The sequence below is a fragment of the Trematomus bernacchii genome, unplaced genomic scaffold, assembly GCF_902827165.1.
Source record: "Trematomus bernacchii unplaced genomic scaffold, fTreBer1.1, whole genome shotgun sequence".
NCBI lineage: Eukaryota > Metazoa > Chordata > Actinopteri > Perciformes > Nototheniidae > Trematomus > Trematomus bernacchii.
Window position 1 is genome coordinate 1,187,006 of NW_022987910.1, and position 72,089 is coordinate 1,259,094.

At 39.4% G+C, this 72,089-nt stretch overlaps 1 protein-coding gene across 2 annotated transcripts; it reads right to left on the reverse strand.

Moving 5' to 3' along the window:
- Nucleotides 1-5,203: 5,203 nt before the first annotated feature.
- On the reverse strand, nt 5,204-54,993 carry pdgfd (platelet derived growth factor d). 2 transcript variants are annotated; one of them, XM_034114925.1, is made up of 7 exons: nt 54,415-54,993; nt 26,039-26,228; nt 24,641-24,818; nt 18,474-18,533; nt 16,840-17,053; nt 10,023-10,240; nt 5,204-7,984 (listed from the first exon to the last, which is right to left on the reverse strand). In XM_034114925.1, the coding sequence occupies exons 1-7, from the start codon at nt 54,530-54,532 to the stop codon at nt 7,847-7,849; spliced, it is 1,116 nt and encodes a 371-aa protein (XP_033970816.1). In that variant the 5' UTR covers nt 54,533-54,993; the 3' UTR covers nt 5,204-7,846. The 2 variants fall into 2 exon arrangements, with proteins under 2 accessions (XP_033970816.1, XP_033970815.1); XM_034114924.1 differs by having other exon boundaries at nt 26,039-26,249.
- Between the last annotated feature and the right edge of the window lie 17,096 nt (nt 54,994-72,089).

Consider the following 72,089-nt stretch of genomic DNA (forward strand, 5'->3'; position numbering starts at 1 on the left):
GTTTGGTGTGTGTGTCTGTAACGCTCTCTGCATGTTTTGTTTGTGACGGCAGTGTGACTGTGTGTGTGTAGATAAGCTCCCAGCTTCTGCACCAGGTAATTCAGGTAATTGAATAGTCTTTTAGTATAAAGTGTGCCAGGAGGTTTCCATGCTTCCAGAACAAACTATTGTATAGCTGACACACACACACACACACACGCACGCACGCACGCACGCACGCACGCACGCACGCACGCACGCACGCACAGCAGTGAATCACTTCCTTCAAATTAAAGTAACTCCGGCACCTCAGAGCTTCTGTTATTTGTTTCTTCCTGTTTCCTCAACCTAGCCTTCCTTTCTCCGTCTGCCCTGTTATCTCTCAATATGACACAGCTATTTATATACATTTCAAAACCTGACCTTCCATGAACTTAGAAAAAACATCATATATGTGTTTGTGCTTGTCTCCACTATTGTGGAAGTCACGTGGAACATTTAAAAACCTTAAATGCTGTCTCATACGTCAAAGCACCACCGTTTAAGACGGTTAATAGCATTGCATTCAAGTAAAAAAAGGCCTTTTTATATTTTAAAAGCAAATGTGTCACTTTGAATAAACATTAGCTCATTTCTGCAGTATCTCAGATTTGCAGTAGCTCCTGGAATAGGGAGAATCTTTCCGTCTCCTAACACGAAGGCAGACACACACCTCACTTCTTGACTTGCACTTTAAGTTAATCATTTATTTAATGGAACAGTTTGGATCTGAGAATGTCATTTTTATTGGACTATTTTAAATGTGCAAGTGAAGACCTACGACCCACTGTCCTTTTTCTCCTTATGTCTGCAGATTCCTCACATAAGGTCTTTCTCCATTATTCAAAAGAAATATCTAATATTCATACCTAAATGAAAGCTGTTCTATAATGTAGTGTGAAAGACCGGGTAAGATGGGAGCAAGGGACAAGGAGGAAGGATGGGCCTGGAGGTCGGGAAGGACGGAGAAATTATGATGGTGTATGTGGGGGTGGGTGTGTGTGTATTTTGGGTCTTTATTCTGTATGTGTTCAATTAATTTTGCAAATGAGTGAAGAAAAAACACAAAAAAAACTGGAGAAGAATCTGCCAAAAGGAAGAAAAGTGAGAAGCTAGGTTGAAGTGATGAAGTCAAATCTTCACCCACACATTTGTAACCAAACTCCTCAGACCTCATCCTAGGAGACTTCTGGTGTTTCAAACAGCCTAGCAAATGGAGAAAGAAATAACCATGTTATGGCAGTAACTGTCCTTATCAGCAGGCAGCGGTAGTGTGAACAGCCAATCAGAGTGATTGCTTGGGCCGACTTTCTCTGACCTCCCGCGGCCAATTCAACATGTTGAATCGGCCGTGGGAGGCGTCGGGAGGTGTGAAAAGGTGCCGTAAAGAGACGACTGTGCGGGACACACCAACCTGAGTAGGGCGCCGCGAAAGCCCGACTGCCTCTGCCGGCCTCTGACTCCCAAAATCGGGCTGGTGTGTCCGGGCCTTTAGAGGGACTATGTAAATAGTGAAATTGGTTGCTGTCACGGTAAAGCATGTTTCTTATCTTGTGTTCGACATTGGCTCGAGAAAAAAGAAAGGACAGATTGACAGTGCTCCTCAGATTCATTTCTGCTACATTTCAGCTCAGAGTGTGATGTAGGGCAGCGCCGTCTCGCTACATCATGTCTCAGTTATGGGTCATATTCTCACCATACTTTCCTACACGCCTCAATGACTTCATCAGCCCTCCTCCACCTCCTCATCATCTGTCTGTGTGTCGCTTTCTTTCTGCGCCCGTCTGTCTCTCTAAAACCCTCTTTCTGTCTTTTTAGGTATTTGTTCGTGTTTGTGTCTACTTCTCTCCATCATCACAGTGTCACTCTTCTTCCTGTCTTTCTCAGTTAAACAGATCCTCCTTCTCAATGTTGCCTGTTTGTCGTCCAACCCTTCCCATCCCAAACATTGTCCTGGCTGTTTAAGTTTGATGAGCCTACACCCTAAATTAGATCATTCTTTGCACTTTTATGTTGCCAGTTTTTTTTACTACAAAGATGACCCAGTTTTCATTTTCGATTGCTGTTAACATGCTAAGCTTGGCCAAATTCAATCACAGCTCATATTGGTACCAGCGTTTAACTATTTGATAATGGTGTATGATAAAGAAAATCATATTAAAGCAGCTGCAGAGACCGTGGATGACTGAAAAGAGGAGAATAATAATTGATTTCTCTCGAGGGTTCTTTCTGAGCTGTATCTAAATTGAACAATTGCTGAGCTAAGCTGTGGTTAAAGGGTCAGGTCACCCAAACTAGAGACAGCATTTCCCATTTAATTAAATTCCCTCCCTTTCTTTGCTGTTTTATTACAGTCTCATTGACAGGTGTTGTCGTCCTTACAATCCATGCTGCAACTACACACACACACAAAAATGGTATCACTGATTTTCACCGTTAAAGGTCCATCTACTGTACTCTCCATGAGAAGGAAAAGCCTGTCTATGAAAAACAAAAGATTTCCGAAATTTGAAAGGTATATTTAATTATGTTTCAGTCATTTTTATGTTATAGGTTTAAGATATCTTGGCCTTTGCTTCTGTAATTTGAAGTTCATTCATTTAAAATGTTTTTGTGAGTCCCTCATTTATTTAGTTGAAATATTTATTCATGTATTTTATTTATTGACTTTTTTCACTTTATTTTCAGCTCAACAAGTTTATAATTTAGTCACTTTATTTCTTCGTATAACCTTTTAATGGGATGATGGAATATTGTGGATTTATCAGAGCCTTTTTCCTGTTAAAAGTTCCCTGATTAATCTATAAATAACAGTATAGAAAGAGCAATGAGAGTGAACCAAAATAACAAAGTTTGAGCCGAAAACTGTCCATTTTCTCTTTTGGTTCATCACAACAAGCGTCATTTATCTCATTACGTTTAATAAGTCGATCTATTTTTTATGTAAAAATATTGATTAGTGAATCTTTAACATTTGAAGATGGCAATCCGATGGTATTCTAACAAGAAATAATTCTTCAAATATTGCCTCAGCTGTGGCTCATCTAATGTGCAGCTGGTCCCTCTGAGCAATGTCGAGCTCTGCCCTCAACCACAGACCAAAGAAAGAGATATGAAAATGGTTAGAGAAGCCTAGTGAGTGCTGGAAGGTATTATGTTTGTTAGAGGCCATCCCCATGACTAATGTATGATAGTACGATTGATAAAAGTCCCCTTAACAATGGGGGAATGACACATGGGTTATAGAAGATATAAGGAGGAACATGAGAGAGAGATATTGTGACAGAAGTTTGAAAAAATGTTTCCCTCCATCTTTTATTGTTTCATTTCCTGGCTTCTCGAGTAACAGCTCGGAAGTGATTTGTCCTGATAAAGAACATAAAAAAAAACACATCATGGGACAGAAGCGTTTAGAGAAAGAAGAAGGAAATAATGCAAAAGAGAAATGTGAAACATAAGTTGAACAAAAATGAACGAGGGAGAATAACATGAGGAAGCACAGTAGGGACTGAGGGGACCGCTAAACTAGAGTTAAAAAAACAAGTGGTTTTATACTAAAATATCTTCAATATGTATTCATATAAAAACAAACAAAAAAAGGAAATACAAAATGAGGACATCCTTTTCTGTTAACATAGCGAGTTGACATTTTGTTTGTGTGTGTGTGTGTTTGCCCGCAAGGAAAAGATAAAAAGTTGCTGACAGACACAAAAACAACCTTGTAGGAATTTGGGTTTAAACAAAAAGCAAGCCCTCTCTCTCTCTGACCTTCTCTCTCCCCTTTATGATTGATCTGCCTTCTTTATAGTCTATTTACTCGTTATATCTCCCTTTTTTCTTAATTCTTCTCACTCTTGTTTATTTTGCTGGACGTTTCTGAGTGTCTGTCAACTCCACGGGGGACTGAGAGAATGTTATTTTTTTCTTGCATCTTTTTCTTTTAGAATAATGCAAAAACTAGTCAGTGGAGAAATGTGGATAAAAGGATAGATGGACGGACTGATGGATGGATGGATGATTAGATGGACTGACGCATGGAAGGATGGGCCCATAGATGCATGGATGGATTTATGCATGGATGGATTTATGGATGGATGGATGGTGCGGGATGTGACTGGCTGCTGTGGGAGGGAGACTGCTGTGTAATGATAGAAGCACAGGAAGGGTTGCCACAGCAACACAGGAACAGGAAACAGTCTTGAGAGATATAGAAAAGGTCTTGAATGAAAAGACATGGGTATTCCTTTGATACAGTGAACCCTTTTAAATAAAAATGATCATTGTCATCACCATATTCTTAACCATGGACTAGTGATGTGTTTATATCTTATGGGATTAATTACCTGTTTGTAGCTTTTTTTTACATTATTTTCTGTTATTATGAGAGGACAACTTGTTAGGAACATCATTATGTTATCAACTTAGCATTTATTAATAGCAAAAGGTCATTAAACATGAATTGAACAGATGTTGTCCCATATTATCAATGACAGATCTTGCAAATGTTTTATAATGTCTGTACTGACTGTGAAATCTGAACAAATTGTTAGATGTAATGCCAGAAATGCAGAAGTGCTGGCATTCACGATAATCCGGAGGATGGAGCTTTCTGCCTTGCTGATCCCCTGACTTCTCCGCTAGTGATATTCACTTCGTGTTTAGAGCTATTAACAACTATTAGCATAATAACATGCTAAACTAAGACCCTGAACATAGTAAACATTTTAGACACTTAACATCAGCATATCAACAATGCCATTAGCTTGTTAGCAAGCTGACATTAGCATCTAGCTTCAAGCACTGCTGTGGCGAAGTAAAGCTTCCCAAAGCAACTAATGTGTTTAAACAAGACGTTTAGTCGAGTCTTAACTCTCTGACAAAAAACTCTACATTCATGCAAACATATTCAGTTGGAGAATCAATGGAAACTAAATGTTTCAATGTCAATATCTTGAATATGAAGCTTTTTAAAGTGAGCTAAGCACCCCGGGATTGTGTCGAACCTAGTTACTTTGTCCCAGTTGGTCTTTATCTCTCTCTTTTTACTCTCCAATATCCACTGAAACATAACACATCTGCTATAACACTCTACAAAAGCAATTGATCCACATCATAGAAAAACAGAGTACAGTTAAATATCTGAAAAAAGCAGTTAGGTCATAAAGAAAAGCAATGGAGACAGTCATTCTAGAAACATTTTATTTATCAAGATCAAACGGCTAATATCTTTTAATAAAACAATAGAGAAAGACACAATAAATTATTAAGGATAAGCACACGTACAGTTTTGTCATGAATGTTTTTCTGAACACAGCAGAGCACGTTTTTGGCTAAAACAAACATTGCTCAATCCCCACAGTCCTCAGAAGGGGAGGTGAAACTCTGGATTTGATCTTATCCAAAGCATGATAGTCAGAAGATTTCTCAAAGGTCTAATGTTTGTTTTTGATGGACATGAGAAATCCAAAAACCTACACAACTAGGATTGAAAGTATGAACTTGAAATACATGCGGTTCTATTGCAAAGACAAGAGGAGAAAATAAGTAAAAGAGGAAATTCATTTTGGAGCACGCAACAATGGAATGTGCTGATAACGCCAACAAACTGGCAGGCACAGGAAGTACACACACACACACATACACACACATACACACACACATACATACACTCCTCACACATATTTCAAATAATAATTAACTAAATAATACGTTTGCAGCAGATTTCATAAAATACTAGCGTAACTATGCATTTCGCAATAGGTATCTTGAAAAATGACTGAATACCTCAATTCATTTTTGGTTTGTTAGCTACTAAAAATGTAACAGTATATGATTTTCATGCCAACTCTGTATTATCTGTGTGTTTATCTTTGTGTTTCAAAATGCAACCCAGAGGATTGAAATCAAACTTTGCATGAGAACAAAAGTCAAAAGCTTTACAACAAAGGGAAGCAACATCCAAAAACAACGCACAAGTGTATGTGTGTGGAGGAAGTGTGGGCCAAATTACTTGTAATGTAACTACTGCACAACCCGAAAAACATCTGGAATATTTAAGAGCCTTTCTGTATCCCACACCTGCCGAATAAGACCCGTGACTTACAGTACACACATGCACATAAAAGCGGCGCGGGCACACAGCTGATCGGGTTTCACTGTGACCGAGGGATTGTCTCACTGTCCAGTCTTTTTTGTGTCTTTCTTTAGAACAAAAGAAGTGTGTAAAATCCAATTTTCTCAGAGTAATTCAGTCCTGTAAGCGGGGCCTGAGCGTGTGACACATGGGGGGGGTGATGATGGAGAGATGACTAACGCCGCTGTGTTTGATTCCGCACAGCTGGATCATGTGTTTGGAAATGATAAGCAGTTACTTTGAATTCTTGCTCTATTGCTTTAATACTCCAGCTACCTGCACACACACTTGCGCGCACGGTCACATGCTCACCATTCCCATGCTTGTATCGGCTGCCAGCTTTCGCAGACTGTTGGTAACCCCCCACCCTTTAAACAAAAGGACCTCTTCCTGAGCGGTAACACACAGCCCTCTCTCTCACCACCACACTCAAGTTATATTTTCAGCAGAGACCAAGAACATTAGTCTAATTCCCACAGATCTTTTTCACTGTGGTGCCGCTGCAGAGTTGCAAAGCAGTGAAGCAGGTTGTGATACATGTTCGCATCTTTGTGAGAAGGTAAAAAGCAGTTTGACAAAATAAATCAGGCTAACTGAATATATAAACATGCTGATTGAAATGCCTAGAGTAGCTGCAATCTTTTATGTTGCATCTGCAAAGTGGCTCCTCTCATCTCTCATCCAGAAGTGCTGGTAATCTACGAATAGCTGGCTTGATTGTCTCTTTTCTGTGAGCAGCCTCTCCTTTAAAAAAAATAGCTCTTTCCCCTCATGTTTTCAGAGCTTGAGGATCATGGTTTTTTCCGTGTTAGCAGAATTCCGGTTAGCAGTGGGAATGCCAGGAACGCATAGAAAAGTAGGCAAAGCGCAGCAGCTTTATCTGACATCTCCTTTGATGTGTTGTGAAAGTGAGTGATGAAGGGAGAGAAAGTGTGTGTGCATGGAGTCGGGGAGAAAGAAACACGAGGAGCAGAGAGCCTATGGATGGAAGGACAGACAAAGAGAAGCCTGAATGTATGCAGTCAGGAATGTATGCACACAAAAAGCAAGAAAAGTGAAGAATTCAGTAAAAATAATATACTTTTGCCTGGAGTGTGGATGTGTGTGAGTGTGCTAGTCGTGCAAGTAGGTTCTGGAGGGTTGTGGTTAGCCTTATTGAGATAAAGTGTTATTTTGGTTTACGCTTCCTCCAACCCTTCTCCCTCCCTCCTTCTGTCTTACGCTCACTCATCTCAGCATGCTCCTGGCAGAGGGATTGAAGTTTCTGCAAATACCCTTTTGATAACTCGCAGAAATGCAAACACATAAACATGAAACGGGAATGAATACTGTTAACACAGCAGTTGCATACAGTTACATTTAAATTCGATGGTGTTGGTGTCTTTTCACATAGTTTGGTATGGTATTTATTCTGTATACATTTTTTTGAGGAAACAATAGGGAAAACTTAAGACTCCAAGTTCCAGGAAAGTTAAATAAGAACATATTTGTCTAAAAACATTTACAAATGTGGCTGTAAATGCATTAACTGTACATGCATGTACGATGCGAGCAGCGTTTGTCAGTCAGATTGTTGCCTTCTTCTTTGCTGCCTGTGTGTCTGCGTTGCTGTAATTATAAGTAGTCCGTTTGCAAAAATGTATAAAAAAAGAAACTTGTCCATCATTTCCTGATGCTCCTCCCAGGCTGGGTGTCTCAGCGGGGGGGCTGGGAGGGACACGCACACTCACACTTTTCATGGTGTGTGAGGAAGATCTCATCGATCACCCAGCGCACCTTCACCGGCCTCCGATGGCGCTGATGCAGACTGACCTCTGGGGCGTACTTCAGCACCTAAAGGAGTGGGATAAGAGAGCAAGGATGAAGAGGGGCGGTGATAACATTGATTTACTTTTGCCTGGAGGGTTAGTGTTACGGGAAGGGTAGGTGTTGACAATACTTATCAGCTCATTGTAGCTGATGCCAAAAAAATGCAATTTGAAAAAGCGAAGGACATGAGAAATGCTGATGAAAATAAGAACAAATAACTTCATACTGAAGCAAGTAAAATACAGATTAGATAGCAGGCAAGGTTTCTAAAGTGCATTGTTGTACTGTGAAACAGTGGCGGCCAGGAGACAACAATTACACATCCACCCTTTATCTTGTTAATCATAAATCACCACACTGTACTATTTCAACATTCATCCCTTCATATTTTTATCAGGGAAACTTGGACTTGTTCCCATTAGGAGAAAATGCAGGACAGGTTGCCAAGGAACTCACTGCTGATTGTGAAATAGAAAATGGTTTGCAGTATCTCAGATAACACACCAAACATATGTACAGTGTGCACAGGAATCACAGATAAAAACAGACAAACAGTTTGCTGTTTTACAATATATCAAAAAGTTGGCATTTTCATAACAAACGTTAGATGTTAAAAGGCTCTCTGTGCAAAGAGAGTCTATATAAGTACTATGGAGTTGATTTTATAGTTAGAATAAGTCAGTGTTTCCCTGTTACTGACTGTGTTGTAGATGGCCATATTGTTGGCTAGAAGTACAAACTGTTCCACAACTGATGCAGTCAATTTGTTCTCCAAAGCCCAGTGAAAGCAAAACTGCCCATGATTTATGTCAGGGCTTCCCGGCACTGAAACAATAGTGTGAGTAATAATGTGTTTCTTAAGAAGTGAAGTCAGTGAAGGAAGCAGGTACAGATCTAACAGCCTACAAGGGGAGAGGAAAGTAGGACGGAAATCTCTTACAAACACACACAAGAAAACTTGTAAGCTATTTTCCGCATGTACAATATATACAAAACACTACATTTTCAACGCTTACATACACACCGGCTTACATACACATACAATTACAACCCGAATCCCACTTTTGTCTACATTTATTTAGTATGGACAGCAAGGGAGAGAGAGACAGAGAGAGAAACCCTGCGGACCATGTTTCAATAATGAAGCTATACAAGAACAAAGACACAAAGAGATGGAGGGAATTTGAGAAAAGAATGAATGACAGGCTTAAAGAACAATAATGGTGCATTGCAAAGGGATAAATTGAAAATTGGAATTGGGGAAAATGAAAGGATGATGGCAGTCTAGAGAGACAGAGAGAGTGATACAATGCTAACAATGCAATGAGAGAGATTGGAGAGAGAATTTGTGAGGCTTCTGGTGCATTGCTGCTTCATTGTTGATGCAGCGCCTTCCTTTGCACACCCAAAATCTCTCTCCTTCTCACTCGCTAACTCTCACACCATCTTTTTAGCCCCTTTCAAGTACACCTCAAATGTGCCAGAAATGTCACATGTAAGGCTCATGTTGGAAAAAGCCCACGCATCACTTTTCTGTAACGCTTCCAGCACAAATCAACTATAAACTGTCACATTAATGAAAGGGCCTCAGCTCGCACTAGCATACAGTTGTCGGCAGTGCTATCTAAAGCAAAAAATAACTACCTTCTGTAAAAGCAAAGCTGTTTGACTGCTCTCATTCCAGATCAGTTGATCAGAGGTTATTTTTCCCTATCAAGGCGAAGGATACAAAAAGGGAATAATCATCATGCATCCTAACCATGTTCTTGTCAGCAAATATGAATTAGCAAAGGTCACAACCTAACATCTTGTACTTTTTTCCTATGCTTCAGCAAGGTCAGGGATCCACCATGCTCACAATGTTGTTTAATTATGAAAGCAGCCACAGAATCACTGGTAATGTTCTTTCATTTATCATTTCATTACTTTCCAATTTTCTGCTGGAGAATTTGATGATGCTTCCTTTCGCACACCATGTACCAAATACCCCAGGAGACAAGACAGAAGTGTGTGAGTGTGTGTGTGTGTGTGTGTGTGTGTGTGTGTGTGTGTGTGTGTCTACCTCGTGTAGTTTGAGAGTCGTCTTGGAGGCCTGACAGGTACAGCCGGTGTTCCAGTTCTCCGTTCCGCAGCCACAGTTGCCTCCACAGCGTTTGAGCAGCAGACATCGGGGGAAGAAGACGGCGTTGGTGGCCCTCAGCTCCTCTCTCAGGTTCACAGAGTAATTCCGAGGCGTACAGCTGTAGCGCTTGACGTCGTCATAAAGGCGGTTCAGATCAACTGGACAGTGCGTCAGAAAAAGAGAGCAGATAAGGCAATTAGTTCAGTTTTTGTTTATTAAAGGAAACCTATCATGCTATATTAAATGATATATTGTAGGGCCATACCTATATAAGGTATATTTATACATTTCTGTTTTCAAAATACCAAACAGATCATGCATTTTAGCCATGCCTCATTTCGCTCTATGTGTTGTTTGCTGTCTACGGGTCTGATTCTGCTGACCACGCCCCCCTGTAGGAGAGAGGAGACGTGCTCTGATCAGCTGCTGGGCTGTCAGAAGAGGGGGAGAAAAAGAGATCTCCGTCCTCCGTGTTTTATTATATAGAGTCGTTATTCATTTGTTTTAAAGCTCAATAAATAACAAAGAAGACCTTTGACCGGCACTTTTCTAATTTTGTCCGGAAGATTTAAACTTTAACGGACATCTTGACCGGCGAAACAAACTGAAACTGAAACTCTGCCGCACGGTCCCCTCGTTCCTTGGAAGAGGCGGAGAGGTGGGTGTTTGTCATCTGCTGGTGGACTAACCGGAGAGAATTTCAGTGCTTGCCTCGACGGGGAGGGATTGCATTGAATTAAAGCAGCGGGAGCAAACGCTTGCCTCGGGGAGGGAGAAAGAAAGCCACAGCGGAGAATAAACAGAAGGGTAACCATGGTAACCAAGTCTTCTTCGCTGCTTTTGTGGCAGACTACAGCGCCACTTACAGGCCTGGCATATGTACTACAGCGTCTCCAGCACTTTCGAACGGCAATGGCCGTGGCTGTCTCCTCCTGATTGGTGGAGTTGGCCCAATAGCCGTAGCGCCACTGTCCTGACGTTAGTAAAGTGTTCAAATCTGGATCAGTTTTTATCAGATCCGTTGCAGCCCCTTTTTTAGAGATTTGGGTATGGAGGAAAATAGAGAGGGTTGTGTTTTCTGACACTTAGTGAGTTCCCTGGAACACCGGGGACACATATTCATGTATAAAAGACGTACACAAGTGCGTTTTGCATGATAGGTCCCCTTTAAGTTTCCCTTTTGATGTGTCTGTTTTGAACTCCACTAAAGGAAGTGTGAAGGAGACAAAAAGCCGTTTTGATTTCATTCTTGGTTGCCAATTGCTTAGCATCATCAATAATACAAATGTGTGACATGATGGAGCAAGAGATGGAAGGATTATACGGGCGAGGAAAGCAAAGTAGCAGCAATTCTTGTAGAAAATATGGCCAGCATTGATTGAATGAAAATGGTTGAAAGGCGGGGGGATACTTTTTAGATACGAGTACAATTGCAACATAAATTGACTGCTCAGGAACAGATAGAGAGAAGACAGACACAAAGATGCAGAAAGAGAGAACATAAGCCATAGAAGGACGCAGGGGTCATTAATTGATTGTACAGTACATTGAATGTATTGACCGCAGTCTTCCTGTCACCACTTTGGAGAAAATTACTCTGTGTGTGTGTGGACCTTTGTTCATTGGCATCCTGTAATGGTGCAAAACTAATTTCAGGAGAACCGACAGGATTACAGGACAAGCTGAAGAGAATTATTAGACTCCACACTAGTCTAGAGGGGAAAGCAGGAGCTCCTGAACCATAATCTTGAATCAAATATGTCCTGATTCTATGTTACACTAGGATTGTAATTAGAGACCACTAACTATATCAGCAGAATTACATTTTGTTGCTCAGGTGGTTTAAAAGAGAAATGGGTTTCTGGAGACAGAAAATTAATTAGAGGGCATAAATAATATATGGGAAAAAATGGGTGGTGATCACACAATGCCATTGTAAAAGTTATTTTGCGATACTACAATACTAGTTAAACCTCTAAGCTTTAAGATGTTTAGTTTCATCTGTGGATAGAACAATAAATATATAAGTTATGCAAAATGGCAGCATTTTTTGATAACAAAATGCATCCGTCTCTGAATTTGGAAACTCTAAACAACATGATTTTATATTCAGTAGTGACTTCTGCATACATTCCAATAATACGGAATTATTTATGTGAAAACACAGCATCGTTTATCACTGTGAAGTTGCTCATTTGCTGCTTGGAGGAATAAAGTTTACGTTAACCGTGATATAGGTATTCCTGATCCCTGTTTGTTCTGCAAATAAGCTCGACAGACTTTTTCGAGGAGGATCCCATTAGGACTCAAAACAGCTTGATGACATAGTAACACACAATCAATATAGGCGTGAGCCACATTATGTCTATGACAATAAACTTGATTAGTGTTAAGTTTAAGAAAAACATAACAAAAGATTGGTGGATTGTGAGTAGAGTCATTAGTCAACATGAATGGTTGATTTTAAGCCCTTGATCACAGTGCTTTTCTTTTGAAGCTTCGGTGTAAGCAGAACTGATTCTCGTTCTATTTGTTCCCCCTTGTTTGTTTTATTTACTGCACTTATAAAAAAGCACGTAAAAAGGCAAGGATATTCCCTTAATGGTCTGCTGAGGTTTATAAAAGACAGTTTTAAGGGCCAGGGCAGACACCCACTGGACTTCATTCTGGTGCTTCACTTTAGGAGAGAGTGACTGAACAACCTCTCAGCAAAAGCAACATGACAAGAAAAACAATTGCTGATGCATTTACCGTTATGGTCGAATGCAAGTGTCTCCTGTTCAAGAGAATAGGTAAAGGGCGCTAGACTTTTGAACAGAGTAGTGAGTAGAGCTTGCCCTTTAGTGGACTGTGTCTACGCACAATACATGCTATTCTGAGTCTGAAGCTATTTAGTGCCCATACCATAAATGGCTTCCCAAGTAATGGTATCTCCTTATTTCAGTAGGTTCACAAAAACTGGGGTGTAAGTGGCTTCATCACCAATTGTTTTTATGTTATGCAATTTGGCTTGGATTAAGCAGTGTTGAGACATTTCAGCATTATCAGACTGAAAGAAAAGAGAAGCAGGGTTTGTAAATGAGGGCCATTTTTACTGCTGATACAAGGTGGAGTGTGTTGTTTGATTCTCTTTTGAAGCAAGCAAAGAGCTAAATAGTGTGACATGGGATAATCATTTCTTGAAACAAGTTAAATATTTTTTCACAGGAGTTCATTTGCAGTGAAGATGAATTAGGTTTTATTTGGTCATTGCTAAATGTTTCCCTTCAATGAAGTGGAAAGGGCTTTTATAAAACAATACGAGAATAAAGACTTGCCTAGATCGATATTTGCGGTGAACTAGAGCTACCATTTGTTGTGATTGGCTTGCATTGGCTTTTGAGCTTTGCTGCAACAATAAAGATCAGTCATGCAATAGAAACTGCCTAGAAATCGCATATCCTCCGTATTAGTATAATAAGGGTGAGCGTAAGGAACCAAAGGGAAGTGCAATGGGGTCAAGGAGAGCATAATGGCATTGATAATCAATAAGCAATTGTTCACAAAAAGAAGTCTTTTCAATTCAATTCATGACATAAAACATGTGGGAAGCCGGTGAACAATGAAAAGATAAGAGCATTTGTTTTAGTAATACATAAAGAGAGATAAAGGTAAAAGGTGCACTATTTTTTATCAACATCATTGATTGTGCTTCCATCTCAGTGGTAACATTACCCGTGTTTACAACATGTGTTTCATTCGAGCCCTTTACAGTTGCATGGCAGATTACAAACAAATAATATTAGATATAATGGGCTGATAGAAAATACATTTTTAGTTCATGTCTGCATGTGTGTGAGTAATAACAGGTTCAAAAAGGACAACTGATACTTAACAGCATGTTTTTCAGGTTTAACAACATCAGGGGATTTATCGGTGTGTACTTGGATAATTGGAAAAATATCACTTGAGAAAAATATTAAGAGAAACTGAAAATACTGACTCTTTGCTATACTATTCTAGTAATGTAGAAACTGCACTGTTTAACCCCATCATATACTGTAGCAACAGATAGATGCAATGTATGGGCAACAACCTTATAGGCTTGAAGACATTTGAATGTTGAATAGAATAGCAATGCATGTTTTTCTTCAAAATACAGCAAATGCAGGAGGAGCGAAATACTTTGGCTCAAAAACAAATTTTAGATTTTTGTTGCTGCTTTTTCCTTTGTTGTGAAAAATATAGATGACAGTGGACCCATCTTTGCTGGGGTTTTTTGTTGTGATCTTAGTGAAAAGCAAAATAGCCGACTTTCAACAAGCGACGGTTATATTGTTGATGGCAGAGTTGTGATGCAGAAATCATAACACGTGTTTCTAACTTTGTAATGTCTGCCTACCTCTCCCAAGGTGATGAAAGGCTTGATGTAAAGAAGCCGATTCAAAGGAACATTGAATCATCGAGACAGACTCATGCAATTCATACAACAGGTACGTGTGTCTGTGTGTGTGTGGTGGAGGATGCATTTCTACGCTGTATCAGTGAAGACAAAGGCACACGTCATGCCTGAATGTGTAGGGGTGTATACTGTTTGTGTTCCTGCGCTTGCATGGCCGAGCTTGTGTCTCTTTAAGGGGAATAAGTGTAATCTCAGAAAGGCAGTGGCGTGGAACCCTGTCAGAGTGTGGAGGAGAAACGACAGACGGGGACAGCAAGACCGAGAGAAAGCAAGACTGCAAAAAGTGCTATGTTGCTCAAACAGCAACCAACATGAAAAAGTGAAAATTATCAAATACGTTTCTGCCCTAAAGTTGTCGACAAGGGTTTGTGTTATTGTTCGTGAGTTATATATGTGTTAGTTACTTGGACTTAAAAGTGTCCCAATTTATATTCTAATAAGGCTTACTGTCCTTCATGGGAACAAAGGTGGGCGTGAGCTACTGAGTGTGTGTCTCCTAATGAAAACAAAGCTAAGCTGCTGACTGAGGCACATTTCTGCTTCGCTGCACAGGTTGAATTTCCAATTAGAGAAAGCTACTCCGTACAGTGGATCAAATACCTGCAGCACCTACTGTACCATATGCACCTTTCTGTAGTGCTGCAGCACGCACAAACTCCCAATATATAGACCTTTTAATGCCTGCCAGCACACGCATGCACTGATAAATAGAAATAGATTTGCTGTCAGGCACACATGTTTACTAAGGTACAGGAGGGCCACTGGGTAGAAAGAGGGAGAGAGAGATACGGAGGGAACAGGTGAGAGACGGAGTGAAAAGCACTCGTTTAAAAGCTTAAAAGTTACTGTAGACACACTCATGCCCCATGATTGTGTGACGTCTGTGTGTGATAAGCATATTCGTGCGAAGACATCCGCTATGTGCATTTCTAGGCAACATCTATTGCGTCAGTGACTCCAGGTCCAGAATTGCCTTGAACCCGCTGTTTCCGTGTCACCTTAAATCAATCAGTGACTCACTTTTCAACCCACGAGAGGGCAAACTGCTCATTTGATGATGCAACGACTGTAGTCAGGCTACAGTAGGTTGTTGCATCACCACTCAGCAGGAGCTGCTCCCTTTTTTTTTTTACTATTGATGTTTTATATTTCTAGATACTAGAAAAAGGGCAAACATTTACATTTTACTTTTATATATGTCTATCTTTCAAGTTCAAAAAGTGCTTTCACATCCAGAATCATCTGAATGTTCTTTTAAGACAATTTTCTTTCTCCATTTCTGTAAATGTTTCATCGCAAAGCAGTAATATGGCTTCATCCCAGACATAATTCCCTTAAAATGACCGAGCCGTTAACTTTGTCCGCTGCAATGTTGCACAACTGAGTTTTATGTATGGCGCAATATGTAAGAATGGGCCTCATGTTGTGTGGCTCATTCTTGGTCAGCACGAGGCATCACGCTCCCCCCCCCCCACCCCTCTATTACACCAGCTACTGTACCAGTGACTGCACCAGTCTGCAGAGAAATACTGTGAGTGCAGCAGAGTTGTGGAGGATCACCATCTGTAGCACAATAAAATGGGATCAAAAGACACCACTCTAATCGTCCTGCATGAACTTTACTGACGTGTATATGTGAATACTGGACCTGTAGTCAGGATTTGTATTGAACGTCTCATTACATTCAAAGAAAAACATCTCTGCATGTGCTTGAGAATCAGATTGATGCATATGATCATTTCGTCAAGTGAAAAACTAAAACCCCAAATTACATTTTTATGTCTGAACAATTTTCTCCCTGGTATTATCTTTGGGATTTTCAATCACATTAAAAGCCACATTTTGCGTTATTATCTGCATTCACTCATTTTACAGACTTTTTACACTTCACCATTTAGGTAATATTTTACATTTCGCATAATTGGTTTTTCCTTTTCATCCTTTGTATAGTAGGTGATCTGCTGGATGTACGCATATTGTAGGGACATGGTACATTTATGACTATTTAAATGCTGCAGAACTGGAGCCTTCCTTCAATTTTGACTTTTTATGTGTTTATAGTTTGATATTATCCAACAAATGTGTACTCTTTTGCATAGTGTTGAATTTCAGTTTGGTTTTTTAACTATCTCGTAATGTGTCAGCTAATTCTGGTGTCAGCACTTATATCAGAGATGGTCAAACTGATTATTGTCATGCAAGGACAATGTATGTTTGCTTTCATTGTGTCTAAACTGAATCTCTTCAAGATTATTTATATGTTGGACAGTTTAATGTATGGCTTTATAAACTTTGGAGATGTAAAGTATATCTTACCTTTATTCTGTCTGCTTGCCAGATGATAGGCCCTGGATCTATAATGTATGTGTGTTTGAGTGTAGATGCTGTCCAGGTCCTGTCTCCAGGTGTCTGGGCTGAGCGACCTGAACAGCTGCTCTACAGTTTCAAAGGCAGCAATGGTCCGGTCCAAATCCTCCAATGAGAATGGAACCTCGGTGACTGCCACTGGCATCTGCCCTCCAACAGCGTCCTGCAGATAATAAAAGTCAAAGACAAAATGACCAATTATAATATTCATTTAGGCACATTCTTACTTCAGCAATTGTTCATTCACACATTGTTACCAACAGCACATATGAAAGAGCCATGTGTCAAAAGCTCCTTGAAATGTGTTGGTTTGTTCCACCATTATTATGCTTATAGAAATAAAGTGTAACCTCATTTAAAAGTTACTGGACAGCGAGGGGACAACTCACGCCGCAGCTGTATACACAGAGATGCAGCTGAGATGGAGACTAACATGAAAACTGAAGTTTACTCAGACTTAGTTTCAAAGTTAACATTTATTGTAAGAGCTTCAATACATGGACTTAATAAGTATACATTGAAATGAATGTTTCATGATATTGTTTGCAATAAATGTGTGTATGTAAACCATGTTATGGCACCACATAAGACAAGTCAAATGCTCAATTAGATTATTGTTCAAATAAACGACATATTGCCATCTGATACAATTGTTTTTTTTATTTCCACTATAAATTGTAAATGTTTTTGTTTTTTTACATTATGAGTCAGGAATTTTGAAAACCAATGAAGAGATGAAAAAATGAATATATAGCTATTTGTATTTTCTGATTTAAGTTGCAACCAAGAACCCTAATGTAAAATGATCACAAATCCCAGGGAGAAACCCATGATTACAGATGAGTTCAGGGCCATTTGAATATAAAATGGAGACTACATGTGACTCCCATCTCTACTGGCAGTGACATACATAAACATGGAAAACATACACCCACACACACATTTAACCATTATCAATCCATGCAGAAAAACTGCCAATGCATACTAATTATTACGGTCACATAATGTCACTGGACCCCACTACTCTTATACACGAACACACACAGATTACACTGATGTATAAAAACATTAGACTATAGAAGCATGCCATTTTAAATCTTAGGCTTCATTCTCAAGTATATAAATGCATGAATGCATTCTGTGTGTGGGTTAGCCTATGCAAATGGACCATATGTCATATTCATTAGTGTAGCCATTGTTCCCTGCTGTGCTTAAGAACACACTTATATGTGAGCTGACATGGTTGGAAGGCAGGTAGGTTGTTGGTTTTGAAATATCACGTTATTTTTTCTATAATAGTATATGCAGTTATCAAAACATAGTTTGGAACAAAGGAATTAAAGGTCTTCAAAAAAACACTTAAGATGGTGATAACATTTTCCTAGCTGTACATTTATTTGTATGTTTTATATAACTACTAAAGACACATTTATACCAATATATTTATTTGTATTTTGAATGGCTAATTTGATGGCTCTTTTTTTTGCCGAAAAAATATCTCCTATTTGGCTGAGATCATCATGCATTTTTATTTTCAATTCTAATATATAACTATTTATAAAGTGTGAATGTGCATGACTCACCGACATGGGCATGGTGACGGCCTCCCAGTTGGTGTTGGACGCAGGCCGGGGAGATTCATACTGCAGGAGAGGAACACAGGAATAACCATTCATCAGTTGGTCAATTGAGCAGACATTGAGACACTCAAGAAATCAAACCAAATGAATTGAGTGCCTTAAAAAAGGTCAAGTGGTTTTTCAGATAACTTGAGATTCTGATTGATTGAGGACTTAAGGTACAATAAAGCATTTGCCAATAGTTCCCAAAGCAACTGTGTATATGATTTAGGTGAGAATAATATAATCATGATCCTGTGTTAGGGCGAAGTGACCTACGGGTTTTTGCTCTGCTATGCATAAAAGTCCTGTTGTTGCTGAAACTGCTTTGAAAGTAAAAGTGTATCTGTTCTGTTAGATAGCCCACTGACGCAAAAACATTGTTGCACTTTAGTTATTAAGCCACTTGTTTTTTCATTTCTCAGACATGGCATTCATATGGTACATAATATTTGATTACAGTTACTGTGAGTGACGTTTGAGGTTAAAAAACAGAAATGAATCCACATGTAAAAAGTTTAAAGGTGCAGCCTAAGGCAAATTAATTCTATATATCACTCAAATGCTCCTTTTCCCTTTATCTCAAAATAGTTGTCTTGGGGTGGAGCTCAACATGTTATGTACGGTTATCCAAGGTTCTCAGGTATCTGTCTGTCGCTGGCTGACTGACTGTCAGTATGATCCTAAAAGAATTTCCAGTGAAGCCGGTCCCAGCATGCCTTTCTGTGTGTTTGTGGAAGTAGTCAGACTCTGGTCAAAGCATGTTTAGATCATAAAAACACTCATCAGACTGACATATTTGGCGCACATGCACATATTATTTGTATTTTTCTTTCTTCCTCTATCTCTTTCTTACTATCTCCATTGCCCTCTCTCTCTCTCGCTCGCTTGCTCTCTCACACACACACACACACACACACACACACACACACACACACACAGTACATCAACTCAACTGGCACTCCAATCTCCTTTAGAGTCTTAAATACCATCCACGGTCAATATGGAACAGTAAATCTTTCTCAAACGCACTTCAAAGACACCGTGCTCTCACTGTGTGTGTGTGTGTATATGTGTGTGCGTGCTAATGTAATATAATTGGCATCAAAGCTTGTCTGTGTGCGAAAGTTTTTGTTAAACAGATTCTCGCATGTAGCCTTTGGATAAATGAACTTGTACATCCAAGCCAGCTGTGATTGAGTTCAGAAGGTTTCCTCTAAGTGTGTGTGCGAGTAAATGCATGTTTACAGATTCCTTTTCTCATTTCCTTTTAAGGTTAAATGCTTCATCAAGCACATCTGGGACACTTATGGTTGGAAAAAGGTTTATGAGACAGAACATTAAGAGGGAGGACTGTAAACCTCTGATCAGTCTGAAGTCCCTGCCAGCTACAGTACCAAACTTTTTCCCTCTCAAATTACGAATCACATTTTTATCTCTAGTTCTAGTTGAATGGAAATGTTGTCTTGCATGGGTTGGGCCTGAGCCGCTCTCTACCTGTCTGAGGCTTAACGTTTATAGACAAGCCTTAATGAAGCAGAGTTTTGAGGCTATGAGTGAGGAAACCCTTTTAAACCTCATATTCACTGCTTACAGTTTTGCTAAACCAAGCAGTATATAAATGTTAATGTAGCATTTAGATATTTTAGATATGTACATGTAGTAGTCATAAATGGATTTTTTATGAAGATTAGATTAGAATCGGAGGATAAAACCCTCTTTCATTGTCACACACACATGTCCATGCACACAGCACACACAGTGAAATTGGACCTCTGCATTTAACCCATCCTAGTGCTTTCGCAATGAAGTTGCTAAGAAGCTCATTCTGTAGCTGAATTGTTTTTGAATCAACTTTGAAAAAAATATCATGTATAATATTTGTTTAGGAGGCTGAAAAATAATATTGCTGGCAATGTTGCCATATTCTCCGGTGGTGAGGGAATAGATTGTTATTTACAGTCGCAGTCTAGTGGAGGGGACACCAGGGAGCTGCCCTTTTCAACCCCCATTTTGTACAGTTGGACACTTGAGCGTCTGAGGATGAGGTGTGGGGTAGATGGGGAGGAAGGCAAGAGCATATCCCTGTCCACTTTTACTCCGCATGACCGGTTATCTCACTTAGTGCCAAAGGACATTGAAGAGATGCTATGTCACACAATGGGGTGTTGTTGGTATCATTTTGTGTGAAATTCTGAGGAATCTCCGTTCAGTATGAGAATCACACATGTTGAATGACTATGGGATTCTGGGAACTAGCTTGGATCCTATTTCCTGATCAATAGTAATTTCCCGCTGCACCTGGCTAGCAGCACTTCTCTGGAATACCCATCAAAAATACATTACTGTTACTTGTATGATCCAACACAGCCAAAATCAATATGGGAGACAAACAAACACAATACAAAATCTATACAATTGTGAAGCCTTACAAAGATCAACTGAGAGCAACTTCTCTACACAATAAATATAATGTTTTTGTGCAGTCTTGAGGTTTCATTGAGCCTTTCTAAGCAAACGGTTCCTAAAATCTTTATCTTATGCAATCAGAAGCACTCATTACTCTATTTCAACCTGCACTGCAGACAAATCACACCGGCTTAAAGCAAGATCTGGAAAGGATCAAAGAATAATGAATTAGGGCAGAAACAGTGACCAGAATATTGAGTAAGGCCTCTGTTTGACTGCAGACAATGCTCGTATGTATTTGTTGGAGGGAGCACTGTGTTTTTATATTGCACAAAAAAGTCCAAGGATATTTAGCCCTGTTCTGAAATGTGCTGTCAATTTCATTTCAAGTGTTTTAAATATGAATAACATTGGGATTTGTAATATACTATACTTTACACTTGGACAAAATGTAATATATGTGTCTCCATAAATCAGATGACAAATCTGATTGCTATTTGTCTTGGTTTTTCCAGGCTACATGCAGGTCTACGTAAACCTCTCTCCAGCTCAGTGTGCATGCTCCTGAAGCTGTTTGGTATCGGCTAAAAATGAAGAAACGGAAAATGAAGAGTAAATGGGCATAACAGTGCAGCAACATTTGTGCACAACACAAACATCGATAACTCGCCTTTATGTACGACAAGCAAGGCAAGTGTTCATCTTCATTGCTTCTACTGACACCGCTTCCTCAACCAAACAGATCAGGGCTCTGTCATCAACAGATCATTAAGGGGTTTGAGCTGATCAGGCTTTAAATATATTACTTTAACAACTTCCTATTTATCCTGTATTTCTGTATGTGTTGAAATGTGCTAAAGTTTAAGTAAGAAGAGAGAGAAAAGACATACACTGCAGTGACACGATGCTCCTCTAATTAAAGAGCAGCCACAAAAAGTCATTAACGGCAGCAATAAACGTCATTTTTCCCGCATTTCACATCCTCCGCTTTGCCTCAAATAACACATTTTTCTTATTTTGACACACCCGTGATAAGAGTTCATTCATAGTGTGGCTGCTCTGGTTTAAAATAAACAAGACCCACACACATTTTGACATGGCAAGGGTTTACTCTTATTTCCCTGTATGCTTTCATGTGACTCCACTCTCCTTTCTTTTCTTTTATCTCACACTGACACTTCTTTGCTTCCCCTCATGTATTCTTCTTTATCTAGTCAACCACAGTCCATTCCATAGCTCACTACCTCACACATGCCTCTCTCTGTCAGCTGCTCTCAGTTCAGGTTGTTTCAGTGATTAGCTGACATGCTGATACCATCTCAGACACCTGTTCTCTCCTTCCAATGCTGCTTCTGCTCATTCTCTCTCTGCCTCGCTCTTCCTCCTTTCCTCTGGCTGCCTCTTCTCCTCCTCCCTCTTATCTGTTCGACAGGTCTGGAGAGAACAAATTAGACCTGCTAAATTAAGCCACACACACAGCTCCAGTCTAGCTAAAGGGAATCTGTATGTGTGTGTGTGTGTGTGTGAAAGATGGAAAGATATAAACACATACTCAAAAGCAGGAGCTCTTTGAAAAATGGGTAAAACGGATCCAATAAGATAAACCTCAGGAGTTGGATTCTACACAGAGTTGCGTTTATTTGACCAGAGGAGGAATAACAAAGGGTGAGGAGGGGAGGGAGGGAAGACGAGAAGGCAGCAGAGAGAACGTCTGAGAGAGAGAGATAAGGGAGTTATAGTTTGGGGAACTTTTACTTTGTTGTCATCATGCTGGGTTGAACAGTGTGAAGTTGCTTGCTGGTGGTTTTAGTTGAGGTTCTTTGGGGGCTCATTTATCTCACACACACATTTTCATGTGTCTCACACACACACACACGTTTGTGGCTGTGGTGCCCTTAGAACTTTGTGCCGTGTTGCTATGGCAACCCATGGATTTGTTGTGGTGTGGGGCTTTGGAGGTCATCTGCATTTTTGTGATTGTCTTGATTTGATTTGCATTCAATAGGGACGCCACCTTAATCTTGGTGTCTGGACATCGTTAAGAATACACTATAGGGATTTGTTGATGTTGTTTGATGTTTTAATGTTTTGTAAATTATGTGAACTACATACATACGGGGAAAAACAGGATTCTTGATCTACTTTGCTTCAGTTCAACTAACAGTAGCCTACACATTAATGCATCACTAATATTAACCCAACATAGCATCTTATGGTTGTCATCCAACACTTCTGTTTCTTCGATTAATTAAAACTGGGAAGACTTTCTATTGGGTATTTTTACATTGTGGAATTGTTACTTCTGCTTAAAGGAGAATGCATAACTATTGTAGCTAAGCGTGATACAAGTAACTTATTCCTCTCTGATATTGATGTTTAAAATCTACTAAGGCTTAGTCAGTCATTTTACTTCATGATAAACATGGGCACTGTAGGTGATTAAATCCCTCATCCCTTACCGCCCTTCTGCCATAAATACTAGTTAACTACAAATGTGTATTGATCTGCAGTTGTAATATCCTCCAAAAATGAATTATTTACTCCAGTTTGAGTGGCATTTGCTTAAAAACAAAACAAAGAAAGTATATTAATGTTAACGTCTTCTACAGAAACCAATGAGTTTATCTGACAGGGTAGGGAAGTTATAAAGTGTTGACAAACACATCCTTTTATTGGGTCTGTCAGAAACAAAAACCCATGGAATGATGACAGCTTATCACTCAAATAAAAAATCTTGGAACTTCGTATTTCGGGTGAGAGAAAATAAATGTTTTTGCTGGGGAAGTGTAGAGGTTTTAGTACAAATTGTGATGAGAGCGCAGGGTAACTGTTATTGCTGGAGCTATAATGTAAAAAGAGATGGTATGAAAGTGAAGGATGCAGTATTTCTCTCTCTGTCTTGGCCTTTACTCCATCTGTGCTCATACTATTTTCTTTTTTTCTACTTTCTTTCTCAGATAATAGGCGATGCCACCGGTTCAACCTTGTCCGTGTTTCTATGTCTCTTCCGTTCTCTCTCCTCTGCACTAAAAGAGAAAACCGGAGAACATTACAACAGCTGCTCTTTCTCTCCCCATTTTCTTTTTGATTATAGAGTGGGAGAACATCTTCGAATCAGAGTCCCTCTCTTTCTTCTTTTCTCTCCCTGACAGAATGACAAAGTTAATCTCCTTATCCGTTTGTTTGACAGCCTTTAAGCGAACACTTTCTCATCGTCACCCCCCCCCTGTTTCCCCTATCACTGCATCTCTCCTCTACTGTCGAGTGGACGTGTGAGAAAAGAACAGTTGGCTAATGCATTTTGGCATTACACTGACAGTGTAACTATATCCTCCCTCTCCCCCTTCCTCCTCTCCCATCGACATATCTGCTCCCATGATCCCATCCCTCATTTTTATTGTGGAGGTAAAAGAGTGAAGGAAGTACTTTACCTCAAGCATTGCAGTGGTACTTGGGCTGAACCCGATGTGACAAAAATAATAATAAAACATTTAAGCTGTGTCCCATGTAACAAATCATGATTCATCACTGTGTGTGTGTGTGTGTGTGTGTGTGACTGTGTGTGTGTGTGTGTGACTGTGTGACTGTGTGTGACTGTGTGTGTGTGTGTGTGTGTGTGTGTGTGTGTGTGTGTGTGTGTGTGTGTGTGTGTGTGTGTGTGTGTGTGTGTGTGTGTGTGTGTGTGTGTGTGTGTGTGTAAGTTAAAGTTAAAGTGTTCTCACCAGCAGGGAGTAGAACACTTTGAATCCCGGCTTTGCAACAAAGTAATCGTCAGACTTGAAGGTGACTCTGAGCATGTTGGTTTTGGAGTTGAGACTAGGCGGTGCCTTCTGCCCACACCAGCGACCCCAAATGATAGTGCTGGTCTCTGATTGGTCCTCCACTTCAACAAAGTCATACCTGGAGCGAGAGATGGTAATGGAGAGGAAGATGAATGTGTGGCAGGGAAGAGCAAAAGATGGATGATGAAAATGTCACATTGCAACAAAAAGCAAAGGTTAAACATGAATGTGTCTTCACCAATAAAGGAATTAACATTGAGGGAAATTAATTGACTTATAAACAGGGGGCTTATTTTTGTACTTTTTATCCTTTTTGAAAAGAAAATACTGTGATTGCTGACATTTAGGAATTCAGTGGACAATTAGAAAAACAAAAATCTGAACTATGAAATAAGACCCACTTTGTTAAACTAATTTCCCTCAAAGTTATTGTGTGCGTTCAGCTCATTCTGACAATGCTAAGCACAATTGATGTTGATTGTATTGTCTTTAATACTTCAACTACGGTAATCAAAACGTTAACTTAAATCACTAAAAGCCACCTTGCCAAACTTCAGGACAACAATCCTTTTGTAGGAAAGGTTGTGAGAAAAACTTTCCAGCAATCAATGCTACAGTCAATTAGTGAGTGCAACACACACACACACACACACACACACACACACACACACACACACACACACACACACACACACACACACACACACACACACACACACACACACACACACACACACACACACACACACACACACACACACAATTTCAAAAACCGGGTAAGGCTACTCCGAACCCTTTCCAAATTCTCCGCCCTGCTGCTCCCTATTGTCTCTTCAGCAAAGTGCTTACAAAGGCGGCTGAGTTGCAAATGGGGATTAAAAAGTCTATTTCCTAGCCTCAAACCTCAAGGACAAACTTCTTCCTGCCAAGAAAGCAAACTTCAACTATCCATCTCTCTCATAGTGATTCCATTCCCAACACCTTCATTATATTAGTTCCCCTTACATCCTTAGTTGGTGCACTAATGTGAATACATCATCAGATCATTTTTACATATTTTATTGTTGTTGTTGTTGTTGTTGTACGGCCTTTCAACTCGAGATTTCTGCACCATAAACTTTTCCTGTTATCTTCCAAACAGTCCAATCCATCATATCTTTACTCACACTTTGGATCATTAGTTACTTTCATCTGACTTTCCTCCTTTACAGCAGCTTGTAATTCATCAATACTTGCTCTTCTTCACTCAGGTGTTGTCCGTGTTTCATTCTGTCTGTTTTGCTACTAAGCTCTAATCATCTCTGCTGAGATCATCCCTCCCTCCATCCTGTGTCTTACCTGCAGACCCCATTCTCAGCCTCCTCCAGTCCGAAGTGTCCGTCGAACTCCAGGTGTATGCGGCTCCCAGGTGGGGACAGCAGTTTCCATGACAACAGTACATTGCGGGGGTAAGCGTTGGGGTAGCGTGGGCTGTAGATGGCTCCTCTCACCGGCGTTACTGAGATGTTTTCCTCTTTGCGGTAAAAGTCTGTGGTGAGGCGATTGCTGTCTGTTAGTGGTTACAACTTATCAGTTAGTTAGTCCAATTCTAAATAAAAGCAATTAAAGCAGATTGTTTACCGACACAAATTAGAATGCTACGTGCAAAAACAACAATAAACTTATAGATAAGAGAGACAAAAGCACAAAAACACAGACAGCACATTTCCTCAGGCACTTCTAGAGTTTCCAGCCTGATGTACAAAGACATACCTAACAAAATAGTTGTGCAAACATGCCTATTTATATTCCTTTTTCAGATTTAAAGTGGACCTATCATGCTATATTTGAATAATATATTGTAGGGCCATACCTATATAAAACATATCTGTGAAGTTTTTTTTTCAAAATACCAAACAGATCATGCATTTTAGCCATGCCTCATTTCGCTCTATTTGCTCTTTTCCAGCCCTGTTTTTGCAAGGGCTGATTCTGTGAGAAGTCTTCTTCGCTGCTTTGGTGGCCGACTACAGCGCCACTTACAGGCCTGGCATATGTACTACAGCGTCTCCAGCGCTTTCGAGCGGCAATGGCCGTTGCCGTGGCCCAACCCCCCATTCCCCTGATAGGTGGAGAGTTGCCCATATAGGCAGAGCTCCCTGTTTCTGACGTCAGAACAATTTCAAATCTGTATCAGCTCCGTTGCAGCCCCGTTTCTAGAGATTTGGGTATGGAGGAAAAGAGAGAGGGTTGTGTTTTCTGACACTTGGTGAGTTTCCTGACACACCGGGGACACATATTCATGTATAAAAGACGTACAAAAGTGCATTTTGCATAATAGGTCCCCTTTAAATAAGAGGTTGATACAGCTCTTAGATACGGTATGTCCCCTCAATATGAACTTACAGCCATAATTCCTTTTAGCTAAATTGTGAGACTGGAAACGCCAAACCTGGCTCCGTCAGAAGGTAAACAGATCCTCATTAAACATCAGTTTGATGTAGGATTTTTATGTTATGTACTGATAAGACAAACAAAATATAATGTGTTCATTCAAAACTTTATGAATGGTTCTTGGCTTTTTTTCGTCAATCTTTAGAGAGAGCAAAGGGATGAGCTATTCCTTTACCATTCTAGTCCATTCTAGCACGGTTATATTTGATAGCTGACAAAATAAATAAAACTCACCTCTTTCATGATTCTAGGAAAGGGAGAGTTATATTTGAAATTATCATTGATTTTGTATTGTTGTATACAATTGTTGTAGAGTGTTTGTTCGTGTTTTTGTGTAACGTCTGAACTTATCACACATTTGATTTTGATACCTCTTGTGTACAAGTAGAACATTTGCCCTGACTGGGATACTAGTGAAAAGGTCAAGGTATCAACGAGTATGTTCAGATTCATTCTATGATGATCATAAATATCGACAGCAAATATGAGAGGAAATCTGGTCATGGACCAACATACCGTTCAAATAGGAATTAAGGATTAACTAAAACCTTGAGGAATAATTCTCTGGTGCCCAAGAATCATGTCAAGTAATACATAGTCTTTAACAAAGGGAATATACTGTAGTGTGTAAGGTACAGTATGTACTATACAAGGAACATAGCACATAAAACACGGTGTGCTTTGTTTAAGGATGCTTAGAAGTGTGTGTAAATAACAGTGTCTGCCTATATGCTCAAGTTTATTGCACTGCTGTGCTGAAACAGAGTATCTTTGCTGTTACTGTGCACAAAACACAGCATGTATTGTACCTTCCTACCTAACATCTGCTTTTGAGATTCATTGCTGTACTGGCTACTATAAACTATAAACATTTTTAAAGTCACGTTTTAAGTTCAATATTTTCTCATCAGTCATGATGAACATCATAATCAACCAGATGTCAAATCATAATGAATCAACTCAATTAATAAACAGTTTTTATATTTAATAATCAATATATACATTTTCCTTTGCCTACTTTCTGTAAATTAGAATTACACAACACATTTTATAGTTGAAGGTGAGGCTGTGTGCCGCAGTAGGCTGACAGGGCTGTATTTTCTGAGAGGTGTGTGGTTTTTGCAAAAAGAGCTGAATGCATAATCAAGCCACTTCAGCCTGCACCCCTGGGAGATGATGATGAAGCTTTGGCCCTTTCCTCCACCTCTTCACTGCAAACCCTTAATTCCTCCACCGGTCCTATCCCGTCTCTCCCCTTCTTCCTCTTTGCTTCAGTCAGTAATTCTGTCTCATCAGTCATTCCAGCAATTAACACTGTCCCTAAGTGTGTGTTTATGTTTGTTTGTGGGGAGAGAGAGATAGAGGGAGGGGGGTCTGTGTAAGAATGGGTGTGTGTGAGAGAGTGTGTGTACTTTCAACTATGAGCATTTATGCTTGTGTGAGAATGTCAAAATGCATGCATGTGCATTTCTGAGTGAGTGTGGGCTTTATTTGTAAAGGAATCCTTCCACTCTGATGATCAGAAGCCTGTGTGTGAAGGTTCATTCAGCTTACGTGTCAGGAACTTTCACCCACTAAGGTCACTGTGGAGCTGTGAGTGTGTGTGTAACAGCTTGAGTGTCGCATAGTACCTGCATATTTGTGGAAAGGTTGTGTTCACATATTTATGTAACCATTATCAATTCTCTGTATATGGAGTGGGTGGATAATTTATCTGAAGTCAACATTGTATGAGTTCGTTTCCCACTGACAATTAACAATTGTTCATGTGAATATAAAGACATATGCATAGCACTTCTTTTAAAAGCATGTTTAGTGTAAGAGATGCACCTTTATTTGAGATCTTGGGTAACATATAAGTGTATAACGCCATGTTGACACCCACACACATGCGTCTGAGGTGACTGCATCTTCTTACATTCAGACTCTATTGTTTCCACACACAACTATAGAAAAATAAAAGCCCACATGCAGCCACTGCAATCTCATCTCGAATCTATACAGTGTGCGATTGTGACTGATATAGCACAGCTACAACAACTGTCCAAATCCCCTAGTTTCAATGTTGACAAATTCTTGTTGGCTTTTGTGGGTAAATGCTCATTGCCTAGCACATACAGTAGGTCATACTATATCTGGGACTCCCTCAAAAAAATACAGCAAAGCAGCAGTTGTTAGCAGTTATGTTCCCTGCAAAGAATCAATAACCTCTGCCTTGTGTTCCCCAGAAATGCAAAGATGTTTTAATGTCAGGCAAACAGAAGTGGCTAATTCAATCCATGCATATCAAATGAGACATGCCTTTGACCTTCTCCAGGACAACAGAGAACATTAGCAGTGCCAGCATGCCAGTGCGAAATGAGTGAGATAACTTCAAATTGTAAGAAAAACAAACACACAGAGAAACTCATCTCTGCCCCTCTAAAATGTCACATCCATTAATTTGGCTTTTTATTTTGAACTATGCTGCCCTTCTCTACATTACTGTCTTTTAACTGGCTGTGGAGGGTTAGTGAATGAGCCAATAAGATAATTGTTCTACTGAGTAAAAGGTCATATTAATTCATACTAATCTTGCTTGTAAAATTGCAGGATATTTAGAATTGTACTGCTTTTGTACCGATTTCCCTGGATTGAGGCAGCCAAAAGAGAATATTTAATTGCTGTCACTTGCATTTGAATTAATTTGTTTCAGTGTTTCCTATCTCTGCCCTTGTAGCCTCTATAATGACAAGTGTACCTGCAGCAAAGGAACAATAGACACATTTCTCTTTTGCATTTGTCTTTTAATATTTGTTGCATGTATTGTGATTTCCAGTGGAAAGAGAAGCTGGAATAAGAGAGTTCTGTATTACAGTGAATTTGTGGAAGCCAGCTGTGGATTAACAGCCAAACTCCAACCATCCCGGCTCATCAAATTTAATTTGGTTTGATTGCTTATGTTGGCCTAGCTCTTGCCAATTTAATCGTTTTGTCATTGACACTAAAAATGTAATATTTCCTGCTGGATGAGAGACACATCCAACTTCTCTTTCATTTATTTGTCCTGGGGAAGTTTTGTGGCATAATGATTAATGGTTTCATCTTCCCCAAATGCTTTGTTTGCTGATTGGATAAAAACAGCAGGTGGGCTTAAACTTTTTTACAAATGTTCTCGAAAATAAAAAAACATAACACAAAATTAACATGAGTTCAAACATTAACACAGGGTTGTGTGCATTGACATAGACCATGGCACATTTCTGGGAATGAAAGATTCAATGAGGAAAATATATGTCTCCATTACAATTTAATTCCAGAGAAATCAACAGCTTTGTGCCGGCTTTCATTATACCAACAAGTGCAATGATACTATTTTGGGTAAAATCTGATATTGAATCAGGTTTAGAGCAGAATTCCAAATCCAACACATACTTTGGAGGCACAGTGGGAGATGCTGTGCAGTTTGGAAAGTGACACATTACGTTTTTTCTGTTTGATTCTTTACTGCCCTATATTTGACTTGAACTGAAACAGAGACTAAACTGACTTATTGTTTGAGTGTATAAAGGTTTTCAAATTTGTATCGGTTAAAAAGGGCAAGATTCAAAAGCTTTCTGTTCCAATTTTAAGCACAATTTTAAGCACAATACAGCAGATTGTCTTAAGCATACAGAAGAGTCAACCATAACAATAAGAAAAACAGTGGCATGTACCTAACTGTGCATGTCACCTAAATGTGTGTTTCACAGCTGAAGGTCAGAAATTAGACGGCAGCGAAGATGGCAGCAGTACATGCCTGACAGTGCTTCACTATGGGAAGCTATTTTCAGTGGATTATAGACTTAAGACAATTACTCACTGAAGAAAATCTTCAAAATAAAAAACATTCAGATTTTTTACATTTATGTTTTAAATGTCCCTAAAAGGCAGTGAGTGGAGAAAAGGCTAAGAATGCTATACTTGTTTATGATATGTGAACACCATGTCAGCACTTCAACCTATGCCAGGCTTTATTCAGATCCAATTTTCTGGAGCACAGGAACCAATACAAAATAAAGAAAGTGATACTGTCCAAACTATATCAATGCAGTGTGGGAACAGGGAGAATAACATATTTGAGTTCATGAGACGGTGTTATTACTGTTCTGGGAAGACATGTTCTTCCAGTAAATCATTTCGAAATATGGAACCAAATCTAATTAAATATGTCTCTTTTTATATACCCATCACTTCTTCTCTCTTTTTTATCTCTATTTAAAACCCTTCATGTTGTCAGTTACACACAATACGTTATTAACATTAAATGAAATTGCTATTGTTTTTCCAAATAGTAACTATCCCAGCTGCTCTGATGTGTGAGGTCTCAGCATCTGGTGCTTTCAATGTGAAATTGATAAAAACAAGTCTTACAAAATCTAGCTCAAGCTAATTTGATGCATTTTTGAATGGCTCATTGGTGTTTTACAATGTATTTCTTAGTTTTTTTTCAAATAAATGCAATTATAATTGTATTTGTTTGGATAAAAAAAAAGTAGTAGGATGGCACATCTGCACGAATAGTCAGAAATCTTTGGAAAAACGCAATACCACTGTTTATGAATGTACTGCTGCAACTTATTTCATTCTCTATGTTTGATCCTTATTTTCCCTGATCGATTCATGGATCTTTTTTAATCCTTTGTAACATACCATTTTAGCACAAAAGGATATCTAAGCCACAAAACCTGTTTTAAACCAGTCGAATAACGCGGATCTGTTCTGAACAGAAAGTTCTGCAGTCTCTTAGGAAATTATGTCAGATGTGACGATAATAATATCACTCACAGTCTGAGTCACATGCCTAGATTTTAACACACACACACGCAATGTCTCACACTGGCAATTATGCCTTCAGACTCCTGATCTGACACTTAAATAACCGTGACAATGATGCTGTGTGACTGTGTGATGTGTGAGTCTTGTGTGTTTAAAGTTGCAAGGAAAAAGTAATGTGTATTTGTATAGATGCACGGCTGCCACGATGTATGTGGGTACATTCTCACAAATTAAACTTGTCTCTCCCACCTCCAGTACCAGGGTGTGATGTTCTTCATGGCTCTGAGATCTATTTCTGATCCAAGTGCCAATCACACTCTAATCACCCAGCAACCAGTGAAGAGAAACCAAAGAACTCAGAAGAAAAGATCTGATAATGTAGAAGAGATATTATTCTTCATATTTCTCTCATAATTAAAAGTGCCACAGGTGTGCAAACACTCCTAATATTAAACTTCACTTTTTAAAATCCAAGTTTCCATTCTGTGCCGAACCAAACTATTGCATCTTGAGTGACAGTTTGCTTATGACACATTCTCACTCAGAGACACACTCCCACAGGACTTTACCTATAACAAGGCAGCCCCATTTCCTACATCCACCATGCCGTCTAACATCTCCTGTTTGACTTTCATCTTCTCAAAATGAATTCTCATAAGCCCAGACACTACCTAACAGGACAGACATAATACATTCGCTCTCAGCTGTGAAGAACTCCCCAGAGACATGCGATGTTACTCTTCTCGATGTTGGTGGCATTCCCAGATTCTGTCTAAAAAGAAGGTGTTTCTTTTAAATCATGATGAATTGGGAATTCCTGTTTTTAGGTATTATAAAATGGTGAAATGAAGTAACTACATCAGTTTACTTTAGATGCAAGCAATCTTACCTTGTCACTGTTTGACATTTTAGGAAATAGGCTGGTTTGCATTCTGGCAGACAGTTAGATAAAAGATTGGAAACACTCTTGTATATGTCCGATTAATCTAACAGTGCTACCGGGGTAAAGATTGACCTCATTACTCGCGCCTGTTTGACTGCGGCATGATTTGTGTTTACTCGTGTCACTCACAAGGCGGTGTTTACACGAGAACGAAATGGGTTGTATCTGCTACTTTTCTCTCGCCGTTCGTTTACACGAGGCCGTAACGGAAACGCGGAAACGGACCCCGCAAACGATAACGGGTCCCAAGGTGGATAGATCTGCAACCGGAACGCTCTGGGGGTGCAAACGGCTCAGTGTGTACGCCCTATACGATCATTTCCTGATAACGATGAAGCCATAGCCCCACCTCTGCTGCTCACTGCTGTAGCATGGTCAGTAGCTACTGTCAGTAACTGGCTCTGTCAATGGGTTTTAGTTAATACTGAAGATAATGAATTTTTGTGAGTACGATACAAGACAATATAAAAAAAAAGAAAACCTTGAGGAATACCTCAATAATCTACAAAAATACCCTCCTTAAAAAAAGAGACTAGTAGTTTAAACAGTTCTCTAATACTTGATCATCACTACTAACAACAACACTACTGCTGTTATTATTGCATATACTTTATAACGGACCCATTTGCTGCCATCCCTGGTTATCTGGTAAATTGTTTATTCATCTGTGTTTGGCAACAGATTGTAAAACAGTGCCCATTAGCAACAAAACGGCTGCTGAACACTGTGTGTGTGTTTGTGTGTGTTTGTGTGTGTATCTGTGTATGTGTGTTAGTGTGTGATGTGCATCACTATGCTGCATCCTTATCAAGCCTGTGCTGTGCTGGCTTTACTGCTTTACCACTCTCTCATGACAAACCAGCTTTAAATATTCTCCCTTGTTTCTCAGTCACACCCACACAAGCATAGAGGCATGAAAAATACACACACACACACACACACACACACACACACACACACACACACACACACACACACACACACACACACACACACACACACACACACACACACACACACACACACACACACACACACACACACACACACACACACACACACACACACACACACACACACACACACCCTGGAGGTGAACACTGCATGCCGAGGGGTGTCAGCTTTGGTCAGCATCGGCTCTCTCCCCACATTTCTGCTCCTCTCTCTTCACGTCCTCTGATCCCTCCATCCTGCACCATCTTCTCTACCTCTGCTTCCCTCTCTTTTTGACCATGACAAAAACACTTAAGCTCAATTTTTTTTTGGTTAACATCAAATTGACCCCTGATTTACATTCTCACATGTTTTAATATTTCACAGCTCAGGGACCAAGACACAAGACACACCCTAAGGTTTAACTTACTCTCTGCAGCGCTAAATATTCATTCATTGAGAATAATCAAAAGATACAAGTGCGCCACTTCAAGGGCTTCAACTAACAACTATTTGGTAAAAGATTATTCATTTGATTGATCGATTATTCATTGGATGAAAAGATAAAAGCAAAATGGTAATATTTACAGCGCTTTATTTAATAAAAGGGGTGTTCCTTGTCTTTTTTGAAATTATCTTTTGCTACAGCAAGAAAAAAACAGCAGATTGAATAAATGGCCATTGGGGGATGGAGTCATGCAATGAGAGTAAAGGGTAAAAACCAAGATATATATTATATACCTGTCTCTGACTTATGGCATACAAATGTTTTAAAACCTCTCCTTTTGTGATGTCTCAATGTAACTGGGATTTAACCACTAATCAATGAAATGTGTAAGAATGGATTTAATTGGAGTAAATGTTGCAGAAATAGCCACAACTGCGTCCGTCTTCCCCTTCTGATATCTTACTCTTTTCTTTCAGATTACCATTTTGCTGCAGCCCCACCTTTGCTGCAACCAATTAACTTCCATCACTCTATTTTATGCACGAGAGCATGTTTTTCGCAGTCAGCGTAAAAGTGTGGGGAATTGGGATTATGAAGTGTAGCTAATGCATGGAGGGGAATGTAGAATATTGAAGGGATAGACAGGCGGGACTTTTCAGTCACTCTCCAGTCTGACTAACTGAAGTGATGATCAGGAAGCCGAATACATGTTTTAAGAACAAGTGTGTGAAGGAGTGTCCAGTGCATTAGGCAGGCCACATAGGCATTCATCGGAGTGTTACATACATGTAGAGAGGCAGCTGGAGCTTACATACCCATGAATTATAGAGAACAGCAGGCCTGTATATATAATTATAGACAAGAACTCAGCACATGCATCATGTGCCTTCAGTTGGACGCAAAAGGATGGTTGTTTAAAAACAGAGTTCAAACTAAAAGGTTAATTTTGCTTGATAGGAAAAACTTTTGATTAAAACTTTGGTGATGTTTTGACCAAAAAAAAGAGTCTCTATTATCGGCATCTTCTACAGTGGCTGTCGATGTCATTATCTTAGTCCATCTGTGATTTGAGCTCATCCTGTTACTCTGTTAGATTTTATTTCTCTGATTTAAATTACCAATGAACACAAACACTAGTTATTTATTGTTTAATTACTCTGCTAAATTCGTACAGCACAAATGGACCCATGAAAGGGAGAGACATAATGACAGCCAGACTCTCTTTGAAAACTTGAAATTATATTTGTTTATCACTTTTTCTATCCACTTCCAATTATCTTACTTGTCTATTTGTATAATGAGGTTTCCTTTAAAGCATCTAATTAAAATAAATCTTGGTTGCCAGGCAACCTTATGATGTAGAATGTTCAAGATTTTAGTTGACTCAAGTGACAAGAAGGTTTAGATATTGACACAATATTGACATTTTGACAAGTCACACTCGGACTGAAATCCTCTTCAGAAAACTTCATGCAAACCTGTGTAACTTTGCATAAAAAAACACCCAAAAGTATATAAAACAAAAAATGAATTGTAAAAGCATTAGTATGTGACAGTGTGCATGAGAGCGTGTGTGTGTGTGTGCTCTGTGGGTTTTTGGATGAGCAAACCTCTTTTAAAGGACTTAGAAAATTGTGAGTGTGTGTGTGTGTGTTCCTTTGAAGCTACACAAAGGCATGTTCTGTGACACAGACACAGAAGGTTAGACAAACAGCCACAGACATGACAAAACACTGTTCACTGGGCTTACCTTCCTCTTGACTACACACAACTCAGTGTAAACAGAGAAGAAAAAACACGTTGACAAAAATACAGAGAAAGCAAAAATGAAGGTGAGAACCAAGAGCTCAAGCATACAGTAGATGAAGGAGGGTGCAATGGATGAGAGAAATGGAGGATATATTTAGTAAAGTAAGGAAGAACAGAGAAGAGAGAAGAAAGAAATGAAAGGGAAACAGGAAGAGAAAGTTCATGTACAAACTGAGCCGATACATACAAAAGGGAGCAGTGGAAAGACACAGAGAAAATGCCACAGGTTGTGCTGTGAAAACAACATTGAAAGGCCTCAAAACCTCAACACATCAAACACAGCTTAGGCAAACAAAGGGCATGTCTAAGTTGCAATCATGAATAAGAGAAGGTTATAACTGCTTTGTGTGCATTATGTGTCTGGAATGCGAAAATGCAGCACTACTTGCTCTTGTTGTCTATTTCAAAGAAGAGAATTATATAGGAAGCTGTGACTCCCAATGCATTTTACATTTTCTTTGGCGGTGGAGATTTTTTGCTTTTACATCATTACCATCGAGTTTCAATGGTCCTGTTGGGCCTTTGATTAGCATTAGCATCCACTTAGCTTCCACGAGTGCCTCTCAGAAGTACACCAAAGTACTCCGGTGTGAACGCACCTACACTGGAGTACTTTGGTGTACTTTTCCCACAATAGTTCATCAGAACTACGATATATTTGCGTTCACACCAAAAAGCCCCAGGAACTAAAGTAGCTCAACTTAGTTCTTCAGACCCGCTTTTCAGGCCCTGCTAGAGAGCAGGAACTGTCGTGGGAGAAAGTAGTTCCTACGTCTGATTGGCTGTGCGGAATGCAAACCACGCCCGTTTGACTCTGAATTTTTTGTTGTAAGCGGCCATTGTATTTCCTCGCTTCGCAGCACACCCGAAGAGATTCCTTTTGTGAAAGCAGGTATTATAGCAACACTAAATAAATCAATTGGAGCGGTGGAGTGATGAGGATGTGTCTGCGCTTCTGGCGATTTACTCGGAGGACGCGAAGCGCCACATTCAGAAGCTTCTACTGAATGCAGTTTCTGTGGCTCTGCAAAGTTAGCAGACCTGGCAAAGTCATGTCGGGACGACTACCAAGGTAAAATAAAATACATGCACTGCACTGTTTTAATCTGCACAATACTGGTCTTAGATGTACTTTTATTTGCTCAGTAGATCGAGCTAGCCATGCTAGAACTTGCTAACGTTAGGTCCAAGCTGGCTAATAACATCTAGCTAGCTAGCTATTCTCATCCATGCCCGCTATGAACACGTTTTGACTTGTGAATAAGTGTGCAATGTTCTGTAATTTGCTTCACTAACTCATGGCACTAATCGTGTGTTTCAGGCGAGGTGTTTCTCTCAGGATTAGAAACTAGTTTTCCCCTCCGGGATAAAACGATAATATAACGTTAGCAATTAGCATGCTAGCTGGACATAATGCTACCTCTGTGGCTACACTGAATGCATAGAGGTAAACAATAGATTGTAGTTGCTATAATTTCAAGTAATTTGCAACATTCATTCTACATGTTAATGGTAAAAGCTTAAACAGTTGATTACCTGCATGCCACAAAGACTGATGTTCTAATATTTTTGCACATTTAAGTAGAAATGTAATTTAAATTCTATTTACTGCCTAAACATTGTTCCTTCTCATAGTATTATCCTAAATAGTTTGACCTTGTTTCCTTAGAAGGCTTCTCAGACTACATGGAGGATCCCTCAGAGAAACACAGTTTCCACGTTCAGTTCCCCCCCGCTGAGAGTAGGCAGCTCCACACCCTGCGCCCGGTCAGCGGACACCATCAGGACCACTATCTGATCACAGAGGATCCCATCCTGACCGCTGCTGCCATACTGCAGCAAACAGGAGGGAACGGAGGTGAAAACACACTTTATACATTTAGATATGTGGAGCACAAAGAAAAGTGTTGAGTTTAACTATAAAAATATTAGGTTCAACTAACCTAATACCGTTATATGAACTTTGCTGTGTTTTCAGCGTAGCTTTGTAAAGGTAACATTTAGCAGCTAAACTGTGGATAACAAGTAAACCACATTGGTTTGTTATTCAATATGGCCGCCAAAAGCTTTTTGAATCATTACATGTCACTTGTTAGACGCTTTTATCCAAAGCTTACCTACTCAATACTGTGGGCAATCCCCACAGGAGCACTTTGGGGTGAAGTGTCTCGGGGACACAACGACATGCTGACTGCAGTGGGGTTTGAACCTGTGCTCCCCTGATCCGAACACCAATGCACTTATCCACTGCGCCACACGCCTCCCTATCATGTCCTGAGAGCCCTCCATCCCCCAATTGCTAGTGCCTTCACCATTTAAAATGTTAATAGTCAAATCAAAGGTGGAGATCGCCCACAGTGATGACTCTGACGTGGGGGGCTCTCTGTTATGGGCTGCTCCCCTTCTGGTATTTGGACAATGTTGTGTCGTTGTTGCGATTAAACTGATCTTGTATCTTGCATATTTCACCTTAGGAAAGTGGGCACGCGATGACAGCTTCCTTGACACCATCATGGCGATGGACCGCCGTGCCATGGTCAGCAAGGAGAATGAGGACCTGCGTGCCAAGGAGATGCACGACGAACGGCTGCTGCATTCACACAAGGCCCAGGAATCGAGGTGGAACAAAATACCTTTCAGGCTGGGCTTCTGGCAGTGCTAAGCGAGCTGATTAAATCCAACAGGCCTTCAATACAAAAATTAAGAAAGACTTGTCGTCGTTGATAAACTGTACAATGACTTGTTGGGAGGCGTGTAGTGCAGTGGTCTGGTGCGTTCGTGTTCGGATCAGGGGAGCACAGGTTCAAACCCCACTGCAGTCAGGATGTCGTTGTGTCCCTGGGCAAGACACTTCACCCCAAATTGCCTACACCTGGGAGAGTTAATTTTGTATTATTGTGATTATATATATATATATGCCACTGTTATTAATACTGACACTTCACTTTGCACTAAGGTGTGTCTGCTGCTGAGCCTATCTATTGTTATTATATATATATATATATATATTGCCACTGTTATTATATTGTTTTGATACTACTGACACTTATTGATCTGCTGCTGATAAATAAAAGAGAACCTACATTGCGATTAAACAGAAAATGTATCTTGCTTATTTCTCCTGACACTTTATCTTTATGGTGACCTGTGTAGCATCCTATACATCACATGTAAGTGATTATTCTGATACCATCATGACACCATGAAACTGGCGAAGCTTTATTTATTGTGTCCCACCCCATATATGTGTCTTTGAAAAAGATCATTCAATTGTATTTCAAAATGGCGTCCATCAACACAAACACTATTTATAGAAAGATAAATGGTTAAGTTTGTAATTAACAGTGTTGTGAGTTCAATATTTTAATTAATTATAGTAAGGGAACATAGGAGGATATATAATAAAGGTGTTAACTGCTGAGCCTATTTACTGTGCAATACTACAGACATGTTAGTGGTATTATTTCTTATCTAACTCTTTCCTATGGTCAGACAAATCAGAAGTCATTTAAACAATTTGAGATTTTGTTCTTTTTGTTTCTCAATTGATTTTCCAGAATATGCACCACCTAGGCATAGACTTTATATCACAAATAAATGAATGACATGTACTACAGTAATTGATTATATTGATATTGCCTACTCAGATATAAATGTGTATAAAATGAAATCAATTCAAAGTTTCTTGCTGCTTTTAATGCAATTCATGGCTGCAGGGCAAACGTCCAAAATCCTTATTCTACAATCATTTAATTAAGACACTTGTGTATATTTTACTTTAATTTGTAATAAACAAAAAAATATGAATGGTTGTCATCAAGCTGGGTCGCCGGTAAGGCAGTCCATTCCTCCCTGTACTCATCACCACGACGCTCACACAGGTTATGCAATACGCAACATGCTGCCACCTGGATTTTGATATTGTCCATGTTGCAGTCGTTTCGCTTCATCAAGCACCGCATATCTGGAACACATACAAAGACACAAATTAGCCCTACATAACTCCATAAATCCTACATTAGATAGTATTAATGTGATTTACTGAACGTACCACTGCTGTTCTTTGGGCGTGATAACGGTCATCATCCTCAGCTGTCCTACGACGAAACATGTCCATAGCGTGTGCTTGTCGCCGTCCAGTCCTTTTGTTAAGGCTTCTTAACCGCGATCTGTATTTGTGGCTGAGTTATTGGCTTAAATAACTCAGCACCAAAACCACAACTTCAGTCAACTCCATAGCGTGTCTGACTGAGGTCGGAAGGTAAACAGAAGCATACAGCGGAAGCGGAAGTTTTTTTTCTTCTTCTCTCGGTTTTTTGGCGGATTGCAACTTTAAGGTGCATACCGCCACCTACTGTACTCGCCGTGAAGTTGTTTGCGGCCTGCCAGGAAAACCAAAGCAGAAGAAGAAGAAGTGACGTCAGCGGCTCATTTGCCTAATCCACCCCCAGGAACTCATTTTGGTGTGAACGCGATCTGCTTTAGTTCATCAGAACTAAAAGAACTCTCATGAACTAAAGTTCTCATGAACTACTGTGGGAAAAGTACTTGGTGTGAACGCGCCTATAAGGCCTATATGACTCAACACTTGTTGATGGGGACAAATCACCCTAATTGGTATAAAGAAGAGGGATGAACAACTCTCTGCCAACTAGAGTGGAAAATCTGTGTTGGAAAAATTGAAAATATAATATCCACAAGTCATTCCTTAACCTTTATACCACATTGATAACATTGAATATTAACCCCAGCATATAACATGTAGAATTGATGAAAGTCTAACTTTGTAACAATCCTCTGTTTAGGAAACAAAAAGCATTCAAATGTTATTTTTTCTCCACTTCAACAACGACATGCCTTTTTCTTCATGCACACACATAAACCATTTTCACACTTTTTTAAACTGCAATTAAAAGACCATGCCATGGACTCGAACATGTTAGCCACACATTAATTTACATTACTGCAATTCTGTTCAAAGCACAACAGTTCTTCTATATTCTATAATGGACTTGGATCATATGTAATCAATGTTTCTTGACTGTGACGATTCATTTATTGTGTATTGCATTATGGGACACTAGTGGGTATCAAAGCATTTACACTCAAACATCAATAACATTTAGTATGTATACTAACTTCACACTACATTCTCAAATCAAAGTCATTTGTGAATGGAAATGGGACACGGTTTTAGGCTTGTTTCTACAAGCTAATCTGTGTATCGCACTATGCTAACATATCTACATTCCCCCTTTCTGGTGCCAGTCCACTTAGCATGCTCCGGTCCTCTGATGTGATGTGCTCCTGTTTAACGCCTTGGCTAAGCTTGCTGAATAATGCAGAGGGGACCAACACTTGCTGAGTCAGCACTGAGGACAGGTCAGTGGAGACGTTGTGGTTGAACGGCTTGAGCAGCCTTAACACAAATAGAGGGGTGGCCCACACACAAGCAGATACATGGCTGCTTATAAGTCAATGTATACATATTCATGGTGTCAGTTAAACTGAAAAGCAGTAGCACATTCACATATAAGGAAAGAGGGGTAGACGATAGGAAAGGCAAAGAGAGCCCGAGGCACATAAAAGGTAATGAGTAGTATATCTGCGTATAGCATTGAGCTCTTAAGGTAAAGAGATGGGGAGGAAATGCATTATCAATGCAGATTACAGCATGCCTCATACTGTAGTCTGAGGTATGATGATATAACATGTTATATGGTTTTAACCAACTTTTACAAATGGTGACATATGCAAAATAAAATACATTCGCAATAATAGTATACGACAAATAAGCACATATACACATTTTCTCTCAGTCACAGAGATATAAACGCACACTGAGCAATATGGAGAAAAGCTAACTTCATCCAATGAATACTTATATTGACAATGTAGTATTTACTATACATTTATCATATATTTGCACAGTCAAGATATAATATCAGTTATTATTGGGATATAACGAATAATGTTATAAAGTAAAGTCTAATGTTGAGGCAAGAGGCAAATATTAGATCTGCTAGAAAAATGTCTGGTAAGTTAAGAAAATTATATCACTTTACTGTACGTGTTTAATCTTAAAAAAAAAAAACGTTAACAAAATTGTACATCTAAGACCATATCTAGTCTCATATCACAACATCAATTTGATATTGATATATTGCCCAGTCCTAATATACACACTCATTAATTTGTTGCTTGCACGGCCTTACAGGCACACATGCGCTCATACACAGCGACAGTGTTGCACTAAGGGAAATGTGAAGGAGGCGTCAAAGGACAGCGTCTGACAGAAAGCTCACTCTGGCTAAATGGGAAGGTGGAGAACAAATGACTACAAACAATTGATGAGAGAAGTTGACATGAAACAAAAAAAAGGGACAGGGAGGAGGACAGGAAGACTTAGAGGAAAAAGCGAAGAGGTGGGACAAGGAAGGGATTGATAAGACAGGAAAGTGCAGGAAGAAGAGAGGGGAGAGCAGGTGTGTGTAGGAAGCCGGCTCAAGTTGTAACAACAGATTGTGAGGCGGGTTTAAAGGAGGGGAAGGATAGAGAGCAGCAGAGGATGAGGGATGAGAGGGGCTTGTCCCTGTGTAACCTCCAACACTGTGATGGAGTGTATTTACCCACACTTCATTAGCAATTTCCTGTGTGTGTGTGTGTGTGTGTGTGTGTGTGTGTGTGTGTGTGTGTGTGTGTGTGTGTGTGTGTGTGTGTGTGTGTGTGTGTGTGTGTGTGTGTGTGTGTGGCTGTACAATATGTGGGGCTTGTTGCAGAGTGTTGCATTGCGTGTGCATTCTTTTTTCTTTTTTTTCTGTTACTACCTTTAGGAATGTGAATAATCAGATGAGTTTGTTAGTTAAACCAATAGAGGGTGCATTTCTGTTCGTACCAAGAACTGCCAGGGAATTCTTTGGATAGTTCAAACATCTGTCATTCAAACTGCTAATTATCAAGAAAACCATCATAGACGCAATCACCCCCCACGCATTTTATAGATTTATTGAGCTGCTCTACAGGTGGACTTAAGTGTGACTGCATTTATTTTTATGTGAAGGGCTACTGTGATAATGTGAGTGTGTATGCTTGTGAGAGAGTACTGTATGAAAGTGTGTGAGTGTACACATTTGTGTTTTTGTAAGGCTTGTTAGAGTAGCAGTTGGCCCCTGCTGACAGTTACTGCAGTCTAAACAGCAGGGCTGATGAGGACAATCAATTAGCCTTACACACACACACGAACACACACGCACACGCACGCACGCACTGTATATATAAAATACAATATAATATAACACAATATTATATAATACAATATTATATTATACAATATAGTATATTATATAAGTACATAAACATTCACAATAACATTTCAATATAATGAAATACCAAATGCAAATTCCCTTATATCTCTTTAGCCTTATGTTTCAACACATCACAGAAAAAACTGGGTGAAATTGGCTGTTGCGGTGCTGTGTTTGTGCGTGTGTGTGTGTCTGTGCGTGTGTGTGTGTGTTTTTGCTCAGCTCCAGCTGGGGTAGCACAAGTTTATCAAATATCAGCCTGGATGTCTCTAAGGGCTGCTCGGACGCTGTTTGCTAGATGTATGTCTCTGTGTTCGCTCTGAGCATTGTGTGTGATGCGGAGCAGATGCTGATGTTTTGACAGCCATCCTGCTCTCAGTCTGTCTGCCTCACATCAGCTGTGTGTGTCTAGAAGTGTGCATTTGTGTATATGTGCCAGTGTCAGTCAGTGTGTGTGCGTGTGTGGTCAGAGCGCAGGGTTAAGCAGTGGTCTCACTGTCAGTGTGTATCTGACCTTTCATCTACCACTGGGATCACTTATCCTGCTGCCGGCTCCACAGTTGCACATAGCACCATCCTCCTGACATTTCACTTCTCCTTTTTATGCTCTTTCTCTCTTCTGCTTCTTTTTTTGACTGTTAACTTTTCTTTCAGCCGCATTTTTTCTCCTCTGATATTCCTTTAACAAGCCTACTCTGTATGCTCATATCTATGTCCCCTAAACCCATTTCTCCCTCTCTCCTCTATATTTGTATTCTCTAATTCTCTTTCTGCTTTTCCTCACCCTCTGCTGCCCGGATACCAAATTCAGGAAGGGTAAATGATTAAAGTGGACCTATCATGCTATATTTGAATAATATATTGTAGGGCCATACCTATATAAAGTATATTTATACGTTTTCTTTTCAAAATACCAAACAGATCATGCATTTTAGCCATGCCTCATTTCGCTCTATTTTGCTCTCCTCCACCCTGTCTTTGCATGCGCTGCAGCTGACCACGCCCCCCTGCAAAGGAGGGGGCCGAGTTACGAGCGTCATGTTACCATGCTGTTACCATGCCACGGCAACCTCTCATTCCCCTGATAGGTGGAGAGTTGGCCATATAGGCGGAGCTCCTCTGTCCTGACGTCAGAGAAATGTTCAAATCTGGATCAGTCTGTATCAGATCCGTTGCAGCCCCGTTTTTAGAGATTTGGGTATGGAGGAAAATAGAGAGGGTTGTGTTTTCTGACACTTGGTGAGTTCCCTGGAACACCGGGGACACATATTCATGTATAAAAGACGTACAAAAGTGCATTTTGCATGATAGGTCCCCTTTAAATGAAAACAGGAGAAGAGAAGCTAATGAAGACAAGAAGAGACAGCAGGAGAAATGCTGAGATACACAAATGGAGAATCAGAGAGGGTGAGGGGAATATGGGGGGAAACGCTGACAGTTGGAGAGGGGAAGATAAAAGTGTTTGACAGAGGAAAATAATATTTTTCATTTGTGTCAGAGCACCATTGTCAGAGTAACAAAGACATAGCTCTCACAGTGCACTAAAGGAATTTTCTCTCTCAGGCACACGCACACACACACACACACACACACACACACACACACACACACACAACACACACACACACACACACACACACACACACACACACACACACACACACACACACACACACACACACACACACACACACACACACACACACACACACACACACACACACACACACACACACGTATAAAACACACAACATAAATACACAGAGCGTTTATCTTTTTCTTTCAGCAGGGGCGAATCTCCTGGGGTGAGAGCGGCTCTGCTCTCATCTTTCTGCAGTGTCACTTCTGACATTTGTCATGTTCTCACCCTCACTTAGCCCTTGTAGGCTGAAACTCACTGGCATCACACATTCTTTTTTCAACACTCTGTATCTTGTACTTCAAAAGTTTTAGTAGGCACTTAAAACACTTGGAGCACTTGATTCTTTGCTGTCTTTTTCTCGCAAAAGCACCCTAAATATCCTCCACTAGAAGTGCAGCATTTAGACTTCTATAGTGTTGTGGCTTTTGTTTTATTTACTGGCCTATTTCCCATTGCTTTTTCTTGGCGGACTAGATTATGAATGAAAGAAGAGGCTTGCAAAAGTTACGAGAGACAAGGCAAAGTCTAAAATGACTATTATAACTTTGTATCTGTCAGTCAAAACCCAGAATAGTATGTGTATAGTATATCTATAGATAATTCATGAAGAATAGATTTTTGGCTCTGACCTTGTCAAACTCCTCATGGATACACCCAACAACATGACACATAAGATAGGTTTCCCATAACCATTTTATAAGCTGTCATAGGAACGTTTTTGAAATAGGGCAGGTACCTTTAAAAAGATATTTGGCAGCTGATTTAATTAACCATCTGTCAATCAAATTATTGTCAAAGCCAGTCAGCACAAGCACAACACATATTTTTCATTGATAAAAGCCTACAGTTCAGGTTTTTGAACTACGCTAACCTCTTAGGGGCCGTACACATGAACATTTCTTGCACGCTCCTTTCCATTCATTTCAATGGAGTTTTGGGTTAAATGAACGGTTTCCTCTCGGTGTCCCCTCACACACACTTAAAATATAAACTTCCATAGAGGATGCAGATTGGTCTGTACACAAAGGCATTACTTGAAGACATATTTTTGGTGGATTTGATGGAAGGTATTACACCCAACTCGCCACGGCAGAGATTGAGGAGTGACAATGGTAATTTCCCTCCCAGGATAACCTAGACATGCAACAGGTGGATGTGTAGTTGGAGGCAGCAGTAGCGATGTTTACTAAACGCAGAAGTTACAGTAGTTTTCTTGTGAACGTGTGGTGCAGCTTTAGTGCAGCAGCAGGTGTTCCAGCCTGCGTAAACAGCCCTATTGGAAATAACTCATTAGATTTATGTTGCAGTAAGTTATGTGTGAGGTGCAGTGCATGTCTGTTATGTCTGCATCAACTACCTTCAAGCTTAACGATTGTTTTCAGCATCTGTTTAACCATCAACTCATTTTCTAGTCATGTGAGGACAAAAGTGATACATCTCTTCTCAAATTGTGACATATTGGCAAAGCTACCATCAGTCGGCACAAACAGACAACACATTTTCAGTTTGTATAGGCTCAGAAAAATGATATTCTCATATTGAGAATGTTTGCAAATCCCGAAATGAACACCCTTTCTTTTGATGTAGCTGCTACATCAATCCGTTGCTGTTATATACATAATGTGCCTGCAGCTTGATAAAAGATCAGCTGGCTGGCTTTCTTTTATTATCCAACTTAAATCCAAGTAACTGCCAATAGCTACACTAGAGATCATTTTAATTTCCCTTACATCCCCTTGGAAGTCCTGTTTCAATACAACACCTTGCCTGAGGGGATATCAATGTTATTAACCCACCAGCTGCAGCTAAAGTGGCATTGCTACACACCAGTTTTATGTGTATACTGTATATGAAGTGTATTGTTATAATTACTAGAAGCTTTTCTGGCCGCTTGTGGTGGTCCAACACTTTACCATTACTTAACGTTGATGTTGCCTGCCACCCAAATGTTTGTTATTTGATTCCGGCGTGACTTTGTTTGGGTCCATTTATGTTAAAGTGTTTATTGGCTACATTATAAATAACTGTTGAACTGAAAGTATTTCATTCAGCCGAGTAGTTTTTTTCAGGTATGTTTTAAACTTCATAAGTATACGTTTACAAAAGTGCATTGCTTTGCTCAACCAGCCGTTTCAAATTAAAAGACCCAGCCTAATTTTCCAACTCATTTCCAATCAAAGTAGCTGGCAGTATTACTTCCAAAAGTTGCTAATTTAATGTGATGAACGTGTACTGTACCACGAAAATGGATAATTGTAGTACTCACAGTTGTCAAGCTAGCAACTTGCGAGAGACTCAGGTGACACGCAAATGAGGTGCACCAACAGATTGCATGCAGGTAGAAATGCAGGTAGTACTCTGCTGGAGTTCAGTGTTAAGTGCACTTTCATTTGCAAACAACAGTGCACTTTCATTCATGCACAAACACAAGCACACACATCCTTCTCTTTTTATACCTCTATATTTCTACCACACATACACAAATGGATCGTACGTTTCACATTTTTCTTAATGTTAAGTTACTATAGCTCTTTTTTTGTTCTCCCCTTATTACCCTTCATTCGAATCTATAGGTGTTTCCTTCACTTTTTGGGGGTGACTCAATGTGTGTTAACAAACCTTCTCACCTTTACTTCTAAACTTTGATGTGCTTTTTTTCAGTCACTGCTTATTCAGCACACTCCTGTTCCTGCTATGTGGTGCCATGCACTCTATCACTCTTTTTTCTCACATCTGCTCTATCTCTTCTCATATTACTTTGCCTCATCTTACCTCTCTCTCTCACACTCTCTCCCTCTCCAGCTCTTTCTTCACCCTCCCTGTCAGCTGTTTTTGTTTTAAATTACATTTTGGCGCACTACACCATCTCTCTTCTCCATCCCTTCAGTTCTTCCTCCATCTTATCCTTCTTGACCTCTAATTTCCCCTTCAATTATAACTTTGACTTGTTTACTTCTACCACTGTTCATTATTCTCTCTCTTACAAGCTTTCTGCTACCTTCCTCCAAGACTATCATTTACACTATTTCGTATCCTATCGTATCCTATTCTATTGGGGGCGGCAGTGGCTCAGTCTGTAGGGACTTGGTCTTGGAACCGAAGGGTCGCCGGTTCACGTCCCGATCGGACCAAAGAAAAGATGGAGTGAGCTGGCAGCTGGAGGTGCCAGTTCACGTCCAAGGCCACTGCCGAGGGGCCTTTGAGCAAGGCACCTAACCTCGAAACTGCTCCCTTGGCGCTGGGTACCTGGCAGCCTCTCTGCTCTGCCACCTCTCCTATCTGCATGTGGTTGTGTGTGTGCATGTATATCCTCTGTGTTTGTGCATGTATATCCTCCCCTGTGTGTGTAATGTGTGTAAACACAACAGAGTGGGGAAAGAAATGTCCCTGTAAGGGATTAATAAAGTGTTTCTTCTTCTATCCATGTTCTTGATTTCGTCTTCTCATCTCTTTTATCCACTGGTCTAATCCACTTTCTTTCCTAATTTCTCCCTGCATCTCTCTCCTATCCTATCTATGTATCCATGCAGCTCTTACTTTCTTTCTGTCTCTGCTGGCGTTATCTACCATGAATCTACTGTGCAAGTCAGATGGCAGAGCTACAAAACTGCCCTCTGTCCAATGGCTAAACATCTGTCTCCCTTTCTCTTTCTTTCAAGCAAGCTCTATAATTCTCCTCTACTGTGTCCCCAACTCAGCTCAAGTTAAAAATAAATGTGTTGCCTTACACATTGAGTTGGTATAGCCAAAAGAAAATGGTACATTGGAGGTAAATAATTATCTTTACTGAAAATACACTGAAAAAGCTGAAGCATTGACTTTAATTAAATGTTTTATGTCTACACTTGTCACATCATTGTATGAGGTTAGTTGAATGCTAAAACTTAAATAATAATGAATTCAAATCAATGCTTCAGTTTTTTCAGTGTAAGTTACAGAAAACTTTGTAATGTAAGTACATACTCAAAAAAAGTAGACAAACCCACAAAGTTATGTTCAAATGTTCAACTTAAAGCAAATACTTACAATTCTTGGATTTGTTCTGATAGTTGAATGAGAAGATCTACTGTCACATCAGTTTGTAAGATGCTACAGCTTACAGCAGTTAGCATAAACACTGTAAACAATATGGAACCATGGCTCTGTAATAAGGCAGCAAAATACAACTGCCAGTCTGCCCAAGCTTGATCTTTTGTTGTATTGGGGGGAGCTCTTATGGGAGCTAAGCAGCCCTTGCTTCCCCGTAATTCAAGCAGTGGATTTAGCTACTACTAAATCAAATGTTGTAAGATGTTGTGGTCATGTTGAGGTAGTTTGCTTTTAAATTATTTACATGCAGTTAATGAAAGCACAAAGCTTTTGGGAACAATATCATTTTTCACAGTCCCCTTGTCAGGCCTTTGCCTCATTCTATCGATAACTCCTTATTATAATAATTATTCTAGGAGAAAACACTTGATGATGGCTTTAGATTAATTAACTTCTTCAGCATTAAAGATTCAAAGTTTTCCTGAATAAGGATCTGCTGTGTATTTGGATAATCTTGAGGAATTCATTGTTCTATTGTACAATCACATTTGGGGCATGAGGTGAAGAAGCTTAATTATGTTTCCACTTCTCTGGGTGTGCACACATGTAGCCTGACCCTCCCCAGTCTGGGGCATACATCAGTGGCGCAGTAATGCTTGCTGATAGAGCTGTGGTCATGCCCTCTTTTTTCCTGCTTTTTTCTTTATGCTTTAAGCTTTGATCAGATACGGAGATCAGATAATCTGCTGATGTTCGGCACTAGACTCTGTCCGCTCTCCCTCTCCAGAAATACCTTATCTTTCCTCCCCTCCACTCCTCTATCAGTGATGCTTTCTTCCATTTCCTCTTTTATACTCTGTCCATTTGGCTTGCCGTTGGTCTTACTATCTCTCATTCTGAGCTGACAGGGCAGAAAAGTGAAGGGACAGGGCTTTCAACTTGGCATATCTCTCTCAAAACACCTTTCCCTGTCCTCTTCTTCTGTGCCCTCTAACTCTTCTAAGATCCCTTCTAAACTTTCACTTCTGTCCTGCTGCCCTCTCCTCCTTAAACCTGAGCACAACTGAGCTTCCCCCTAACTCCATTTAATTTCCAAGGCATCATCTCACTTTTTGCTTTCCTGTCCAAGTGGTCACCACCCCTATTCCCTCTTTGCAGGAGAAAACATTGTCTGCCAAATGTTTCGGGGTGGGGTAAGTTTGGCTCATGCCGTTCCTTGCTTGGAAAGTGTGTGTGTGCATGTGAGATGACATTGTTTATTTGGGGATTCCCTTGGAAGGGAGATCCTGTAATTGTGTCTGTCGGCCTGGGTGGGCGGGTGGAGAGTACTTCCATGTCGGTGGCCTGAGAGTGACTCATTGATTCCAATTAATCATAGGTCGCTGGATGGAGTGACCAGGGTGATGGCCCTCTACACATCCCAAGAGCAAATATACAGTATGTAATTCAAAACACAGAGAAACAATACTTTAATGTCTGCCATTAAGTCTCAGTTTAAATTTAAGAGGTGGTGTGATATAATACGTTTATTTATTGATATGATCAAAAGCTCTGTTAATAAATGGACCTTGTGTATGTACTATATGTATGTATGTATGTGTGAGGGTGTATGTTTTTAGAGGCAGGGCCACCTTGAGTTTTCAGACACAGTCAAGGACCATGACATCACACTGCCTGATAGCACCAACGCCTAGCTTAGCTCAGTATGAGAACATACATGCTTTTGTTAACACAGCCAATCATATATTACTTGTCTGCATATATATATATATATATATATATATATATATATATATATGTGTGTATTACTTACATACTTGTTCCTTTAGTTCTCTTTGTCACTTTTATCTACAGTAGTGTGAATGTCAATCTTTTAAGTGTATCCATGATAGATGGTAACGTTTCTGTTGGTTCAGAAAGGGTGACTAAAAGTATTGGCCTTGTGCAGGTAGATGTGTTGACGTGCGTGTCTGTGAAACTGTTTGCCGCATTATATTTGTTCGTAGAGCCGACAGGGTGAAAAAGCTTTTGATTAAAAACAGCTGAAACAGATGGGGGGGAGATGGGGAGATAAAGAAAGAAATGAGAAAGGGGGAGATTGAAAGAGGAGGATCTGGAGCGATGGAGTGATACGTAGCGAGGCAAAGACTGATAAGACAGCAATGAGAGAGGAAGGCAACAGATAAGAATACTGGAAGAAAGAAGAAGAGGAATCAGAAAGAGGCCAGGAGCCTTTCTAAAATATATTATGTTTGTGTACCTGAACTTCGTTATTCTGTGAGCTGAGACTGCACGAATGCATGCGAGTGTGTAGAATATATACTGTGGGAGTACTACTTCTGCTTAGCTTTAGTTCATCTTAAAGTCAACAGGGTCAAAACAAAAACAAAGATAACAGTGCACTCAAATCTCAAAAGTATTTCACACATTCAGACAAAGAATGTTGTGCAACACCTTTCTCTGGATCTTGGTCTTGGAATTTTGAAACACTGTGTAGCCTAAGTGTACCAGGGAATTAAACTTTGAAAGGCATGTGTCCATATATGTAGATAATACATAATCTAAATAGTATATTGTAGCTAATTAGGAAGGACTGCTGACAGTTTCTGTTCTTGATTGTGACTTATAATGCAAGCATCCCTGTACTTGGTCGTAAAAATAAATCAATCCAATGGAAAATCCTGAAACTTGTAACTAAAGGTATTGTTGGCCAGGTATTGTTTACTTTGTGGTTTATGTAAATATGCATAAATGTGTATTTCCTTTGCTACAAGAACACACTGTCCCCCCCCAAAAAAAACGATTGAATGCTATAAGAACAAAGTAAGTACATCTTTGAACAAACACAGCAGAAGAAACCTTGGGGGGAACATTCTGTCAAAGCACTCTTGCACATACAGTTACACTGTACCCACACACATCCACAATGATAAATGGCTGAGTGAAAGCTGCGGAGCCCCTATCAGCTTGAGGTTCACCCCTGCACACGGAAATCCAAGCTAATCAGCAGCAGTCAATCAAACAACGGAACTAAGCTCTCATATTCCGCATAAGCCGCCTGGTAATGCAAAAAAACACACACACACACACACACACACACACACACACACACGTAAAGATAACTTCTGAGCACAGTATATTTTTTGTAAGACTGCAGGGGATTAAAACGATTTTTAAAGGCTGTGCAGCATATAACAACCAGTCTGTCTCAATAGCAACTATCACAGCCACTCATAGCCTTTGTGCAACTAAAGATCATAGGAGATCACAGATAAAAGCAATCTGATGTGATATTAGAAACAGGACATAAAGGTGGTTTGAAAACTCTGTGAGAACAATAAGCAGAGTGCAGTGTTGAAGACAATACCATCTCATCTTTAAAACTATGAGTTTCACTGCTTGTGAGGAACAATTCTTCTCTGATGTTAATGGCCATATTTTCCTTGAGTGAGTGCACTAAACCAATCATTTCCTGGCAACATCATCACAGAGAGTTCCCTCAGTTTGGATTAGTTTGACAGATGGCAAGTGTAAACAGCTCAGTTATATGTGCTGCAGTGAGTTTCTCTCTTTAAGTTCAAAAGTAACCAAACTAATAAAACGTTACTATGTGTTTATAACAAAAAAGTATTTCTTTAAGGCCTTGTGTGGGTTTGAAACACAATGAGAAGCAGTGTATAATTTGAATCTGGTGATTTTATTGTGAAAGTTCAAAAAAACTGATAATAATTTGGAGACTTTCTTTAAGATTGATATGCACTTTAGATTTGTCTCTATAAATAATAAAACAATTATCATTTCTAACAATTGTAAACCCATGTTGGAGCTTTAACTCTGCTTTAGTTCAGATGTTTTGCTTTATACTTTTTTAGATAGGAGACTTGTTGTCCTGTTGGTGTTTTGAACCTTCACCAAATAGTTAGTGCAGCTGTCGTCTCCTAACAGTATCAACTTTTATTTTGTAACTAGATGTTTATTTGTCATCACTTGTTGCTTTTTTATCCCGTCTTACATTAAGTGCTGCAGCACAGCTGTCACTTTCGGCTTCAATTGTGTGATTTGTACTCTAACTTTAGATACTGTTGTGACTAGAAAAGACCCACAACTGTTATTTGGCAGGTTGCAATCAACATCTGTAGATTATGACATATCATAGCATGTCAGACTCTATGCTAATTACATGCATGGTATAGCTGACTTGGTTCATAACATTATTGATCAAAGGTAACTGCAGTAGCAAAACATTATTTGAACTTCAGAAAATTCTGAGGAATTTCATCCGGAGCTACTACTTTAACAGTAAGACTGGAAGTCATGACCTCCATTTCATTATTTTGTTATGAATGCATGAACACCCACACCCACACACACACACACACACACACACACACACACACACACACACACACACACACACACACACACACACACACACACACACACACACACACACACACACACACACACACACACACACACACACACACACAAAGGAGTGAGAGGTGAGACCGGCCTCAGGGGCAGTCATCCAGGTTAGAACCTAATACAGTGGTATTTTCATGTTTCCCTGCCAAAAGCAACCCTACAGCTGTGTGTGTGTGTGACGTGTGTGGGTGTGTTCAAAGGTACTGTTAACACTGCAACTTTAGCCTCAGGGCCAAGTAAAAAGTAAGCATGGCGCACCTGCAGGAAGTCAGATAGGCAAGAGGCTAAGGGAGTCTAAAGCTTGATGCAAGAAACTCAAACTGCACCGATGACAGGAGTCTCAATCTTAGTACAGTTGTCTGAGATATGAATGCTACCTTTTTAGTTTTGAAGTCTGAAAATGTGAAGCAGCTTGTCATCTAAAAGACTTTGCTTTGCCTTTTCTTTTGTATCCACTTTACATCGTTTACATTGTCTCCTTCTTTCACCAGCATTTCCACTCTGTCTTGCATCATTCACTACAGCAAAACATGCTAGTTAGCTGATACTCTTGTACAAACAATTGATCCTGAATATTTTAAGTAATGCTATTGACCACCCTAAGACAATACGTAATTGTAAGAAGATTATTTCCTATTTGTCAATAAAATATCTTAAAATATCATTTATCTTTTCAAATCAGTATTAAAGCTAGGAAGAAAATAAAAGGGCTACACATAGATCCAATGAATACATAAAACTAATCTAAGCTTTATAAACTATAGGGCTTCAAGTAGCCTGTACAATAACTTACACACTGACATACTGTAGAAACAAAACCTCTTATATAATTATCCTACAAACGCTCACTACTACAGTATATCATTGATGCATGTTGTAGAGACTCTTAGCAGTAAAGACACACTAACCACACAAGCAACAATATATAGAACAAATTAAAAATGAACTCACCGTCTCTCCTGATGTTTCCTCTCAGCACTTTGGCGGTGGCGACCTGAGCCCTGCAGACCCCGGTGATAGTCCACAACAGTAAAACCGTCCACATCTGGAAAACCACTGGTCCGTTCATTGTGATAACAAACTCGTAAACGCCTTAAGAACAAATGTCCTCCTCAACTTCCAGTGGTTCAAACTAAATGTTACTCTAAATACCCTGCGAAGAAGAAAGTAGCCACTAACTTTCCATTCAGCAACTTCAAGCTCTCATACTCTCTCTCCTCTAACCGTAAATGAGAGCCACTTGTTGACTTCTCTGCCTGGCGCACACGATGTCCAGTCGCCTGTCAAAGTGCCCAAAATAAATCCCAGTTTTTATCCTGGTCTAAAAAAGTTACGCGCCCACAGCAACCGAGAGCAGAACTCCGAAACAATTAAGTGCAGGTGGGGGGTGATATAGCTCCGTTCACGGCCAGACATGAGCTTACAGGCGCCGAACTTCTTATCGTACATACATTTTGTTGAGTCACTGAAAATATCCCGAATAGTTTTCTGGTTTCTATCAGACGCGTCTGTGCAGTGAAAGTTGGCGCGTCAAACTTTGCCAACTCAGTGGTGCGCGCTCACGTTGTGTCTGTGTGCAATGGGGGGAGGAGGGGTGTAACTGAGTGAGATGCTGCTGCAGGAGTTTAGGGGGGCAGACAAAAGCACTGGAATCATGGAGAAAAAAACGATTCTATTGAAATCATTACACTCATAGTATCAATTTAAATATATTTTTTTAAATAAGAACTTTAGTAGGCTATATGTTTTCCTTTAGAGTTGATTAAGGAAATGCATCACAGAGGGAACCTTTTTAAAGGAAACCCTCAGAGGACAGCACAGGGAGGTTCACTACAGCTCAACTCTGGAGAGCGGAAGTCTCTGGAGTGAGCTTTTCCCTGGTAGTCATTACACAGAGAGCTGAGGAAACAGCTGGCATGACTTCACTAATGACAGAAGGGAGGCCATTGCATTCCACTTATTAGTCCTATATTCATATACACTGCAAGGTGCAATGTTGACTATTTTAGATTAATTTAATCTAAATGAATACAGTGAATGCAATCGCCCATCTGTCTGTTCCGACACTGATATTGTTTTTCTTCTTCAAATCACCCACTTTATAAACCAACTCCTTTAACACAACACAGAGGACATGATAGCACTTGTTGAGGATTCTGATAATGTGAAATGAATTGCCGGGAATCATTAAATAGGAAGGATTGTGTAAGCCAAAGGCATTTCCGACAGTGGTAACATTTGGGAGTATTTTATCAATTATAACATCTCAAGGGTTTACATGCAATATTTGCAGCAATATGTGTTCATCGCCCATATCATCTTCTGTTTTGGTCACTCATTGCCTCATACCTACTGTAGCTCCTCACCTTTACTCTCCTTTCTTGTCAACCATGTCCACGTGTTTCATCACATCTAACTAAGAGTTATTTTGACTGGCTGAACTTGCCAACTTTAGGTTCTTGCTGACTCAGCAAAAGCCATCCCATTACCCAGCAATTGGCTAATGAGTAAAGCAGCACCTTTAAATCTCTGAACCACTTAGGGAATGATATAGGTTATTAATAGAGAGGGGAAATTAATTATAATTAAAAGCTATTAGACCACCCTGGTGAGCTTCAAAGGCACAATGCACCCGAGGAGTGAATTTCTAAGTACACATAAAGATCGCTGGTGGGCACAGATGTATCATATGCCATTAATGCCGGTCATGAACACACACACACACACACACACACACACACACACACACACACACACACACACACACACACACACACACACACACACACACACACACACACACACACACACAAACAAAAGGGCAGAACAAGTGGAACATTAGGTAAGATATAGATTAAATCTGCTAAATACACTGAAAAGTAATAATGCTAGAGTATATTAAAGCACCAAACAAAATATTAAAAGTACTTGGAGTACTTCTCTCTGCTCTATGTCTGTTTTTATCCTTAATATACTTCTTCATACTGTATATAACATATTAGTTTTGTGGATGTACAGATACTGCTTTTCCATTCCCGTATACTATTCGTAATGTGGGTAAAAACTAAAAGGTACCATGGGGTACAGGAATCCGTTTTGGTTTCAAGACCCTGGTTCGCAGAAGATTGTCCTAGAAAGACAAGATCAACTTAACTAATGTGCATTTAAAAAAGAGGAATAGTTTCGGCGAAAACTAAAAGGTACCATGGGATCAGATTAGAATTTTCCAAAGGGGGGTTCCTTTAGCATGAAACACTTGAAATAACTCAAGGATAAGTTAAAAAAGGAAGTAGAAAGAAAGTGAGGTCATAGAAAACTACTTCTGCTAAAAAAGTTAGCAATGCAGACCTAAACATTTCAGATGTGTGTATCTCACACTGCACTGTAACTTTTATTCATGTTCCTTTTTTATCCATGTTTTATTATCTTTGCTTTTAAATAAGTGTTTTTAAATGCCATTTTATATCTTTGCTTTTAAATTAGTGTTTTTAAATGCCATTTCATAATATGTTTCTTAATGTCTTTAAGCACTTTGAATTGCCTTGTGTTGAAAGGTGCTATATAAATAAACTTGCCTTGCCTTGCCTATTCAATGGGAAGAAGATGTTCTGTGTGCGTATGTGTGCGCGTGTGTGTGTTGCAGCATATTCCTGCTTGAATGATCTTGCATTAGTCTTGTATTCCCTGAAGAGACTCCACAGTTAATAGATGTATTGCAGTGTAACCTTAATGTCTAGTGTGTGTATGTGCATATGGGGACGGCAGGTTTGTCTTTCGGCAAGAAAGTTTACCATTAAATTAAAAGGCGCTGGTTTGATCTCCATCATTCATAGACCTGTTGTAATTTCTGAAGTTCCCTTGAACAGGGCTCTACACAGTATACGTTGGTGTAAGGACACCTCAGCACTGTAGAAAATATGATTTCTGAATATTTCGAATACGATTTTATATCGATATTGCTTGATAAATAATACTCTGAAAGACATGTTACGTGACAGAAAAGTGTAGTTTTCATTTGTCTAACAAGGTGATCTTGGGAGAAGCAGATCAATATAGTCAATGCCTAATCCCATGGTAAACTAACTCTACATGGCAGGTGTCTGAGGCTTCTTTGAGTTGAGACTGGCTTCAATTATAATGATGATGGTTCGTGTTGTGGTATGACAACTGATCTACGCTGCATTTTCTAAATGGTTTATGTATATCCAACCTTAACTTGATCAATGCAACAAAATGGTGGTTGATATACAGCTGCACTGTATTTGTATTTAACAACGTCATAAAAATGAATTTTTCAATATTATTGTATACTGTATGTCTGAGGAAAACATTTGAACTCTGAAAAATATAGGTGAAGAGGGCAGACCTCTTCCGAGGCCTGTTATTCCACAGAATGCAGTTTCAACAGTTCTCATGACTGTCACATCTTTAAGACAGATACCTTGAAAAGACTATGGGAATCACAATATGCCACTCAGGCAAAAAGGACATTTTTGTTTTAGTGAAAAGTCCCTTTAATATAGTATATTTTTTTCATCCATTAAGGAATGTGCCTTTCACTACACAGCTTCACAAACTTTGTTTTGATTTCACACAAACAAGGCATATTTTAGAGACATACTGTATATGCTATGTTATTCTCTCTCTTTTTAATACACACACTCACACAAACATGCTGTTATAATATAGCTTCTGGTTTTGGCCCAAACGGGCGGGTTTCCCAGAATTGGTGTGGTCCTGATGATTGTGTGTGTGTGTGTGTGTGTGTGTGTGTGTGTGTGTGTGTGTGTGTGTGTGTGTGTGTGTGTGTGTGTGTGTGTGTGTGTGTGTGTGTGTGTGTGTGTGTGTGTGTGTGTGTGTGTGTGTGTGTGTGTCTGATTGAAGCCATACTTATTTTTTGAATAAAATACCTCCTCAGGTACTGTTTTAAACGACAGTCTGTTTCATCTATGATAGGAAGACTTTGGCTAACAGAGTAGGAAAAAGATGAATCGAGTAATGACATACACATACTAGAATCAAATTGAGTATCTCGCTTGTTCCTAGGATGAAAGGACATGATAAGAATTGGACATTTCCTTAAATCCTTGTATTCATGCAAGCCTGTGTGGAATACGTGTGCAAATACCTTTTTATTAATTCTTCAACCTTGGTTTCATTTTGATCTACAGTAGAATGACTCAGATGGAGTGTGGGTGTAAGACATTTGCTTTTAATGAAAACTGCTAGTGTTAAAAGTTTTTTAGATGAGAAATGTGGGTAAAAGTTGAAAGTTAAAATCCTGTCTTATCCGCTGCCATCGTGCTAAAGTAACACGCATAACCAACACAGGGGTTGCAGGATAATTAGTCCCCAAATGTGCAAGGGGACAATATTTGAACATGTTTGAGTGGGCTTTCTTTAAATGCAAGCAAACAGTCAATGCAGAGAGCAAAAGAGGCAGAAGGCACTAGCCTAAATGCAATCACAGACCCCATTAGCTATCTGACAATGACACAGCTTTCATTAGATTAAAAATGATCTTGTAAACTGGCTTCTATTTATACAATCTTTTCATAGAAGTGGTTTCTGAACTCCAACTCCCTTATTGCTTCAAGTTGCTAATCAGACTGTAAACAACAGTAAAGCACATGGCATTGATATCCACTGGCTTCACCAGAACACCAAAAACATATCCCCTGCACCCAGAGGTTTAATATTGTATGACCGATAGCCGATGCATTCCAAGATATTTCCCTGCCCCGAACCTTGTAAAGGTAAACATGAAGGCCTTTTTACACATTGCAACCTCAATAGAACAGGAAATCACACATCCTCTGAATCACCACCTCACCACAGTTGTCTTTCATTTTGTGTTGTTTATTTTCTGCTGCTGTATGTATCGTTGTCTGTTGTTTACAGTGCTGTGGAGAGGAATTTCCCTCGAGAGATAATTAAGTCTAAAGTCTAAAAAAAACAAAAACTAATTCTGCAGTCACTCCATTTCAGATATGCACCACCACTAATAGCCCAGACAAGTCAAAGGTGAACAGGGCAAATACCATTGTTCTCTTTTATTTTCTTTTTTAAATGTCTCTGCCTATTTATTCTTTTGTCCTCCCTGTCTCATCCCCTGCTCACCTCTTCATCCTTCCATCCTTTGGCTTAATGTCAGATGAAGGGGGGATTAGCTTCGGTAGAGGGAGACGTGTGCAGTGTTTTATTATGGATTGTTGTGTGTGTGTTGGCATATATAAGTGTGCTAACCAAAAGCCTGAGAGCCATGTCAAAGAAACTTATTTTAGACAATTAGTGGCGAACTTACTTTTGTAAGTAACACACATTTGAGCTGACCACAACAGCTATTATCTTCAAGGGAGAAACTCTAACTTTAACAGGCACATCAAAGCCTGCCAGAACTTGCTCTTTAATATTAAAATAATATTTTGTTGGGGGGGCTAGCACCACCAAAAATCCTTAAATGTCTGCTCCTATGGCAGAAATGAAAAGATAACGATATCTTTTCCACATACAATTTGATTTTGTGTGTGCTTGTATGTTATTCGTTCTAAGATACAATGTTGTAAGAAGCTTTGGCCTATGCTGATTCCAAGTAATTCTAATAATGGTTTGTTCGAGTTGGAAAGATTAAGAAAATATGTTCTGATAGACATTAGGACGTGGCTCTATTTCCAAATTATTTTAAATAACCGATAATTTACTTAGTTTAAGACTACGTTTTCAACATAACATATTGCTTTCTTCTATTGTTTAATTTCCTGTACGTCTTGAATGTGTGTGTTCAGGTCAGAGGGGCAGATTCCTCCAGGTTCCCACAGTAGTCTGTCTTTCTTGGCTACCCTCTGGGAATCTCTTAATGAGCTCATCATCTGTGTGTGTAGGAACACGTGAGTGTTTGCCTACCCATGTATGTTTGTCACAGTATGAGCAATGAGGCATGCAGTTCATGTTAGGCTGGTTTCATGTGCTGGGCTTGCATTATGTTGCCGTGTAAGGGGAGAAGAAAGGTGTGTGTGTGTGTGTGTGTGTGTGTGTGTGTGTGTGTGTGTGTGTGTGTGTGTGTGTGTGTGTGTGTGTGTGTGTGTGTGTGTGTGTGTGTGTGTGTGTGTGTGTGTGTGTGTGTGTGTGTGTGTGTGTGTGTGTGTGTGTGTGTGTGTGTGGGACATTTTTCCCCATCTGCTACATTAATGTAATAGTCAAGTGTCTCATCCTTGCCTTGTACTACTACTTTTATCCATCTAACTTTCCTTTCAAGAGCGCCATTATGACATATCAGATGCATTAGGAGAAGAAATGAGGGCAAAATATACTTGTATCCAAATAACAACCTGTTTTCTCCATTAGGAACCTATCTTCCTGCTCTCCAATGGTGTGCGTGTGCACGCGGTGTGTGTCTTTATACATGCTTCGTTCCGCTGTGTTGTCCTCCCAATCTTCAGTAATTAGAGATTCTGTATCTCTAAGTTGAGTTACGGCATCCTGTAGTCTAGAGGGATGTGACCCGGGGTGTTTCTCAATGTCGAGTAAAGTTGTTCCAGAGCCACTATTTAAAGCGTATACGTCATTGAGTGCCGCCGAAGGACTGTTCCAATGTCCAGCATACTTGGAAATCTACCAAGCCCGGCGTACTTCGTAGTGAGAAATTTCGAGGCTGCACATGCGTAGACGCCGCGGTCTTAAAATCCCCACAATGCTTTGCGCACGGACCAATTTCCCCAAATCTGTGGCGGAAAATGTAAGGCGGGGCCTCTCATATGACGCACACCTGCACACTTGCTCGCCTGTTCCACTCTTCGTTTTCCGAATACCAGGAAGTATTCTTACCTCGCTTCTGAAGCAAGTGACTCGGAAGACATGTGCTACCAAGCAAGAGTACTCGACATTGAGAAAAAAACCCTGTGACCATCTGAGTGTGACACATATTCACCATGAACACAATAGACACACATAACATACACATACAAGGCAGCTTTAATTTTTGCATCTAAATATTAAGGTGTCAGTATAGTTCCGATGAATTCAAATTATTTTTTTACTTTCATCTCAATCATTATTCCTGAACTTGCTACTATATAAAACGCATTGCCATGCATTTACAAAATCTGTTTGTTTATTCAGGGTGAGCGGTGCATTTTGATTGATATATATATTTATTTTGCTGTCATGCAATTGAATCTGTCGTTACTGTAGGCAGGGTATTAAGAACATAAAAAACAAACATAAAACATCTGTGTATGAAGGTAACCGCTTTTAACAATGCTTTGTTTGTTTGTCTTTTTAATTTGGATCCTCTTGTCAGCTGTTTCAGTAGAACAGCACAATTATATTACTTAAGAAGTAACTTACGATGAAAGTAATCGGTATATTTTTTGTAATTGCAGGTTTTTCTTGTGAATTTCTGTCAGTTAGTTATGTTTCTTAGTGTGTGGTTGTCTGTGTTTGTGCTTGTCTGTTGTTTGATGTGTTTGTGGCAGTTTATCACTGGGTCTGTGTGTTAAGCTGGCTTGATACACAAAGCGAAGGACGGATTATTATGACAAGCTTATCTGTCCTCTGATATCCTATGATCCACCGACACAGTTCCAAGGTCTACAGGTTACTATCACATGCTTGCATTAGCCTTCATAAAGTCAACTGGTGGCATTACATGCAGACATACACACAGGCATGCATACATACGACAGTTCATACACACAGATACATTTTTGGATCAGGCAGGTGCACACACGGGACAAACACATGCTCTAGCAACATGAATATAACAACAGCAGTGCAAAAAAGCTGGCCTTGTAGAAATGAATGAGACAACCACTCATTGCATTAAGAAAGAAACATACATAGAAAACATTCAAGCACACAGGAATAAGATCAGGAACACACACACACACACACACACACACACACACACACACACACACACACACACACACACACACACACACACACACACACACACACACACACACACACACACACACTCAAATGAACAAAACATGGTTTAATACACCACTTCTACACATGAACAAACCAAGTAAATGTGAACAACGGTCCCTGACATAACTAATTACCTTCGTTCCTGATTATCAAGCACACAGCAGAGTCATACAATGTTAAATTAAACCCTTTACGGTCATTACAAGAAAATAAAACACATTTTTTAGTGTCTAAGCATTGAAAACCACAATAAAACTAACACAATTTTCTCAACAGGAATTTAATTCAATTTATTGTGCATTAAAATGGAACATTTCCAATGGTTTTCTGAAACTTAATCATGTCTAAATCTATAACACTGTAACCAGATAATTTGTCTGTCACTTTCTACTTGTTTTACCAAGGAGGTCCTGCTATTCTCAAGATCCAAATGTGAGTATATAAAAGAGGGTAGAACGACGTTAGGAGTGGCATGCCACACTCACAGGGGCAGATAATGGTCTTAATGAAAAGTGTGCTGTTAGGTGAATGGTTTCAGTGTGGGTAGCAGAAGGGAAAGGTTTGAGGCTTGTAGGAGGTCCAAGCATTTTTACATTTTGAATAGACGAAAGCAGGGAAATACATGGGAAAAAGGGGGTTATGAATAAAGAAGGATCGGATTCAGAAGTATTTTTTAAGCGTTTGGGAAATAGTTCAGATGACAAATATAAATACAAAATATGCGCGGGTACTCATAATATCTGTTGTTATTATTAATATTGTTAGTATTACAGCAGAGATGGTGAAAAACACACTAAAGTTGGTTTCATGGAAGTAAAATGGATGGGATATTTGTACTGATTCTGCATACTGACACTATACAGAAGGAGCCTTTTCTTTGTTTAATGCGTATTTGTCACATATTTCTCACATATTTCAACCATTGTGGAGTTGCCACTTGCCTTGATTCATGAGGCACCAGAGGCTACGGCACTACAAACACATACTGAAACCGTAAAATTGAAGCCAAAAATGTTAAAAAGGACAGTAGCTCCACTTGTACGTGAATTGACTCTTTTACCTCCTTTTGATAGATTCCCCCATTTGAATGTTCGAACTATCTCAAGACACATTATTACTTAAATAGTTGTTTCTATTGTGTTAACACCATTTAACATTCTAGTTATACTAAAGAGTGGTGGCATAGATTGAATGGCCAGTTATGTTGCACTACAGGCAGAAGATGAAGGAGGTTTGTGTAAGAATGACCAATTACGGTTTGTTCCATTACAAGTTTAGCTTGTCTAATTGAACTCGGCCAGTGTATCATCATGATTTATAGTGCACACACTGTGCATAATCTAGTTGACTTGAAAGAGTCTCCAACTGATTTTGACATTATAAATGATAGTCTAGCCTACTTCTACAGTATATTAATAAATGGGACTGTATGCGTGTGTTTGTCTGATAAACGGCAAAGATAAGTTGATGAGAAGTTTGAATAATTAGTCGACTGTTACTGTTATTCCTTAGGCCAATTTTATTTAAACATGTTATTTTTCTTAGTATATATATATATATATATATATATGTTGTGTGTGTATGTGCCTGTATGTGTTGTTTCTAAATAACAGTGAAGCATGTTTGCAAAAAAGTATTTTGTATATTCCCCTGCAGTGTATGTTTGAGGATTCCTGCGCTGTCTGCAAGTTTGTGCGTGTTTGTGTGTTCATGTTTGTTTGTATGTGTGTGTGAGTGCATCCAAGGTTGTGTTTCTCATTCCCCATAGAAAAAAAATGGAAATGTCAAGTAGTCTCCAATGGCCCATTAATCCCTGTGTTTCACTGGTGGTCTGCACAGATATTTAACATGTGACGTGACATGATAGCCTGATGCACACACACATCTCACATACGCACACACAATGAAGCGGCTCAGACAAGGACATGCATTCAGATAAGGACTTATTCTTCACTTTTCTTTTTACCTCCCTTATTCTCTGTAGAATATGAGATTTCTGTTCAACTGTAAATGCATCTGTGCGGAGTCAAGATTAAGGAGTGCGGGATTCCCTGTTGTATACATTTCCAAAATCAAGCCAAGCCTGAAAGGCTTCCACTCAATTCAATATAACCATGTAGCTTTTGATGGAATCGTGCTACTGGCTGTCAACACTTATTTTGTTTGCTTATCTCATTCTCAAGCTACCTAAACCAAGGGAGGGAACACACTGCAATGCCATCGTTTTCTCTGGAAAAGAACAGTCGTTTCTGTGTTATGTATTTCTTTCTAAACAAAAAATATGTTGCAATCAGAAATGCAATGACTTAGACATTTTAATTATAGTGTGGAAAATTACATTTATGACTGTGGGTGTTAGTGTATGGATGTTAATAACCCAGCACTTACAACAATGCTATATTCTCTCCACCTTTTCGAATCAGTTTCACAGTAAGGAAAGTGAACGGCAACATCTCTGCAGTACAAGCAGCAGAAAGAGCAGCTGGGATCTGTTGATCACGCGGCCACAAACTCATTATTTCCCATAGTGCCATAACATTTTTTGTGTGGCATTGATTGATTAACTGACTGACTAACAATAACTTATTCAATTCATCATGCTACTGAAATCAAAGCAGCATAAATCAAAGTTTAAAAGAAAATGTAATGTTAAAAACAAGATATTTTATAGTAAGTAATACAGATTATAATGAACCACAGCGCACAGTATGTTAAGTAACCAAGGCACCCACTAATCTTGTGTGGCTAAAGTACTAAACTAAAGGCAGAAATATGCAAAGGAAAAGTGACTACACTACACCAACCCTTCATCCTCGCTAATTAGTCTTCAATCCTGTATTCCACTTTTGGGGCTAAGTGGATACAGGTCAGTGACCTTATTTTGCATTAAGTTTAAAATGTCTCTAAACTTTATATATCCAGGGAGATTATTCTGCCCTACTTCACATTCATAAGCGTACTTTTTGTATTTTCACAACAGGGAGCTTCTGCTGACCACTGAGCTGCTCTATTGAAACAGTTTGGGGTTTGAATGCTGTGCTTATGACTGTGCTTGTTTGTTTGCCAATTCAAGGGATCAAACCGATGATCCGTTTCTGAAAGGCATCCTTCTCTCACATTTGGGTCACCGCTACCCAAATTAGATAACAACTTTACCATGGCAAGTGTTCTAAGTGCCGATCCTTAATGTCTAGATGATTTCAATTTCCCTTATAAACAAACATTGCAGGTACTCAGTTAATGAACAGTGCGCAATGTAGTTTGACTTTACATATATGGACATCATCAAGAAGGACACAAGCTAAACAGGTGAATCCTGATCTGCTTAAGACATTTTCTTGATTATAGCTGTTTTCGCCAGTGTTTACCATACCCAATTCTAAAGAGTATGTGTCACCCCCCTTACATTTATAATCTAAATGCACCCATGTAATATCAAAAGATAGATAATAGCAAATGGAGTCATATTTTATAGTGACCTGCCTTCCATAAGCCTCCATTAGGCCTATATTGCACCATTTTACAGGGTTACAATTTATCAAAGAGATTTGAATGTTATACGCCTCCTTTACACACTGTGCACCAATAGACAACAACACATTGAACGATTTATGTTTAGTGATTATTTTCTGAGGTTTTACAAAGAGCAGAAGGATATAGCGTACAAATAGTTTCATAGCAATGATGCCACTTCACCCCCTTGAAAATACCATACAAATGTTGTCCCTGAAAAATGATTTATATTACCAAAAAAGGATGGTTTTTCTGTTTGTTGTTCTTTTCTGAAGAATAATGTGATTTGCTCGACATTTGTAATGTTATGAATGAGTTGTCTTTCTTGGCCAAAGCCTAAACGGTTGCTGAATAATGGGAAATATTTATGTTCTTTTGTTGTGTCCCACCCCTGAGACAAACAAACTGGGCAACAACTGCTAGTGTTCATATTCCATTCATTTATCAGCTAATTATTAATTCCCTCAGGCTTGTAGAGCAATATGATTGGCATAACATAAACACATACTGTAAATAAAGATGGTGAAATCCTTCATGCAAGCAGTCACACTGACTTCTTCAGTCACACTGAAAAAGTTGCTCTCCGGTCCAAATGCTAGTGTCAGACTGTTCCTGCCATTTTACTCACTGCACCTTCAGGCACTTTGAATGAAAGCAACCACTGACATTCACTTAGTGGGCATTACATTTGACAGTATATTTTCATATTCTTAAAGTCAAGGCCGTGGGGTAAATAATTTTTTGGCAAATTTTAGTGTTGGCTTTCTTTGTAGTAAGCCAAAAGGGAGATGATGGGCATGTGCTCAGAGAGAGGAAGACACTGTAGGGCACAAAATGAGGGGAAGGAAAAGACATGTCTGAGTGAAAGAGAGAAAGAGGGAGTGACGAATATAAATGAATTGCAAACTCAAAGTATAAGCATCGAGTATATCTACATTCAGTCATAGTACGCTGCTGATTCAGCTGGGATGATCAAACACCTGTCTTGCATGCACAGATTCTCTGTCTTTATCTCGTCTGTCTTTTCATCCCCTCTATCCCTTTTTATGGATGCAAAGTAAGTACATAAGACAGCATCCTTCAGAATTCAGATCAATGTGCTGCAGGCCAAAAGTTCTCTGCAGCAACTCCAGAGGGCCTATACGCACTTATTATGTGTCTTTGATCCAATCAGAATCTATATATCTATATCTAAGTTCTTCCATAATGTAGTTTCTATATTCTTTTTGTAACTGTAAAGTTAGGTTTATTAAAATGGAAGTTGGAAAGCTTTATTATTCAAAAATACTATCTACTTTTGATCTTACAGTCTATTTAGCAAAGCAAGATTGCATGGTTGGTACTGTATGTCCCTATCTTTGGTCCCGGTCAAACTATCGTAGCGTGCTAAACTTAGATTGTAAACCTGGTCAATCGTAAATGCTGATGTACGAAATTTTAAGCGCAGCCTCTCAAAGCTGCTTGCAAGACGGCAGACTTCAAGACTTGTTATGAGTTGTTTCTCTTTTTATAAGCTTCTCTTTCTGACTCTAACACCGCTTCTTGGATGCAGCTCTACCATCTTTCTCTTTCTTTAGATGGATGTTCACTTATTCTACTACCCAATCCTTCAACTCATCATTATGCTCTTCCTATATTCCCTCCATTCCTTCTTCCCTACCTTTCATCCCCTTACTCATCCTGCTTCTTTCACTCCACTTCTGTCTTTTACAATCCCTTCCTTCCTTCTCGTTCCCCTCTCATTGTCACACTCTATTCACAATGCCTTTCATCCTCCGCCCCTCCATCCCTCTGTGCCCTGCCACCTCCCTCTTTCCTCTGTCCTCTAATCATCTCTCGCTTTTTAATTTCCCCGGCAAACGGCTCCAGTGCTGGTCCATTTAGTCACAGGCTTTTAATTAGGGGAAAGTAGATTAGGAAGGCCACTCTTTACCCTGTTCATTCATACACACACGCACACGCACACGCACACGCACACGCACACACGCACACACACACACAGTATCCAAAGGCACGTAAGGGCAATGTTATTTATTCTGAAATGCCATCTCCTGGTTTTGTTTTTGTCTTGTTCATTTGTGAACAGTGCATTCAAAATGTGATTGTGTTGCTTTCCAATATTAGCACAATTCAACGGACAAACGTTGTGGCTGAAGGGAACAAAGGGTGTATATTCTTATCGGACGCATTGCTCATAGAGAAATGACAAATTGTAACTGTTGAAATGTAATATTTGGATTTAGGTGTAAATAGATCTGTTTCCCTTAAACATACGATACAAGACGGGTCATTAATGTAGATAAAGTCCTTTCTATATCACTGGGAAGCATGGATTTTGATTTGAGTCTCCCCTGACACAGCTGGGGCTTTAGAGGATTTAAAACAAATACTACATGATCTGGTAAATACATGTAACGACTTATTGAGCAGCAATTTGACGGATTTACAAGAGGAACAACAACGACAGGCATTCCTATTACATTATCATCTTCAATTTAGGGCTTTAAGTAATCCTACTCGATCAGGTTTAAAAAGAAGGAAGTGGAAACAATGACTCATGGAAAATCTGTTTTAATTAGTGTGGAAGCAACATCACAGCCATATGTCCTACACATTTACATGAAACTGAGAGCTAATGCATATAGCTCATGTGTCAAAACAATGTACAATACACGTATAGCTCTTTAAACTCCATATAGCAAAAAATAAATATGTCGTTTCTATCAAGAATATATAGCTGGTCGAATCCACATTCCCTCAAAATATATTTAATCCAACTCGTACCCAAGAAGATTATCCTAGCTGACAAGAAAGTTAACTTTCTATCCAATCTAATTCTGCATTCCTGCTGCACCTACTGCAGATTAGCGATAAAACCTTATTTAGATTATATGAAATTGGTGCTGCTTCCTTCCAGCACTTGACAGAGTATAACCATAGCTCTACAGGGAGGAAATGTTTGTGTACAAGTGTGTGTGCATGTGTGTGAGCGAGCCTTTAATCATCCTGAGTTGGTCATCAAACTCTTGTTATTTTCCAGTTTTCCAGCAGAGTGCATGTGTCCTAGTGTCTGCATGGGCCAAATTAGAATGCCTTAAGCATATCAAGTGATTTCTGTGTGTATATCAGTGCATGTAGACACACATTAAATTAACACACATTAGTTGTGTGTGTTATTCCTCCTAATGGGGGTTTGAATAAACATGAATTTGTACTCTTCTGCCCAGCAGGCAACTTCTGCAGTTTGCAACATCAACAGCTGTTCTTTTTGCTTTAAGACAACAAAGCCGAGCTTGATCGTGACATCCACTATGAAGCAATGTTTTATTTTTCCATTAGAGTATAATCATGCCGTGACTTTCCAGGGCAATACAATTGCAAACTTATTTTTGGAAGTAGAAAATGTTATGCAAGGCTGTGCAGGGCAATATGCCAGTAAAATGTGTGAATACTCTCAGTTTATCTTTATACAACTTTAACCTTTCGTCACTATCTCAACTAACCAGTTGTTCCTAACTCTTTCTTTTGCTCAACTTTTCTTGAGTTGAACTTTTCTCATTTCATACTTTTTTTTTTTCTACCACCCTTCCCTTCTGTTCCCTGAAAACACCCACACACACCTCCAAATGCTTAAGCTGTGCTACTGTTTATCATTACAGAGACTGTGATTCACACTGACTGAGTGGCTGGCATTTACAATACAATACCAAGGGAACGTCAGTCTTCTAATTCCTCATTAAAAGATGACCTAGTAATGTCAATATTACCACACAATGCGTCTCATCTTTTAGCATAGTGTGATTCATTCTTTTTACGGTTTAAACATAATAACATTTCTTATAAAATCTCGAGTGGGACACTTGCATTATTCTTATAAATAAACCAACCAAACAAATAGAGAAAGGTTGATTTACTTACGGTATAGGTCAAGTTTTGATTGTCATTGACAATTGATTGTAGTCTTTAATACGTTTGAGTAACGTTGTAATTTGTTCGTAAAAGACTGTTGACTGGGCAGAATGTTTGTTCTTGTCTTCAGCATTTTTATTTTATTTACCATTCTCTTCTCCCTTTCCCCTCTCACTGGTAATGTTATGTTAATCAAGTGTCACAGAGAAAGTTAATGTGTTAATTTGATTTTTTTTAAGTGTCTGCTGGTGTGTAGGTGTTAGTATTCCCTGAGAGTGTTGGCATGTATTTCTTTCTGTGTGCAATTCTATGTGCACTTTTTTATGAATGTTGGGTATAGGTTCATGCATGGGCCATGGCAATACAGACAACTAATACAATAGCACGCACGCACCTATATTAATTCTAGCTGCACTGGTTCTGTTCAACCCAAAGTCCTTCTCCTCAGGGCTGTTCTTCCCTTGCTTTCGTACAGCCTTGAAGCCACACACAGTGTATCACTGAGGAACAGACTACCCTGTGTATTTGTGTGTATGTGTACTTTTTAAAATGTAGTGTTACTTAAATGAGTGCTGTAAGTTAGTCTCAATATTATATAATTCTGCTGTCAAAATAACTGCCAGTGATTTAGCAACGTCTGTTTTGAACTATAAATTGAAGAAGAATTGAGAGAATGCAATTTCTATAAAATTACCTCAAAATGATCTTCCCTGCTTCCATAGCATGTGGCCCGATTTACAGTAAGATTAATCTGAACATGCTTGAAACAAACACACAACTACACAAACTGCCTGACTTTATAATGATACAACAAAGCTTCCTTTCTTATTAACTCACATATTCTCTCTTGCTTAGAAGTGGTAGCCTCACAAAGCCAAACTACATAATGCAAATTTAGTTTAAGACAATTAAATTGGTTGGTTTAATTTATGCTCCTACGCAGAAAATGAAGGAGAATGACATTTTGATTCCGGTTTTGGTGAAAAATATATTATCTTTGACTATAATAGTATCTATTTATTACAGATACACTGGTTATAGAGATTTCCATAAGAGCTGCCATGTTTTTCTTGTTAAAATCCGAAGCAAAGACAGTGACAGCCTAGCAAGTTGTGCACTCATCCAGTCAGGTGAAGAAAGGTTTCAATTTAATGTCTCAGTGATGGAGAGAGCTGTCAAGCATCCATTGTAGAGCCATTAAATGACATCCGTCTTACATTCATCAATGACCTTGCCACACAACATCTGGATTAATCAGACTAGATAGACACACACACACACACACACACACACACACACACACACACACACACACAAAATATTGCCTATACCTGGTCAGTTGGTTTAAGTCAGGTGCTTTTCTATTTTACATACTCTATGTTGTCAGGTGTAGGTGGGTGTATATTTCAGTATAAGAAGTGCATATTCCTGAGCAGCAGCAGAGGAAGGTTAGTCGAAGAAGCTCATTAATATACAGTTGACTCCGAAGACAAGAGAAACACTCCACCTGTCTCTTCATCTCTATCTCTAACCGCAACAACACTGTGTTTATCAACCACTTACCTTCAGACTGTCTGTCGGTCTCTCTCTCACACAGACACACGCACACCCACAGAAATATTTCCAATTATACTTTGAAATTGCCAAGCTTGAAATCTGTCATGCAATTTTAAAGCACATTCTCTTTAAAGATGCACACACAGTTCATTGATATTGAAATACATATGTTGCTAATGATACCAAAAATACCCACGAACATGTGCATATACATATTAATTCTCTTCTTCTTCTTCTTCTTCTTCTTCTTCTTATAAGACAAAGTAAGAATCTCAAGTTTTAAAAGTGCCATGGTGTCTGTGAATGTTTGTCTTCTCGCCTTCAATTCCTCAGGAAGGTCAGTGTTTTCTTTAAACGAGAAGGCAGTCAAGGATTTCTTTTCAGCTTTATCAGACTGAGACATTAGTCATCAACACATTCTCATGCAGTTACACAAGTGTAAAGAACTATATGGGAAATTCACATCTGTGGAGTCGCCATTCGTTGACTCATGTCTTGTGAATCTGTGTTTGCAAGACAGCAAATGTTCTCTTCTGGTGTTGCGTGTCTTCAGGCTTTGCTTTCTAGCTGTGAATGTCTCTATAGGCCTTTGTTTTGCTGTCATGGGGTAATCTATATTGCATGTTCATGCGCACCAGTCATCATTACGCGACACCCCTTTGGATCAATACTTTACCAACTCCTACAATCCCACCTGCCCGTTGGCATGGCTT

Excerpts from the sequence above, each read along its gene's own strand:
- pdgfd (XM_034114924.1), bottom strand. The coding sequence starts at position 54,532 with ATGAACGGACCAGTGGTTTTCCAGATGTGGACGGTTTTACTGTTGTGG. Across the intron at positions 18,534-24,640 it reads AAGTGTTCTACTCCCTGCTG|TATGAATCTCCCCGGCCTGC; the intron begins GTGAGAACACTT and ends CCTCTCCTGCAG. Across the intron at positions 10,241-16,839 it reads GGCAAGCAGACAGAATAAAG|TTGATCTGAACCGCCTTTAT; the intron begins GTAAGATATACT and ends CGCACTGTCCAG.